Raw genomic sequence first — 72,089 nt, forward strand, 5'->3', positions numbered from 1 at the left:
ATCATAAAGAACATAATTGGCAGACATTTCTTTTAATTACAAGTACTCTACAGTAAAATAATTTGTCATTTAGTGAATTATGAAAAGTATTAAAAAATCATCACTGTCATAATGATTAAGACATGATATATCATAATATATCAATATATAATACATATAAATTATAATACCTATATTATATATATATATATAAAATAAACATAATTATTTATATAATAAATAATTATTATATAAAAGACAATATATAAAGAATTATTGTGAATCTTTTAGAAATAAAAGTCACTATTCTACATGTGCAAAATATATCAATGAATAAAAAAAGACAAATTACACTTAAAATTTGGCTGAGGGGAATAAATAGAATGCATTAAAAAGAAGGTAATTCTAAGACCTTCCTGCTCCTTCATGGCTCACAGCCTTGTCGTGGAAATGGGTCTTGCATGAATAACTCAGTGGAGCTGCGAGCCATGTTATGCAGGGCCATCCAAAATGGACAGGTCTTTTGAAATGTTCTGGCAAAATGTGGTCCACTGAAGGAGGAAATGGGAAAGCACTCCAGTATTCTTGCTGCCAGAACCCCATAAACAGTATGAAAAAGCAAAAATACATGACACTGGAAGATGAGCCCCTTAGATCAGATACTGTCCAATATTCTACTTGGGAAGAGCAGAGGGCAATTACTTTTAGCTCCACAAGGAATGAAACAGCTAAAAGCCTAACAACATTAAAAATGCTGACATTAAATTTAAAAAATGTTCCCAGGAGGAAAGCTATGAGGAATGTAGACAGCATATTAAAAAGCAGAGACATCACTTTGCCAACAAAGGTCCATACAGTCAATGCTAGAATTTTCTTGGGAGAAATATCAATAACCTCATATATGCAGATGACACCACCCTTATGGCAAAAAGTAAAGAGGTACTAAGGAGCCTCTTAATGAAGGTGAAAGAGATGAGTGAAAAATCTGGCTTAAAACTTAACATTCAAAAAATGAAGATCATGGCATCCACCCCATCACGTCATGGCAAATCAGAAACAATGGAAATAGTGACAGATTTTATCTCCTTGGGCTCTGAAATCACTGCAGGTATTGACTGCAGCCATAAACTTAAAAGAACATTTGCTCCTTGAAAGAAAAGTTCTGACAAACCTAGACAGCATATTAAAAAGCAAAGACATACATGGCTTATAAAGGTTCATATAGTCAAAGCTATGCTTTTACCAGTGGTCATGTGCGGATGTCAGAACTGGATGATAAAGAAGGCTGAGTGTTGAAGAATTGATGCTTTTGAACTGTGGTGTTGGAGAAGACTCCTGAGAGTCCCTTGGACTTCAAGATAAAACAAGTCAATCCTGAAGGAAATCAACTCTGAACATTCATGGGAAGGACTGATGCTGAAGCTGAGGCTCCAGTACTTTGGCCACCTGATGCAAAAACTGACTCATTATGAGAGAACTTGATGTTGGGAAAGATTGAAGACTGAAGGAGAAGGGAACGACAGAGAATGAGATGGTTGGATGGCATTACTGCCTCGAAGGACATGAGTTTGAGCAAGCTCTGAGAGTTGGTGATGGACAGGGAAGCCTGGCTTGCTGCAGTCCCTAGGGTCGCAAAGAGTTGGACATGACTGAACGACTGAACTGCTGAAAAATTAGTGATGTTGAGCATCTTTACATATTTTTAGTGGCCATCTGTATGTCTTATTTTGAGTAATGTTTATTTAGATCACCAGTCCTTTTTTGCCCTATATGTGCTCTTTGTATGTGTTGGAAATTAATATCTTATCAATTATTTTATTTGCAAATATTTTCTAGCACTATCTGGTTTGTCTTTTTAATTTGTTTATGATTTCCTTTGCTTTGAAAAAGATTTTAAGTTTAATTAGGTCCCAATTGCCTGTTTTCTTTTTTCTTTTATTTTCATTACTCTAGGAGACATATATAAATGTAGATATTGCTGCAATGTATGTTCTACCTATGTTTTACTCTAAGAGCCTTATTGTATATAGCCTTATACATAGATCTTTGATCCAATTTGAATTTATTTTTGTATATGATATTAGAGAATAGTCTAATTTTTTTCTTTTACATACAGTTGTCCAGTTTTCCCAGCACCACTTGTTGAAGATACTGCCTTTTATCCATTGTATAGTCTTACCTTCTTTGTAATAGATTAATTGGAAATAAGTATGTGGGATTATTTCTGGGTTCCTGTCCTGTGTTATTGATCTGTATGTCTGTTTTTGTGCCAGTGTCATACAGTTTTGATGACTCTGGCTTTGTAGCATAGTTGGAAGTCAGCAAGCTTGATTCCTTCAACCCATTTTTCTCTCTCAATATTGATGTGTTGATTTGGGGTCTTTTCTGTTTTAAAACAAATTGTTAAAAAAATTTGTTCTAGTTTTGAAAAAAAATCTCATTAGTAATTCTGTAGAGATCTCTTTGAATCTGTAGATCGCTTTGGATAGTACAGTCACTTTGACAATATTGATTCTTCTAATTAAAAATCATGTTATATTTCTCCATTTGTATCATCTTTGATTTCTTTCATCAGTATCTTAGAGTTTTCTGAGTATCGATCTTTTGCCTCATTAGGTAAGGGTTTCCTAGATGTTTTTTTTTTTTCTTTTGGATGTGATAGTAAATAGAATGATTACCTTAATTTTGTTCAGATTTTTCATTTTTAGTGGATAGGAATGCAATAGAAATCTGTGTATTAATTCTGTATCCTGAAACTTAACTAAATTCATTGACCATCTCTTTTAGTTTTATGAAAGTGTCTTTAGAATTTTCAATGTAATTTTCTATGTAAGTTAAGTTTCCCATGTGGTACTAGTGCTAAAGAGCCTGCCTGCCAATGCAGGAGATGTAAGAGAGATGGTTCAGTCCCTATGTTGGCAACATCCCTTGGAAAAGGATTCAGTAATCCACACCAATATTCTTGCTTGGAGAATCCTATGGATGCGGGAGACTGGCAGGATACCCTAGGGTCATAAAGAGTCAGACATGACTGAAGTGATCTAATACACACACATGTATAATATCATGTCATCTACATACAGTGATAGTTTTACTTATTATTTTTCAATTTGGACTCTTTTTATCCCTTTTTCTTCTCTGACTGCCATGACTAGAACTTCCAAAACTATTCTGAAACAAAATGGTGAGAATGGACATTATTGTCTTGCACCTGATCTAACAGGAAATTCCTTTAAATTTACACAATTGCAAATTATGCTTTTTTTATTATTATTATGGCTGACTACTCTTGCTGAGGCATGGGGGAGGAGTGACCCCAAGGTCCCCCATGGCCCAGCAAGAGGCAGAGTACCTACTCTTGAAGGGGCATGCAGAAGACTGTGCCCCAGGGTCCCCCATGGCCCAGCAAGAGGCAAAAGTGTCTATGAAGTTGTCAGAAACTCAGAGAAAACTGCTATGGGAAATCACATTTAATTTCCATCTAAAATAAGACACAAATGGACTTATCCATGAAAGAGAAAGAGATTCATAAATCCAGAAACAAACAGATGGCTGTGTGTGGACTTCCTCATATCTCAGATGGTAAAGATTCTGCCTGCAATGTGGGAGATTCAGGTTCAATCCCTGGGTAAGGAAGATACCCTGGAGAAGGAAATGACAATCCACTGCAGTATTCTTTCCTGGAGAATCCCAGGGACAGAGGAGCCTGGTGGGCTACAGTCTATGGGGTCACAGAGTCAGACATGACTAAGTGACTAACATACACACACACAAAGGATGCCTATGGGGATTTGGTTGTGCTGTCTTACCAGATTGAAGTAGAAATTAAGAAATAAAAATCACTATGTATAATTTAAGAAAAATAATAGAATATCATGTGCAGCAGAGAGAAATACAGCCATGATTTTGCAGTAACTTTAAGTGGTATATATCCATGAAAATATTGAATCATGCTGTACCCCAAAGCAAAGAGAGTAATGTGAATCAACTGTACCTCAGTTGAAAAAGAAAGAGTGGATGGATGGCTATAAACACAAGAAATAATCAAGACTGAAGGTTTGCAAAAATAAAAGTGGGAAAAGTTTAGGAATAGAAACTCCCATCAAGAAATTAATTTGGATTGGATTACTAAAAAAACTCCATTGGTTCATCCACCAGAAAGCACAATATGGAGGACCTTTAAAATATGAAACATGGACGTGCCTGAGGAAACAGCAATCGCGTGCCTGGTCATCCAGTCAGGAAAAAGAAAGGTTTTCGAAGACAAGAGTACCCATGCCATCCCCACTGGATCAATTTCCAAAGGAAGGCCACGGCTGCAACCTAAGTGGACAAGGACACAGAAATGAATAAAGAAAATGGGTTCTATACACACAAAAGTATATGAATCAGCCAACAGGAAGAATGAAACAATGCCATGTTCAGGCATCTGCAAGAAGGTAGAGATGATCATCGCAAGTGAAGTAAGAGAGACACGGAGCAACAAATAGCACATGATCTCATTTGTAAGTAGAATCTAAAAACTGATACATAGGAACTCTTTGAGCCAAGATAAACAGTTCACAGACTTAGAAAAAACTCACCTCTCTTACTGTTAGCAGAGAAGAAAGGCACATAGGAATGTGCTATAGGAATAAGCTACTTGTCTAACGTGCACACTACTGCTTAGAAAATAAGCCCCAAGGACTTATTGGGTAACACTAGGAATGATACTCCACTATCTGTCATAATGTATACAGGACCAGTCCCTGAAATACAGCATATACACATCAATATATGAGTAAATCAAGTGACTATGAATTAAAAAAAAAAAAAAAAGGCTTGTAATTCACCAATACACTCAAGTTCAAATAACTAGATAAACACAATAAATATAGAAACACATGCTGACTCTATTCCCCTCATCCCATAATTACCTTGGCTGGTATCATATCTCTGGAGACTGGGTAGGCTTGAGTCCCAGGCTGGACTGATTGCTTTGGGGTGCAGCGTCCTGGAAGGATGTGGCAGGCAATATGACCCCACAACGTTCCTGGAGTGTCTCTTGCCCTCTGCAGGAGCTCTCAATCTTCAGTACAGGTGAAGTAAATGAAGAGATTTGAATTAACGTAGACACACATATATGTATCCAATAGATGATCCAGAACGACCTACTGACTAACAGGTGGAAGTTTACTGAACACACTGTGATCACCTAGATGGGAACAAGAACTTGAAAGAGAATAGATAAATGTTCATTCATGAATGTATCAAGTTCCTGTAGAACTGAAATACACATAAAATCAGAAATCACTTATATTCCAATATAAAATCACACTGAAATGTTTTAGAAAATGCAGAGGAACCAGAGATTAAATTGCCAACATCCGCTGGATCATCGAAAAAGCAAGAGAGTTCCAGAAAAACATCTATTTCTGCTTTATTGACTATGCCAAAGCCTTTGACTGTGTGGATCACAATAAACTGTGGAAAATTCTGAAAGAGATGGGAATGCCAGACCACCTGACCTGCCTCTTGAGAAATTTGTATGCAGGTCAGGAAGCAACAGTTAGAACTGGACATGGAACAACAGACTGGTTCCAAATAGGAAAAGGAGTACGTCAAGTCTGTATATTGTCACCCAGCTTATTTAACTTATATGCAGAGTACATCATGAGAAATGCTGGGATGGAAGAAGCACAAGCTGAAATCCAGATTGCTGGGAGAAATATCAATAACCTCAGCTATGCAGATGACACCACTCTTATGGCAGAAAGTGAAGAAGAACTAAAGAGCCTCTTGATGAAAGTGAAAGAGGAGAGTGAAAAAGTTGGCTTAAAGCTCAACATTCAGAAAACTAAGATCATGGCATCTGGTCCCATTATTTCATGGCAAACAGATGGGGAAACAGTGGAAACAGTGGCTGACTTTTTTTTGAAGAAGTGAAGAAGTGAAGTCGCTCAGTCGTGTCCAACTCTTTGTGCCTTTTTTTTTTTGGGGGGGGGGGTGCTCCAAAATCACTGTGGATGGTGATTGTAGCCATGAAATTAAAAGACACTTACTCCTTGGAAGGAAAGTTATGACCAACCTATACAGCATATTAAAAAGCAGAGACATTACTTTGTCAACAAAGGTCCATCTAGTCAAAGCTATGCCTTGTCCAGTAGTCATGTATGGATGTGAGAGTTGGACTATAAAGAAAGCTGAGCACCAAAGAATTGATGTGGTGTTGGAGAAGACTCTTGAGAGTCCCTTGGACTGCAAGGAGATCCAACCAGTCCATTCTGAAGGAAATCAGCCCTGGGATTTCTTTGGAAGGAATGATGCTAAAGCTGAAACTCCAGTACTTTGGCCACTTCATGAGAAGAGTTGACTCATTGGAAAAGACTCTGATGCTGGGAGGGATTGGGGTCAGGAGGAGAAGGGGATGACAGAGGATGAGATGGCTGGATGGCATCACTGACTCGATGGACGTGAGTCTGAGTGAACTCCAGGAGTTGGTGATGGACAGGGAGGCCTGGCGTGTTGCGATTCATGGGGTAGCAAAGAGTCGGACATGACTGAGTGACTGAACTGAACTGAACTGATGGGAAGCTTATTAAAACAAACAAAACAAGAATGAGGTTAGAATACTCTAACACCATACATGAAATGAAATCCAAATCATAAATATCCAAATGTCAGGAGGGATTTTATGAAACTCAAGGAAAACATAGGGAAGGCATGTGAGGATATAAACTACAAGTTCTTTCTGGGTTTGAATGACTTTATTGCAAGGTCTTTAGGAGCCCATCTCCTAGGACAATGAGAAATAAACCAAAACTAGGAAAACATGATTTCAAAGCAGGTGTTCGAAAAAGGAAATCTTCAGGAATGAAGGAGACAACCTGGAATGCAAAGAACTATTTGTAAACCAAGATACCCACAAGCAATTCATCTCTAAAACCAACAAAAAACTTACAGTATGGTAATATTTCAATAAAGTAGATTCTGTAAAAATATTGCATCCTTCTATTATTGTTCAGTTCAATTGCTCAGTCATGTCTGACTCTTTGCAACCTCATGGACTGCTGCACGCCTGGCTTCCCTGTCCATCACCAACTCCTGCAGTTTACTCAAACTCATGTCCATTGAGTCGATGATGCCATCCAACCATCTTATTCTCCTCCTGCCTTCAATCTTTCCCAGCATCAGAGGAGTCAGTTCTTTGCATCAGGTGGCCAAAATATTGATGTTTCAGCATTAGTCCTTCCAGTGAGTATTCATGGTTGATTGCCTTTAGGATTGACTGATTTGATCTCCTTGCAGTTCAAGAGACTCTCAATTCTTGGGTACTCAGCTTTCTTTATGGTCCAACTCTCACATCCATACATAACCACTGGAAAAACCATAGCTTTGACTAGATGGACCTTTGTTGGCAAATTAATGTCTCTGCTTTTCAATATGCTGTCTATGTTGGTCATAGCTTTTCTTCTAAGGAGCAAGTGTCTTTTAATTTCATGGCTGCAGTCACCATCTGCAGTGATTTTGGAGCCCAAGAAAATAAAGTCTGACACGGTTTCCATTTTTTCCCCATCTTTTCCATGAAGTGATGTGACAGGATCCCATGATCTTAGTTTTCTGAATGTTGAGTTTTAAGCCAGCTTTTTCATTCTTTCACTTTCATCAAGAGGCTCTGTAATTCCTCTTTGCTTTCTGCCACAACTTTCCCTAAAGTGAAAGTGGAAGTCGCTCAGTTGGGTCTGACTCTTTGTGACTCCATGGACTATAGAGTCCTTGGTATTCTCTAGGCCAGAATACTGGAGGGTAGCCTTTCCCTTCTCCAGGGGATCAACCCAGGGATCAAACCCACGTCTCCCACATTGCAGGCGGATTTTTTACTAGCTGAGCCACAAGGGAAGGTTCTACTTATCTCAGAAACTAAAGGTAGGACTGAACACTGCTGACACCTTGAGGACAGTTTTTGTAACTAAAACTTTATCTCTGGTGGTCACTGGCACCTCAATTCACAAGGGCTGAGATTCTGTTAATGACAGATGCCCTCAGGAAATGTCCTGGGGTGCGTATTGGAGAAATAAATTCCAAGCACATTTGACTTTCAGGAATCCAATTTTCAAACTTAAAGTGTCCTGACACCTTTTAAGGGGGGAAAAAAAAAGACAAAATAATCCTCCAGAACAGGACAAGATGCTAACTAAGGATCCCAAATTCCTGCCGGAATGCCAATCAAAATGATGGTGGGAAATAAATCCCACCAGTTACAATCACCATCATCACAAATTTACAAACAATAAATGCAGGTGGGAGCCTGGAGGAAAAAGAATGCCCCTAAGCTGTCTGTGGGAACATTCTTTGGCAATAGTCAGCATAATGGAAAGTCTCTTAATGACTGAAAAAAACAACAACAACAACAAAAAAAACAACCTCTCAGAGAGATCAAAACGAGGATCTGACATCCCCACACCTTGGCCTATATCCTGAGAAAGCCACTGATGAAAAGGTGCATGAACCCAAGGTACACTGCAGCACTGCTTCTGTTACCTAGTCCTGGCTCGCTCTGCTCACTGCAAGACAGTCCAAAGAATTTGAGAGACATCAGCGCTTGAGGCAAGGAAAAGACTTTAATAGAGGAGTCGGCTGACCAAGAAGATGGCAGGCTAGTGCCTTGAAATAACCATCTTGTCAGGGCCTGATTGCCAGGTTCTTTTATGGGTCAGAAATGAGGGGGGAGATGAGAAAACAATATAAAAAGACTATTCAGTCCTTGCAAATGTCCCCTAGAATAGCAAGCGATTGTCTGAATCTACCCTTTGGAACTCAGAGAAGGTCAAGGAGGTTGAATGAAGCCCATATCCTACAGACAAGAAATGGAGAACACAGAACAGATCTCTACTCCAGAACCCCACTCCAGAACCCCACAGAGTTTTACTCAGTTTTAATTTAGAGAACTAGGCAACTATGACTGTGATAACTTCCTGTCAAAATGGAGCATAGGACTGCCTCAGCTTGGAGAAGAGACACTGAATTGGAAGTATTTCTGAGTTCTAAGTTTTAGATTTGAGTCTTGTATGATTAAAATCTCAATCTCTTGGTCTGCCATTTTGGTGTAACAAACCCAATTAGAAGTAGTTGGAGGAGTGATAACTGGAATTTAGTAGACAAAATAAATCTCATTTTTTTTTTTTTTTTTTTTTTTTTTTAGAAGAATAGGCCTGAAACCCAGTCTGGACCTGGCACTTCAGGGAGACTTGTAGCCAGGTAGCCAGTTGCCTAGTTTGTATAAAAAGTAAGGTTGCAGTTACTAGCTTCCAGCAGACATTGTTTTGAGAATGGTGGCATCCAAGCCTGACACGACTCAGAAAACTCAAGTGTTTAGCAATACAAGGTCTAATCTGAAAGTACACCTATAGCAAAACCTAGTTATTTCCCAGGATATCTGAACCATAGCTACTCTAATAGCCAAAGCAGATTTCACCATTAATGACATCAGTGTTTTTCTAGGTATGAGAAGATACAAGAATTGGGACTCATAACATCTTTTCTTGAAAAGATTTAACTATCTGAAGACCTGTTCTGCCAGTTTTTTCCAGAGCACAGAGTGTCTGATTCTTGTTTATCACCCTGAACTCCTTTTAGGGGCATTGAAAGTCAGCAGTTGCAGCGGCCATGATTTAATCTTTGTAGATGTAGATGGCAAGTGTCAGTCTTCAGTTGGCAGAGCCCCTTTTTGCTCATAAACTTGACCATGATTTTGAGGGGGGCATTTCATGACCATTTTATCCCATGGTGTTGAGAACGTCCATTCTCAGGTTTGGCAAAGGTTTTGTTGACAGGCCACTCAATGTGCTGTTACTGGACTAGGCCATAAAGCAGTATCCAAAATTTTCTGGACCACCTGTCTATTAGCCTCTTGGTCCAGGAAAATATTTCTTCTTGTTGTTTCTTCCCATATCTAGAGTTACTGTTACCATCATCTATCTCATATGGGACTATATACTATTTTATTAGAGGCCTCAGACACACATTTGACAGTGTAAGAAACAGCACTTTTGTAAAACAGGTGAAATACAAATAACATAGCTCAGCAGTATTAGTAAAGTCACAAGTAAGACTTAAGAGCTTCCATTAGATGTAGCCCAGTAGATCTTAGGTCATCTGACTTAGTCTGCTTTGTAGAATCTTTATTTTCCAGGGAAATTAAATATTGGCACCGTCCATAAGGCACATAGCCCAGTTTTCTAGTATCACTAGACTGATTGTGCTTAGTATGATTTAATTGTTTCCAACACAGAGGAGACTTTAAACCTAAATTACCATATCCTGGTGTTAGCTATATAAATCTATCCCATAATTGTGGGAGATTTTTTCCTCCTTTGTTGAAACCTTTTTTGTTGTTCTGATTGAGCTTGAGTAATAGAAAAAAGCTCAAATTTATGGCCAGAGTCAGAGCAGGCATTATTAATTGGCCTGGTGTGGGGATCCCATCCAGTAATATCACACTGACCTGAATATGACTATAATTTTTTTTTAAAGTAAATTTTCTCAGGGCCAACCAGTTAGAGTCTTGTAGTAGGGAAATTTACCAAGGTAACCCAGAACTAGACACAGGTAATTGGCCACAAACCCAACAACTGAATTGATTTCTAAAACTAGCATAGACTAAGGCCTATGATAGAAAAGCATTTGATTTATACGTAAAGGTCTAAGAAGTCAAGAAAACATAAATGATCATACAAATCAGGTCCAGCATCTTGGGTAAGCTGTCTACCTCTGATGTTGTTGTCTTCTCATCCTGGTGCAGTGTAGTTTCTCTTGCTTGAGCATCATTTTAAGGTGAGATCAGGTCAGCTGTCTTCTCTATAGACCAATCCAGTGTCCAGCCTTTGGAAGTGGGAATTAATCTAAGAGTTAATTTCCCTTCAGTTTCATCGTGTATGAGTTAGTTAAGAGTAACTGATAAAGAAGTCCTTCCATCCAGGTTGGAGACAGTCCCTTAAATTATGTCTTTTTCCAGTCCTGGTTGCAGGTCATGAGGCATCTGATCTTTATCCAAAGATAGATTACTGAGATAAGCTTCAGAAACAAACTTAGGGTGTTCTTTAAGAATTTAATTAAATTTTATATTAATATCACATAACAGCAAAGAATTATCTAAGAGATGAGTCTTACTAGATGCAGACCTCCATTAACAAACTGGGATTTAATATTTTTTTGAAATATCTTTTTTTCCCTACAGTTACCCTCATTTTTATCAAATATAAACAAATTAAGGCTAATTTGTTAGCAAAATAGGTCTGTTCTCACTAATTTTGGTCTGATGATTTATATAACCATAATTGATTATAGACATTTTTATTTTGCTGAAACATTTATAGAGTCTCAGACGGAACTTTTAAAATAAAACAGGGCTGGGAAACTCACACCAAATGCTTATCACAGATTTTGCCTAACAAATATAGGTGAATTTTTCCCTTTTTAAGGTCTCAAAAATTTCTTGAGATTTTTGTACCCGTGAGATAACCTTCTTAACTCATTTGATAAACTTACTGGAAGCCTAAGACTTTCCAATTTTTGGAGGAGTCAGATAGAGAGAAAATATAATTGTTTTGTTTATAACATTTAATTTTACCAAAGTATTGTCATAATTAGTTTGAGAGGAAGGTTTTCCCTACTCCCTGAAAACCTAAGAGTCAAACCTGTAATTTTTCAGATAGAAATCATAAAAGTTATAAGCATATTTGCTGGTTCATGCAATCTTTTTGTTAACTTTGTGAAGGCATCATGTTTTCCATTAGAATACCAGGACATATCAGAATGTTAAGAACTCCATATAATTTCTAGGATATCTGTATTAATAATTTTACCATATATTATAACATGAGCGGATTTATTACTCATTTGACAATCTTTTTAATGTAATTTAACCAACCAAATAAACACAGTTTAATATCTCTTTTTGGGATGTTTCAGGGCCCCTCTGAAGCCCCCCAAAGTTAGCTAGAGGTCAAAAGAACTTCAAAAGAATTCTATTTAGGAAGTTTTATCGAAAAGATCAAGTAAAAGGGTTTAGAACATTTGGTCAGATTTAGTCAATGTTGATGGGTGTATCATTTAGCTTGTTGATATGTCACAATAGGCCTAAATACCAAGGCCCAAGGTCTAGTGAAAGTCAGCACCGCCATCTTGGACCTAGTTGACTCTAACCACTTTTCTTATGGCTGTGTCATTTCTAACAAAATCCATTTATCTAACTAACTGTAATCTAATTTTAGAAAATCCTGATCATGCATAACTCTTTTTAGTATTTTTTCATAACTTTTTCTTTTCTTTTCTTTTTACTGAAAACACACTTCCTACTTTCCTTTAGCAACCAAGAATTAACTTTTATATTAGCATTTTATAGATTGGTGAGCATAAATACCAGTGATAATTTATAAAATCCTTGCTTTCTTAGAACATTTTAGGATGGCATCAAACATTATTCATTTATAGTCTCAAATCTCTTTAGTTTCTCTGTAAAAGCAAATTAGTGTTTAGTAGTAAATGTTTCAAAATCTTATTTTATTTGGAAATGACATAACTATTTAACAGACTTCCAACACTTAACACACTTGGCAAAACTCTTAGAAATTTAAGGTACGCCAATTTTAGACATATTTCTAGAGAATAATTATTTTTAATAGAGTTCATATAAAAGCTCATACCTCATTTACATTTTTTTAGAAGTTTCTTCACTCGAGGTAATTTCCTTGTTGACAAACTTGTAACAGATATAATATTTAACTTATATTGGAAGAAGCACAAGCTGGAATCAAGATTGCCAGGAGAAATACCAATAACCTCAGATATGCAGATGACACCACCCTTATGGCAGAAGGTGAAGAAGAACTAAAGAGCCTCTTGATGAAAGTGAAAGTGGAGAGTGAAAAAGTTGGCTTAAAGCTCAACATTCAGAAAACGAAGATCATGGCATCTGGTCCCATCACTTCATGGGAAATAGATGGGGAAACAGTGGAAACAGTATCAGACTTTCTTTTTTTGGGCTCCAAAATCACTACAGATGGTGACTGCAGCCATGAAATTAAAAGACGCTTACTCCTTGGAAGGAAAGTTATGATCAACCTAGATAGCATATTGAAAAGCAGAGACATTACTTTGCCAACAAAGGTCTGTCTAGTCAAGGCTATGGTTTTTCCTGTGGTCATGTATGGATGTGAAAGTTGAACTGTGAAGAAAGCTGAGCGCCGAAGAATTGATGCTTTTAAACTGTGGTGTTGGAGAAGACTCTTGAGAGTCTCTTCGACTGCAAGGAGATCCAACCAGTCCATTCTGAAGGAGATCAGCCCTGGGATTTCTTTGGAAGGAATGATGCTAAAGCTGAAACTCCAGTACTTTGGCCACCTCATGTGAAGAGTTGACTCATTGGAAAAGACTCTGATGCTGGGAGGGATTGGGGGCAGGGGGAGAAGGGGACAACAGAGTATGAGATGGCTGGATGGCATCACTGACTCAATGGACATGAGTCTGAGTGAACTCCAGGAGTTGGTGATGGACAGGGAGGCCTGGCGTGCTGCGATTCATGGGGTTGCAAAGAGTCGGACACGACTGAGTGACTGAACTGAACTGAACTGAAACCTAGGTACAATGAAAATATTTTACTTAATGTTAGTTACTCTAAGACATATCTATATTAAATAGGTCAACAAACAAACATTAATATCAGGTATTTAATACTGAATATTTCCCAGTTCACATGAACCTGGAATTTATTAATTTAAAATTGTTTGATTTGTAAGTGCTTACCTTTTTTTAAGCCAATTAAATAGAGCTCATCTACAAATTAACCTCAAAAATATTAGACAGACAGTGCAAGATCTAGCTTCATTATCTAAGTTTAGTCGTGAATTAGATATTACAATATAAAATTTATTCATTTATTTAAAAAACAGTTGAAATATATAAAAATTTTAAAGTCTTTTTCCCCTTTACCCTCAGTCTCAGGAGTTAGAGATGGTCTAGATAAGTGTTCCTGAGAGCGCTTGTCTCAAGGCACATGGAAAGAAAATCAAGTTCTAACAAAATGGCAGCAGGTCTAAACCAAATGGTGGCCAGACAAAGCAAAATGGCCATCAAAAATCACAACACAGAACACAGAGTTAAAACACACACATATAAACCTGGAAGTCCTCATCAGACACTCCCTTAAATACAAGAATACAGTCTCTCAGAAAACCTTCTACAGAGACACAGAACTTCAGATCCAAGTACTAACATCTTCAAAGATTTCAAAGGGAGGAAAGGAAGCCAGGTTGAAAGAAGAAGGGGGAGGAGGCGGGAGGGGGGGCAAAAGAGGTGGCCTTACAGATGTCTCCTGCCACCTACAGATAGCCAGGTGTTATGGGACTTTACCCTGGGCCTCCAGAGAAGGGAGGACTGGAACTCGGCCCTACCAGAAATCAGACCAGACCAGAACCAGAATTTGAATTCTCTGCCAAGAGGAGGTGATCAATCTCCAATCCTCAGCTCAGGCTGAGGGCCGTTCGACCAGAGTCCTGCGTCCAGGACTGGGGGACTAGAAAAATGGGGAAGGATAGGAAGGGTTAAGGAGAGGAAAGAGAGAGGAAAGGGGAGAGAGGTCAATAAAGTCTCTTGTTCCTTACCCAGTTGGGGCACTCTGGCCAGTTGTCCACATCAGGAGGAGACCAGGGACAAAAGGGTCCCAGTTGCGGCTGCTGGGTCTGGTTCATTGGCAGGCAAGCTGGCCCCTGAGTACCCCGAGTGGTCAGGATGTCAGTCTCAGCAAAGAAGAGTCCCCGCCAGAGTCACCATTTGTTTCAGGAAGGTGGACCCCTTCCAGGGCCTGAAACTGGGCTCTTATCTAACACTTGGAAATGAATTGTCCGAGGAGACACATGTACTGACAAAACAAGAGATTTTATTGCGAAAGGGCACCCGGGTGCGGAGTAGTAGGGTAAGGGAACCCAGGAGAACTGCTCTGCCGCATGGCTCTCAATATAGGGTTTTATGGTGATGGGATTAGTTTCTGGGTGGTCTTTGGCCAATCATTCTAATTTAGAGGCTTTCCTGGTGGCGCACGCATTTCTCAGCCAAGATGAATGCTAGCGAGAGGGATTCTGGGAAGTGAACAGACATGCGGTGTCTCCTTTCAACCTTTCCTGGACTCTTCTGGTTGGTGGTGGCTTATTAGTTCTGTATTTCTTATCAGGATTTCCTGTCATAAAACAACTCATGCAAATGGTTACTATGGTGCCTGGCCAGGGTAGGCGGTTTCAATCAGTGTGCTTCCCCTAACACAATGACTATTCAAGACTACTTTCCTTCAGGATTGACTGGTTTGATCTCCTTGCAATACAAGAGACTCTCAAAGGTCTTCTCCAACACCACAGTTCAAAAGCATCAATTCTTCGGCGCTCAGCTTTATTTATAGTCCAACTCTCACATTCATACATAACTACTGGGAAAACCATATCTTTGACTAGATGGACCTTTGCTGGCAAAGTGATTTCTCTCCTTTTTAATATGCTGTCTAGTTTTTTCATAGCTTTTCTTCCAAGGAGCAAGTTTCTTTTTATTTCATGCCTGCAGTCACCATCTGCAGTGATTTTGGAGCCCCCCAAAATAAAGTCTGTCACTCTTTCCACTGTTTCCCCATCTATTTGCCATGAAGTGATGGGACCAGATGCCATGATCTTTGTTTTCTGATTGTTGAGTTTTAAGCCAATATTTTCACTCTCCTCTTTGATTTTCATTTTCCTCAAGAGGGTCTTTAGTTCTTCTTCACTTTCTGCCATAAGGGTGGTGTCATCTGCATATCTGAGGTTATTGGTATTTCTCCTGGCAATCTTGATTCCAGCTTGTGCTTCATCTGGTCCAACATTCCTAATGATATACTCCACATATAAGTTAAATGAGCAGGGTGACAATATACAGCCTTGACGTACTCCTTTTCCTATCTGGAACCAGTCTGTTGTTCCATGTCCAGTTCTAACTGTTGCTTCCTGACCTGCATACAGATTTCTCAGGAGGCAAGTCAGGTGGTCTGGTATTCCCATCTCTTTCAGAATTTTCCTTAAAACCCGTGTCTCCTGAATTGGCAGGTTTGTGAGGCCTTCCTCAGAACTTGCAGAACATCAGAACTTGCACATTTCTGACTTACTGGATTCTGCTGTTTCACACAACAACTCAAATAGGTCCAACAACACTGTCTAGTACAAGCATGTCAAGGGCATGCCTGGGGTTCAGAAAATGGAGTGTCCTATCTGCCCACTAGAATGTACAGTTCATGGGATGGGAAACTGCCTGGCTCATTACACAATATTTCCTCAATAAATACTAGAGTGGCCTTTTCCACCATGTTTCTTTTTTTTGAACTTGCACTTATCTCACATTTAAGCAAAGTGTTACTTGCCCTTTTCCCTCTTTTGCTTTATTTACCACAACAAAACTCCTCTCCAAGTCTTCTATTCTTAAATTCTTTATCATATCCAGTCCTAGTCTTCCTATATAGAGCCTTAGTTGCCATATTCAGAGCTAACAACTAAATAAAAATTAGGGGGAAAAAAATTCTTCTCCCAGTGCAAGGGGTTTGGGTTCAATCCCTGGTCAGGGAACTAGATCCCACATGTCACAAACAAGACCAGGTGCAGAAAAATAAATAAAAATTAAAAATTAAATAAAAATTTCTATTTCTTATGAGATTGTTTCAGAAACATTTCAGACCTGTGATACTGTATTTTCAAACAGTATGTAAGATGGGTTTTACAATAATCAATGCTATAGCTTCATAGAGTATGATGTTGAGAGTAATCCTCACCAAAGACCAGATAGGTCTTAAATGATATGACATTGTTGAATTTACCACCGTCCAGTACAGGTCTTCTTTTGTGTCTGTATTACAGTAGTAAAATGTATAAATGAAAGCATAAAGATGCCACAATAAGAATAAAATAAGTAAGAACTATGGTCAAGAACCGTGGTCAAGTCCCTCCGTAGTTTCTCTGGACTAGAGCTCCTCCAGGCTCCACCTGCGCCCCGGTCCCACTCCAGCTCCTCAGGACGCCGCGCTTCCTCACTTCCTGCCAGCTTTTCAGATGAATTCAGGAGCCCTCTTGCAGCCCCTCGTAACAGTCATGAGCAACGGTGCAAGTGAGGCGAGTGTGTGCTGTGCTTACATTTTAAAAGAGAAAATTACAAATGCCAATAAACTATCAAATAGTATGTGAATCTTCAAGACGAGACTTTAAAATATGTGAAATTATGAGCACTATGTGACTGAAATTTGACAAAATATCCAAGACTGCTGACTCTCACTGCACAGCTTTCGTGTTCTGTTGAAGAGAAGGGATATTTATATAAATAATTGAAAGCAGTGATTTTGCTAAAATGAAGGTAATAAAAGTTTACAAAATATGACTCAATTTTTTCGATCTAAACATTACTTTCCCTTCAATAGATCACCTCGATTTGTTCAATCAAAATTATATTACTTCGACATTATCTTTAAAATTAAAAGATAAAATAGAATGAACAATATAAAGAAATCAGAATGACTTAAACTAAGCTGAATATAAATGCTTTTGAAAATGTAATTAAATCTTATTTATTTTTATAAAGATAAGACTAATGCTTATCTAGTTTAATATCATTTACCTGCCAAAATAAATGACGGATGTAACACTCCACTCATATTTCATCTAAAGCTACCAGTTTGAGAATGGTGCTAGTTGTTTAACATGGTAAACTATTTGTAAAGTATTGTGGCCCTTTAAGACTATGAATTTTATGATAATTTGGGAGAAAGTTATACTTTATCCTTTTTCCACTTTTCCATTTTGTTGGCATTTTCCATTACTTCTTTCAGAATGACTCGATTGATTTATTTATATAGATCCTGTGCCGTTCTTGTGGACATTGTTTATAAGCATTTTATTATTGCTCTATGTATCATGGAAAGATTGTTTCACAATTCTATTTCTAGGCATGCTTGCTATCCTATAGATAAACTATTGATTTTTTAAACTTATTTATTTTGATTGGAGGCTAATTACCTTATAATATTGTGGTGCTTTTGTGTCAACTTTAGGCTTTAGCACAATACCGTCAAAAACATCCTGGAAAATACTCTGGCAGAATCTTGACAGCCCAGACAGGTAGAGTGGAGTGACGGGTTTGCAGCGTCTGACTAGGTGACAGATTCTCAGATGAGTCTTGTGAGATGGGGAACTCCTAGGGACCCGGCAGTGTGTGAGATACAATAGCTTTATACTCATGTGCATATGAGACCAAGTTCTGAGCCAAGTTTGCTCAACAGTCTTGATAATTCAGGTGCTTTTGCTGATTTACAGTTGATTCCAAGGCAAGGTATTTCCCAGAGCCCGACTTGCCCTGTCTTTCATTTTCATCAGCCTTCACATAGTGACAGGAATGTATCTTGGGGTGCATAGTTTCTAATCATGGGGAAAACCAAAATCACATGGGTTTAGGCTCCCAGCTCCTCCCCCTTGACATCTTTGTCAGCTCAGGTTGGAGACTGCAACACCATTGTCTGCAAACAAGCGATTTCCATCTTCACTGCTTTTTGGAGAGCTGGGCATGTATAATAAGGCTCTGCTGGCAGTTTTCCAGAATCTATTACTGTCAGATTTGCTATTTCCTTTTGCTCAAAGATCACTTGTTGGATCACTTGAAGGGACAAAGTTCATTTCTCAGTATTTTGGACTTTGGTGATGACTGATCTGAGCAAAGCGACATGGAATAATATAAAGAAAGGCATGTCTTAGGGTTTGTAGTCGTGTATTCAGCAGAAGCTAAGGGTGTGCAAGCTCTATCTCTGTGAAACATGGGCTACAAAGTTGCCAGGTGTTGTTATTGTTCAGGCAGACATCTTCATGTCTAGGTTTGATGGGAGTTTTATTTTTCTGGCCACTTGACCCAGTGTTTTGTCACTTATAAAGCACTTATTGCTTGATTCCAATTACACAGAAAACTACCTTTCTTACTGTAATGAACTAGCATCAAAGAAAGCTGGTTATCATTCAAAGGAACACAAGTAAAAACATTATCCTGAATGTGCATCTTAATCAAAAGACACACAAAGGAGTGACTCAAAGCATCACAAGAAAAATTAAAGATGAGAAACACATACACATTGTAAATAAGAACTTTGAGTATCTGTTAATAATCTAGATTCTTAAGTAAATGCAGAAGAGAGTGAGGATGCAGGGAGACAACTCGGGAGAGCAGACTGAAAGAGGACAAACGGCCTCTGATATTGGGAAATTGCTTCCTGGGTCTTCTGCAGAAGTTGTCTTCTGGATGTGTCATCTTGGTTGGTGTTCTGGGATTAGGTTTACGGCCCTTGAAAAACCATCTATAAACTTCTTGAGATCTCTGGACCCTTTAACTTAAAGACATATACTCACTCCTGCTAAAAGTGGAGGGGGCAGTTTTCGAGTAGAGACCAGGAGTAGCTTCGGTGACAGCTGGAGGCATTTTGAGAAGAAGCCACAGAAATTCAGACCATGAAGACCAAGGTACGTCCCAAGAGATCTTAACAAGACACTCTGAATTTATGAGAGTACGAACAAAAGACAACTAGATTTTTTTCTTTTTGGCTTGAGAAAAGTTGAGAAAGTGAAAGTGTTAGTCGCTTAGTCGTGTTTGACTCTTTGCAAACCTGTGGACTGTAGCCCTCCAGGCAAGAATACTGGTGTGGGTTGCTATTTGTAAAATTTTAATGAGCTGTAATTAATAATTTATGCAAATTTCCACAATGTAAGCATGTTATGATTAAGCATGAATTTAAGTGTGATTGACCCTTACTGTCATATATTGAAAAGTCCTGCCTACCTCCGGGGATACATGAATGTGAAATTTAAAGCCTAACTTCAAAAGATATTTGAAGCAGTATCAACTTCCCCTACTCAAAGAAAAAGAAACTTAAATTTATTTAAACAGTGTATTAATCTGATTGCCAGAGTGTGTTAAAGGCCAAGAGACTAGTGTTCTAGATTGATCCTGGGGGCTTCTCTGTTGGCTCAGTGGTAAAGAATCCACCTGCCAATGCAGGAGACATGATTTTGATCCCTGGTCCAGGAAGATCCCACATGCTGTAGAGCAACTAAGCCACAACTATTGAGCCGGTGCTCTGGAATCCAGGAACCATGACAAGAGAAGCCACAACTAGAAGAAAAGCCCACACAGCAATAAAGACCCAGCACAGCCATAAACAAATAAATAAGAAAAAAAAATTTAAAAGATTCTGTATTGTACAGTAGGTTCTCATTAATTATCTATTTTATTCTTAGCATCAGTAGTGTGTATATGTCAATCCAAATCTCCCAAATCATCCCACCCCTCTGTCCCCCTTGAAATGCAAACAAAGAGGGGATATAGTTACACATATACATTCAGCTGTATGTATAACTATATCCTCTCTCTTTTTTTTTTATTTTGAATCCCCTCTTTTTTTTGAAATGTGCAAACTCTTATGTTTGCTGTACAGTAGAAATGAACAGAACATTGTAAGGCAATTATACTCCAAGAATTTATTTTTTAAAAAAAGAAAAAAGAGACTCTGGTCTCATGCACCATTCAAACCCTACCTTAAAAACAGATCTCTCTCCCCAAAATGAATGAGTCAGGTGAAAGCAGAAGTGGCCTTGAACCTGCTAAAATATTTTAGGTGGCTTGTACAGTCACATAAGAAAACACTTGTGAGTTTCTATATTGTACAAAAAGAGCATGTCAAGGATTCAGGGTGGTTCAGTATCTCAGGCAACGATTTGTTATGTAAACAAACATCTGATGGGGAGACAGACGTTTCTGTCATTTAGGAATCACCCTGTTGGGAAGGCCTCGGTCAACACAGGGTCTGAACTGACTTTATATGTGGCGTTGAATATCGCATCTGCAAGTCACTCACACACACTTGTCTGCCACAGAGTTCATCACAACCTGCCAACACAGTCACGGTCTCAAGCCTCCTCGAATTACTTGCACAGATGTCCTCCCAGGTAATACTTACAATGTGTAATTTCTGAGTGTAGAGAGGATGAAGTCGGACTAACAAACCTGCATTCAAAACTTTAAAAGTTATTAAAATATAAATGCCACTGAAAACGTGTCACTGGTGACATCTTGCTCCATTACACTGGATAAGAAGCAAAAGTGTGTCAGTTACCTCAATCATGAAACTCTGCATCCACGTGGACAGTAGCCTGCCAGTCTCCTCTATCCATGAAATTCTCCAGGCAAGAATACTGGAGTGGGTAGCCATTCCATTTTCCAAGGGATTTTCTCAACTCAAGATCAATGATCAGTGAATCAAGCCAAAACCTAATGTGCATATTTTATTGGCACTAAAGAATGTTGCTTTTGCTTATAAGGTCCAAGAACTTCTTCATGACACTTTTATGTTTGAATATCATTTTTTTCCCAATGTTCCAGGCCTTTGCCATACCTGGCCTCATGAGAAACCACTTTACAGAGGCTAACCTACTCAGGTTTCCTCACTGCCTAGCTTCCCTGTGCCCAGGAACTACCCACCTCTGTTTCCCTCCTGCATCCCACATGGGAGAACAAAACATCTGGAGTGGAGACTCCACAAGTGGAAATTATCACAGGAACCAGTCCTGGGGCAGGAAAGCCTTAACTGTAATTTATGAGTTTCCAGAGGCTCAGGGAAGATAAATAGGAAAAGGAGTTCGTCTAGGCTGTATATTGTCACCCTGTTTATTTAACTTATATGCAGAGTACATCATGAGAAATGCTGGACTGGAAGAAACACAAACTGGAATCAAGATTTCCAGGAGAAATATCAATAACCTCAGATATGCAGATGTCACCACCCTTATGGCAGAAAGTGAAGGGGAACTCAAAAGCCTCTTGATGAAAGTGAAAGTGGAGAGTGAAAAAGTTGGCTTAAAGCTCAACATTCAGAAAACGAAGATCATGGCATCTGGTCCCATCACTTCATGGGAAATAGATGGGGAAACAGTGGAAACAGTGTCAGACTTTATTTTTCTGGGCTCCAAAATCACTACAGATGGTGACTGCAGCCATGAAATTAAAAGACACTTACTCCTTGGAAGGAAAGTTATGATCAACCTAGATAGCATATTCAAAAGCAGAGACATTACTTTGCCAACAAAAGTTCGTCTAGTCAAGGCTACGGTTTTTCCTGTGGTCATGTATGGATGTGAGAGTTGGACTGTGAAGAAGGCTGAGCACCGAAGAACTGATGCTTTTGAACTGTGGTGTTGGAGAAGACTCTTGAGAGTCCCTTGGACTGCAAGGAGATCCAATCAGTCCATTCTGAAGGAGATCAGCCCTGGGATTTCTTTGGAAGGAATGATGCTAAAGCTGAAATTCCAATACTTTGGCCACCTCATGCGAAGAGTTGACTCATTGGAAAAGACTCTGATGCTGGGAGGGATTGTGGGCAAGAGGAGAAGGGGATGACAGAGGATGAGATGGCTGGATGGCATCACTGACTCGATGGATGTGAGTCTGAGTGAACTCCGGGAGTTGGTGATGGACAGGGAAGCCTGGCGTGCTGCGATTCATGGGGTCGCAAAGAGTCAGACACGACTGAGCAACTGATCTGATCTAATCAGGGGAGATAACCTGTGTTAAAAAATCCAGAAGGGACCTAATGATGGGGGGGGTGACACCCACAAGATTGTGGGGTTTTCCCTGAGGAGCTCAACCCAGTCACCAGGTTCTCACATAAAATATCAGTGAGAAAACTCTTTGCTGTAACAGAGAGAGCCCTCTGTTCTTCTTAATAAGGCTGCACTTGGGGAAGCCTAGGAATGAGAACCTAACCCACCTGGGAATCATCAGAGCCTAACCGAAGGAGCAGAGAGAAAGAAACAAATGACATATATGAAATAATTTATCATTGTTCAGTCACCAAGTTGTGTCTAACTCTTCCGAATCCCACGGACAATGGCTTCCCTGTCTTTCACTGTCTCCTGGAGTTTGCTCAAACTCATGTTCACTGAGTCACTGATGCCATCCAACCACCTTTGTTATCCCTTCCTCTCCTGCCTTCAACCTTTCCCAGTATCAGGGTCTTTTCTACGAGCTGGCCCTTTGCATCAGGTGACCAAAGTATTGGAGCTTCAGCATCAGTCTTTCCAGTGAATACTCAAGGTTGATTTCCTTCAGGATTGACTGGCTTGATCTGTTTGCTGTCCAAGGGACTCTCGAGTCTTCTCCAGCACCACAGTTTGAAAGCATCAATTCTTCGGTGCTCAGCCTTCTTTATGGTCTAACTCTCACATCCATACAAGACTAAAGGAAAAACCATAGCTTTGACTAGACACAGCCCTGTCAGCAAAGTGATGTCTCTACTTTTTAATATGCTGGCTAGCTTTGTCATAGTTTTTCTTTCAAGGAGCAAGTGTCTTTTAATTTTCAAGGTGCAGTCACCATGAAATAGTGAGTTTTGAATATTGGGTTTTAAGCCAGGTTTTTCACTCTTCTCTTTCACTCTCCATCAAGATGCCCTTTAGTTTCTCTTTGCTTTCTGCCATTAAAGTGGTATCATCTGCATATCTGAGATTGCTAATATTTCTCCTAGTAATCTTGATTCCAGCTTGTGACTCATCCAGTCCAGCCTTTCACATGATGTACTCTGAATATAAGTTAAATAACTAGGGTGACAGTAAACAGTCTTGATGTATTCCTTTCCCAATTTGGAACCAGTTCACTCTTCCATGCTTTGTTCTAACTGTTGCTTCTTGACTTGCATACAAGTCTCTCAGGAGGCAGGTAAGATGGTTTTATATTCCTATCTCTTCAAGAACTTTCCACAGTTTGTTGTTATTCATAGAATCAAAGGCTTTAGCATAGTTAATGAAACAGAAATAGATGTTTTTCTGGAATTCTCTTTCTTTTTCTATGATCCTATAGATGTTGACAATTTGACCTCTGGCTCCTCTGCCTTTTCTAAATCCAGCTTGAACATCTGAAAATTCTTGGTTCACATACTGCTGAAACCCAGCTTGAAGGAGTTTGAGGATTAGCTTGCTAGCAAGTGAAATAAACAGTTGTGCAGTAGTTTGAACATTATTTGGCATTGCCTTTCTTTGGGATTTGAATGAAAGCTGATCTTTTCCAGCTCTATGGCCACTGCTGAATTTTCCAAATTTGCTGGCACACTGAGTGCAGCACTTGTATGGCATCATCGTTTTTAGGGTTATGAAACAATATTGGCTGGAATTTTATGCTCAACCTACATAAGACCAAAGACAAACAAGAAATCCTGAGAGACACAAGAGCCGGGGTAGGGGGTTGGGGGGGGGGCGTAGTGGGTGGGGGGGAGTGGGGGTGGGGGTGTGTGGAACAAAAATAAAGCACTTTTTCTTGTGCTAAAATAACTTTGTAGGTCCAAAGTGGAGCTGCTTCTGCCTAGGGTGCCATGGCAGGAAATTGAAACAATATGATTTTTGTGTCTCTGGACATGTTCCTCTTGACCAGAAACAGTGCATATCCAGTCAGTCAATCCCCAAAGGCCAAGCTAGTTCTGGGCTCTACACTTATTACCTGCTCCTCTTCATCCTAAACAAGATTGACTATGTTGCCCAGCCAATCAGAAATTTTCTATTCGTCTCCATTTTGTTCTTCATTCTTTCTTAGAAAAGCTTCTTGCCGTCTCCCCCATTTTGCAATTTTCCAAATGGACACTTTTTGCTTCATGAAGGGTTAAAGTTTGTTTGTATTTCCTGAATTTTCTTTAATCATTCTCTAACACCCTAGAGGAACAAAGCGAAGGATTACATTTGATTTCTCAGAATCCGTGAAAGCAAGAAGAGAGTCCAATATTTAGTGTTGAGAAAAAAAATGACGAACTTAGAATTCTATAACCTGCAAAATTATCTATCAAAGATGAAGGAGAAATATAGACTTTTTCAGACACACAAAGACTGAGTACATTTGTTGCCTTGGCAGAAATGGTAAAAGTAAGTTGTTTAGAGAAGGAAATAATAAATTGTTTAGATAGAAGGAAAAAGATAGTTGTTTAGAGAGAAGGTCAGAAACTCAGGCCTACATAAAGGAAGAAAGAATGTTGAGGAAAGAATAAGTGAAGTCAAAAATAAACTTTTATTTTTCTTAGTTCTCATTTATCTATCAGATAATATTTTGTTAAATAAGACTACCAATAATATATTCAATTATCTGAGCATATATTATATACTTATATATGCTTGTTTATGCTTGTATATGAGCTTCCCAGGTGACTCAGCAGTAAAGAATCTGCATGCAAATGCAGGAGATATAGGTTCAATCCCTGGGTCAGGAAGATACCCTGATGAAGGAAATGGCAACCTGCTCCAGTATTCTTGCCTGGGAAATCCCATGGACAGAGGAGCCTAGCAGGCTATGATCCATGGGGTCACAAATAGACATGACTTAGTGACTAAACAACAACAAAAACATGCTTGCATATAAATTTTAAAACTGACAGCAAAGATGCAAGGGATTGAAGGAAGGGACAAGGATTACTTTGTTATTTTAAGGTATTTATGCTGCTGCTGCTGCTGCTAAGTCGCTTCAGTCATGTCTGACTCTGTGCGACCCCATAGACAACAGCTCACCAGGCTCCCCCATCCCTGGGATTCTCCAGGCAGGAACAATTGAGTGGGTTGCCATTTCCTTCTCCAATGCATGAAAGTGAAAAGGGAAAGTGAAGTCGCTCTGTCGTGTCCGACTCTTAGCGACCCCATGGACTGCAGCCTACTAGGCTCCTCTGTCCATGGGATTTTCCAGGCAAGAGTACTGGAGTGGGTTACCATTGCCTTCTCCGAAGGTATTTATACCACCTTTGAATTATGACATTTTTTTAAAGTGGCCTATGGATAGCTGTAAATGTATGATGCAAACTCTAGGGCAACTGCTAAAAAAAGTAAAACTGAATATTTAAGTGATATGCTAATAAAAGGGAGAAAATGACATCATACAAAATGCTCAGGTAAAATCACAAAAGGCAGAAAGAGTGTCAAAAAATTAGATGTAAAAGGGCAACAAATAAACTACAGTAACAAATATGGTAGATACTAATACAACTATATCAGTAAACACTTTGAAAATCAGTGATCTAAATGACCAATAATTGATTGTAAGCTGGATCAAAACAGCAGGCTCAATCATACATTGTTTATAGGAAACTCACACTGAGTATAAAGACAATCAGATGAAGGAAAACCCACATGTAAACAGTAGTCAAGAGAAAGCAGGAGTAGTCTGTTAATTTCACAGAGAACAAGCTTCAAAGCAAGGAAAGGTGTCAGGGATAAAGAGGGCATTAAATAATGGTAAAAGGATCAATTATCAGGAAGACAACAATCCTTCATGTGAATGAACCTATAAACGGACAAACGGTGTGAAGGACAAACTAATAGAAGTGCAAAAGACATAGGTAAATCCACTATCTGAGCTGAGATTTCAACACCTGTCTATTAGAAATGGACAAATTATCAGGCAGAACATCAGGAAGGACACAGTAAAACTCAACAACATCTAGGAGCTTCCCTGGTGGCCCAGTGGTTAAGACTCCACCTGCAATGCAAAGGACATGAATTCAAACCCTGGTTCAGAAACTAAGATCCCACATGCCATGGAGCAACTAAGCCCGTTGCCACAGCTGGTGAAGCCACATGCTTTAAAGCCCACACCCCCAACTACTGGGCCTGCATGTCATAACTAGAGTCTGTGAGCTGCAACAAAAGATTCCACATAACACAGTGAAGATCCCATATGCCACAACTGAGACCCAGCATGACCAAATAAATAAACATTAAAAATAATATTCATCAGCTGGATACAATTCACATCTATGAATTATGGCAACAACAGAACACACATTATTCTCATGCTCACATGGAAGATTCACAAAGATATACCATGCCACATTCTGGGCCACAGACACACTTTAATACATTTAAAACAACAGAAATCATATAATGAACTTCCCTGTTGGTACAGTGGATAAGAACCCACATGCCAATGCAGGGGACACAGGTTTGATCTCTGGTCTGGGAAGATTCCACATGCCACAGAGCGACTAAGCCCACACACCACAACTACTGAACCTGTGCTCTAGAGCTGTGCTCCACAACAAGGAAGGCCACCTCAAAGAGAAGGCCATGCACCAGAAATGGAGAGTAACCCTCGTTTGTCACAATTAGAGAAAAGCCCACACAGCAATGAAGGCCCAGCAGAGCCAACGGTAAATTCTGAAAAATGAAAGGAAACTACAGACCAATATCTCTCATGAACATAAATATAAAAATCTACATGAAAATGTTAGCAAATAGAACCCAACAATGTATTAAAAATAGTTATACACCACAATCAAGGGTGGTTTATCCCAAGTAGGCAAAGTTGATGCAACATTTCTATTAATTTTAATTTTAAAAAGAATAATAATCCTGGTTGATCACATCTGGCTTTTAAATTTATCTTGTTAAAGAAAAAGACAGAAAAAGCAATAACTCAAAAGTATGGCCCAAGGATGTTCACTTCAGCTCCTGCTACATTTGTGTCTCCCCCAGATTCATGTGTTAGATCTTGATGCCCATGTGATGGTATTAGAAGGTGGGGCCCTGGAGAGACACTTATCATGAGAGTGAAGCCCTCAGAAATGGGGTCAGTGTTGTTACAGAAGGACCACGGAGCTCCTCCCCATTTCTCCTTGTGGGGTCCACATGAACCCGACCCTGACACTGACCCGAACCACACTTGGCCTTCAGCCTCCAGAAGCATCTATTGTTCATAAACCTCCATGCCTGTGTGTGGGGAGCCGGCATGAGGACCTGCACCCGTGACAAAGGTCATGAGGAAGGAGGCTCGACATACGCAAAGGTGGGATCGAGCCTCAGGAGTCCCCCTGGAAATTCTCGAGCATCTACCCCCAAAACCAGAGTCTGCCTACTTTACTACTTTGTGCTCTCACCTACACCTCTGACTTTACGGGGGGCTGTCCCCCACCACCTCTTTCGGAGAAGGAGTTAACTTAGAGCTCCAGTTAATAATAATTCCTGGGCGTGATAGGAGTGTTTCAATCTACAAACTCCTCTGAAGGTTCTCTAGCCTGCCTGACAGGCTTGTCCGGCCACATGTGATTGCTCACAGCCTCCCAACCGTGAGAGGCACGAGATGCTTTAAACCTTCTAAAAACAGGTTCTTTAGAGAAGTTAGAAAACTATTAGTATAGTATAGTAGGCTGATTAGAAATTGTATTGGTGAAGGGTTTTTCATTTGTTGAGCCAATATTTACTGCTAAGTCTCCACATCCCCTGCCCTTATACACATTAATGAATATATAGAAGAAATAAGTATTAACCTTTGATATTAATCACATTAGACCTTAGGCTAAGTAAATTCTTTCCTTAATTAAAACCCACTACACCCTCACCCTATAGGAATGTAACTTTATTTGGGTGGCGTCTGTTTTAAGAATAATCACCCCTGGAGAAATAAGTGTTGACTGACCACTGTCACAAGGAGAGGGTCATAAATTGTCAGCAGGCCCCTTGGCCAGAAGATGATGTAACACCCCTAAGACCTCTGTATACCTCTGTATGAAACACTTTAATAAAAGTCAGGACTGCTGACCCCACGTGACTTTTGTATAACATCTCAGTGTATAAAAACAGACCCTGGAAAATAAAGAATTGGGATCAGTTCCTCAAAAGACTGGTCTCCCCATGTCGTTCTCTCTCTCAAACTCTGGCTGAGTTTCCATCTGGAGCATGGCACCCGCCATGCTTTCTAATTTTGCCTGGGCTTCTAAGATCCTACTGGGGAGGCCTCAGTGTCTCCTCTCCGTTGGGAGAACGGAAGGACGCCTGCGGCCTATGTAAGTGGTGCAAGCTTCTTGTCTTGACGTTTTGTTGGTTTTCTGTGTAAACCAAGCTACTCAGCCTCTTTTCTCCACTGAATTTTCCTGCTGAGCTATCCTTATTCTGTTACTCTTTATATCTCTAATTAATATTTAATTAAAGCTATTGTATCCAGTGAACTTGCCAAAGCCGTCTCCCCTTCGAATACCCTGGATCAGCCGGGGCTGGACCTCGGCACCTGTGGTCTTTTGTTATAGTAGCCCAAAGGGACCTAGGCCCTCCCCTCACTCTACTCCCATGAAACAATTTCTGTGCATGTTTGTTGTGTGTGTGCTGTGTTCTGTGCATGTGCTGTGTATGTGTTCTGTGTGTGTGTGTTCCATGTGTATGCTGTGTGTGTGTTATGCCGAATAAGGCCACTGACTCACATTTTACAGGGATGAGCCCTAGTAGCTGATCAGACAAGCATGGTTTCCTTCTTCCAAGCTCTTTGCTCCAGATAGTCTCTTATTGTCATGAGGGTGATGCTTTCTCATCCGTTCAATTTTAATTATTTGTAGCATGCTGGGAGATGTGGTAGGGACTGAAGGCCTGATATTCCAAGTTGGGTGGCCCCTGGTTGTGGCTGTGGCCCTCCTGCTGGGGTCCTGGGCTCTGGGGACCATCTGATGTAGGCATGTTCTCCATGTTGTCACGTCTACCACCATAGACCATCAAAAAGGAGCTGGTGATGAAGCTTGCTTTATCCTTTCATGACCTCTCTTTTCCTTGGGGATCTCAAGCAAGTGTTCAAGTGTCCTGGGTTTGAGAAGCAGATTAAATCACACACATTCATGTTCAGGAACTTCCATGTAATAGCCAGTCTCATGGATCTGAGGGATTGTTTTCTTTCTACATGAAATTTTGTGGACATGCACTCTAGTTCTCTAGATGAAACTTGCTTACCCATGCTCCTTGATGGTAGTGTGAAGACTAACTTACCCAGAGATGTAAGACTTAAGCAAAGGAACAGCACTGAACTTGGGTTTACAGGGAATTCTAAAGCTCCATGTGCCCAAGGGAACAGAGTTACATCATACAGCTTATTGCCCTGAGGACTAAGAGCTTTCCACTCTTTTGGATGTAGAATATCCAACATCCTTTTCATGCAATCACGAACTATGGAAGACAAAAGATGTGCTGCTTCTTCTCATGTCCTCAAATTACTGAAATTATCTGATAAAGGAAGGCACTAATTTAAAATACTATACCATACCTAGATCTAGTCAGCAATTTTCCAATTAACAATCCCAAGGCAACTAGCTAATCTGCTTGTTATATTAGTTGCACAAATGTTTTAATCTATTGTTCTGTGATTTGCAGTGATACATATTAGCAAAGCAAATCTTAGTTATCTGCATGGGTATATAACTGCTGTTATTTATGTAAATCTCACCTACATGACATTTTAAAAGTGTATCAAATAGCCTCCCTCAGCATTAACACTGTGGAGAAATCTAATTCCAAAGTTATCATCATTAAAATGCCTTTAAACATTTAATACTCTCTCCCTGAGATTGACAAAAGAATTCAACAATGTTTCCATCAGAGCTTCTTCAGTTATTTCCTTTTCATAATTTTACATTTAATACCATCTTTCAGTTTTATATAAAATAAATGCTTTCCTAGAAATTCTCATTTGGTGAGAATTAAGAACCTTTCAAAACATCATGGTACTTTCTGCCTCTCTGCTATTAATCACTTTTATGAATGAAAGACACAAATAGGTACAAAGATACATAAAGATACCTGACTTGTGTCCTATCTACAAGAAGGGTTGGATAAGGGCCACTCTGACTGGTGTGAGGTGGTGTTTCACTGTGATTTTGTTTGCATTTCTAATAACTATTGATGCTGAGCATCTTATTATATGCCTGTTGTCCATCTATTAGTTTGGGGCAAACATAAATGTGGTTTCAAGCTGTGCATTTTAAATCATTATAACTAAGCTCATACATATCTTTACTTAGGAACCATTAGAATCAATACATTTTGCCAATGAGAAATAAGTTTGTTTATTTCTGTAGCAAAAAAAAAAAAAATGTGCTTCAGGATATGACAAACTCTTAGACAACTTTTTTTGCATCCTGCTGGTTGTGGAAGCATTCTCCCTGCAAAAAGTCATCAAGTTGCTTGAAGACCTGTTAGGCGGTTGGCGAGAGGTCAGGTGAATATGGCAGATGAGGCAAAACATCGTACCCCATTGCATTCAACTTTTGAAGTTAGTTGTGTGATGTGCAGTGGGGAATTGTCATGGAGAAGAATTGGGCCCTTTCTGTGGACCAATGCTGGCTGCAAGCCATGCATTTTTTGATGCATCTCATTGATTTGCTGAGCATACTCCTCAGATGTAATAATTTCACTGGGATTCAGAAAGCTGTAGTGGATCAGACTGGGGAGCAGACCACCAAACATTTACCATGACTTTTTTTTTCTTGCAAGTGTGGCTTTGGGAAGTGCTTTGGAGCTTGTACTCAGTCCATCCACTGAGCTGGTCTTCAACAGTGCATATTTTTGAAAATGGTACATATTAAATAATTTCATTGAAATTGTTGCTATTATAAGTCCATCTGGGCAAAGCATATGCCACATTACACATGCACTCTTGCCAACCACAACCAGCAGAATACCAAAAAAAAAAAAAAAGAAAAAAACAACTGTCCAAGAGTTTCTCATATCCTGAATCAATATATGGGTTACTGTTGCATTACCTCAGAGAGAAGTTACATTTTTAAAGGCTCTTATTTGAGATTCAGCAGAGAAGAAAGGCTAAACCCTTTTGCTAAGTAGCTGTTATAAAATAAGTAGATTACAATAACATTTATAGAGCCTTACTCTCCATCAAGGAGAAATAAAAGAACTAAACAAAGCAAGTAAAGCATCGCTTCCTTCACCTTGGATTCCCATACACATTAGTGGGGATGAGAACAACCGTCCTGCTGGTGCTGTGACGTAGGGAGCAAAGCCTTCCTCCTCAGGTCTGAGGGACACCATGTCTCAGAGGTGGCTGAGGCCGTGCAAAATGAGATGAAGCATTTCAGCATCAGAACCAGAAAAGAAAGAGATGGACTGGACAATCGCAGTCCACGAAAGGACTATGAAATGAATTTCACTGTTTGTGTTTGTTCCAACTTGGCCAATTCTTTCTGTATTTTCTGAGAGTTTCCATAGAGACAGTCTCAGAAAATGATCCACTTCTAAGCCACAGAGAAACAACATGGACAAGAGAACAAGGAAACAAAGAGAAGACAGAATTTAATTTAAACTTATAATGACGGGAAATGGAAGAGAAATCCTTTTCTTTTGCAGGTATGATTACTTGGAAAGGCAGTAATTTTGCTAAAAAGACTTTTCTGATAGCGCTCAGGAATGGCCTTGCACTTACTGTTCTACCGCAAGCGTCGAATAATGGAATTCTGTAGAATGAAAATTCTGGGGAGAGCTATTTAAATGCTATTTTACAGGGAAACATTGATTCCCCCCCCCCCCCCCACGACAAGTAATCTCTTTTAAAAAAGTTATCAAAGTTATACATATATGGGAGAAAATTCATAACTTACTGCAAAGCAAACAGAAATTTTTAATCATTTTCTGTGATTAATCATTTCCACTACCCAGAGAAAACAGCTACTAATGACATTTCTGATTAGTGTGTGTTTCCTGCTATCTCTCCACAGCATTCCATTATATCAACTTCCTGCTTAGAAGCATTTGTATTGCTGTGTTTTTAAGAAATGATTTTAAACTATTATGCAAGCAAAGCTTTAAATATAAAATGGAAATGATACGCTCATTACTTCCTTCTGAAGAATTCCAACTACTGGAATTGCTTGCATGTGTGGCTTCTGTAAAATTCTCTTGTGTATTAATTACTTCACGGGTTTCCTTGGTGGTCCAGTCATGAAGAGTCTGTCTGCCAGTATAGGGAAAAGGGGTTTGATCCCTGGTCCAGGAAGGTCCTACATGTCATGGAGCAACTGAGCCTGTGCCCCACAACTATTGAGCCTGTGCCCTGGAGTCCCGGCTCCATAACGTGAGAAGCCACTGCAGTGAGAAGGCCACACACCACAGCTAGTGAGTCGTCTCCACTTGCCGCATCTAGTGAAAGGCCTCAGCAGCAGTGAAGACCCAGCATGGACAAAAATAAATACATGAGTTAATCAAAAATGAATTACTTCATTTGATTTGTAAAACTATCTTGGGTAGGCCCACTCTGACCATGGTTAAAAGTTTATCATATGGATGAGTACATTGAAGCTGTTTAATGGAAAGCCACACTTGAACTGAGCTGTATCACCATAGATTCTGTGTGATTTTACAGTAGCAAATGGCAGAGATACCCATGACATATCAAAGTGTTGTTGAGTGCAGCAGTTGTAATAAATTGACAGAGTGAAAGTGAAACTTGCTCAGTTGTGTCTGATTCTTTGTAATTCATGGACTATACAGTCCATGGAATTCTTCAGGCCAGAATACTGGAGTGGGTAGCCGGTCCCTTCTCCAGGGAATCTTCCCAATCTGGAGATCGAAGCCAGGTCTCCTGCATTGCAGGCAGATTCTTTACCAGCTGAGCCATCAGGGAAGTCCAATAAATTAACAAACTCCATGTAAATGTCCTGTGGTAACGTGCTGAGAGTGGTATGGCTGGGTTTAATACAGATCCTCTGTGTCAGCTGCAGGCTTGGTTCCTGGTGAGGCTCCCGGAACTGGGTTTTTGTTTTGGTATTTTTAACAAAAGCCACCATGCAGAGCCACTTTAAATTATCACAATTTTGCCTTCCAAGCTGTCCCATTTTTGAGTTAGCTTTGTGAATACATGCCCTTCCCCCTCCAGACCAGTCTGTCTCTGGCCTCTGGGCAAGAAGTAGACGGCACAAGGAGCTAATTGTGCTCCAGCTAACGAAACCACGCATGAGCCCCCATGTCCTTGTATACTGAAGCAAAATGTTGACTCAAGGTACTGAGGAACCTATTTACAGGGCAGCACTAGAGACATAGACTTAGACAACAGACTTGTGGACACAGTGGGGGAAGGAGAAGGTGAGACAAACTGAGAGAGTACCTTTGACATATATGCACTACCATCTGTAAAATCGACAGCTAGTGGGAAGCTGCTGCGCAGCACAGGGAGCCCAGCTCTGTGCTCTGTGATGGCCTAGAGGGGTGGGATGAGGATTCACTTCATTGATTCACAACCACACAATGATTCACTTCATTGTACAGCAGAAACCGACACAACATTGTAAAGCAACTATACCCCAATAAAAAAGATAATGTGTGTAAAAAAAAAAGACATCACTCTGGACGTGTCATGTACCTCAAACAAGATAAGCAATAAAGTACATTTTAATAATCTTCAAAAGAAAAAAAATGTTAAATATTTCAATTCTGATTTTAACCTAACTCAAACTACTACACTGAATACCAATATATGACTTAAATGCTAAAACTTATACATAGAAAGTCCTACTCAACCTGGTGATATAGCTTAATAATTAAAGTGAAGCCCTGTAAATACCTGGATGGATTTAGTAACCCCATAAACAAACAAGTTCCAGTTTCAGTTCAGTTGCTCAGTTGTGTCTGACTCTTTGTGACCCCATGAATGCCAGGCCTCCCTGTCCATCACCAACTCCTGGAGTTCACCCAAACCCATGTCCATCGAGTCGGTGATGCCATCCAGCCATCTCATCCTCTGTCGTCCCCTTCTCCTCCTGCCCCTAATTCCTCCCAGCATCACGGTCTTTTCCAATGAGTCAACTCTTCACATGAGGTGGCCAAAGTATTGGAGTTTCAGCTTCAGCATCAGTCCTTCCAATGAACACCCAGGGCTGATCTCCTTTAGAATGGACTGGTTGGATCTCCTTGCAGTCCAAGGGGCTCTCAAGAGTCTTCTCCAACACCACAGTTCAAAAGCATCAATTCTTCGGTGCTCAGCTTTCTTCACAGTCCAACTCTCACATCCGTACATGACCACTGGAAAAACCATAGCCTTGACTAGATGGACCTTTGCTGGCAAAGTAATGTCCCTACTTTTTAATATGCTGTCTAAGTTGGTCATAAGTTTCCTTCCAAGGGGCAAGTGTCTTTTAATTTCATGGCTGCAATCACCATCTACAGTGATTGTGGAGCCCAGAAAAAATAAAGTCAGCCACTGTTTCCACGTTTCTCCATCTATTTGTCATGAAATGATGGGGCCAGATGCCATGATCTTAGTCTACTAATGTCTAATATTGATACAATTACACATGCAATTTTCTGCATCTGTTGAGAATAGTCTCTAAACATAGAAGATTAAAAGAAGCAGACACCAGCTGTGCAAAAAACTATGCCTTGTGTAACCCTGCCCTGTGGGAAATGGTAGGGATGAAAGGTAAGCCATAAGAGTAGGCTCAGCAGGTAGAGAACCCACCTGCAAGGCAGGAGATACAGAACATGCAGGTTCTATCGCCAGGTTAGGAAGATCCCTTGGAGGAGGAAATGGCAACCCACTCCAGTATTCTTGCCTAGAGAATTCCATGGACAGAGAAGCCTGGCAGGCTACAGTCCATGGGGCTGTGAAGAGTCAGACATGACTGAGAGACCAAGCACACACAAGAGGAAGTCTGAGGAAGTTATATTAACTAATTAGGGTTGGCACATTGCATGCCAGCCACTTTGGTCCTAAGATTAACTCATATCAGTAGAAATCCAGTGTACAGCATGGGATTACCTCAAAATAAAGTTAAGTCTTAGTGAAGTTGTAAAAATCCACAGTTAAAAGAAAATAAACTATGAAATAAATTTAACACACTGTGTATGTTACATATGCAGAGAAGGCAATGGCACCCCATTCCAGTACTTGTGCCTGGAAAATCCCATGGACGGAGGAGCCTGGTGTGCTGCAGTCCATGGGGTCACTAAGAGTCAGACACGACTGAGCGACTTCACTTTCACTTTTCACTTTTCAGCATTGGAGAAGGAAATGGCAACCCACTCCAGTGTTCTTGCCTGGAGAATCCCAGGGACGGGAGAGCCTGGTGGGCTGCCGTCTATGAGGTCGCACAGAGTCGGACATGACTGAAGTGACTTAGAGAAGCAGCATGTTACATATGAAAGTTAAGAGAATCTTGAGTTCTCAACACAAAGAAAAAATATTTTTCATATTTATTTAATGTATTTATGTAAGATTGGATGTCCACTATATTTTTTTTGTGATAATCATTTCATCATGTATGTAAGTTGACTTATTATGGTGCATATTTTAAAATTATACAATTTCTATATGTCAATTGCATATCAATAAAAGTGGAAGACAAGTTTTTAAATTAAAAAATAAAATAATAAAAAAAGCATAAATAAGCCATGAAGCTGACTTTAACACTTCTGATTACACTATAATGAAGATCCACACTGGGATTAGATATCCCTCTATGCTTAGCCCTACAGTCACATAATTATAACAACAAAATTATTCACCAGAATAGGATGAGCATCAGCCTAAAAGTCAGAGAACTTGGTGGTGATTCACTTTCCTCTAGAGGAGCCTGTTTGATAATCGACACTCTGGTAAACCCCATCCTCAGGGAACCCTGGGGAGGAACAGAAGAAAGCCTAATTACCATAATGATCAGATGTTTGGTCAAGGTGTAGCCCAAGGGAGGGGAAGATGTAGGCTGTGTTTTGTATCTCAGGAACATAGCTTATACAAAAGTTTTTAGGAAATAAAAAAAGGAGAATTTAGTGGTAAATAAAGAATAGAGAGCTTGACTGAGTCATGAATCACACACAGTCACCCCCTCCAATATCAATAACTTCATAACCCATTAATAAGCTCCTAACAAACAAGAGGAGATAAGTCCTGACAAGATAAGCATCCTGGAAAGTGTTCTTCAATGGACTAAGTGAAGCCTAGGGGAGATTTTAAACCTCACAGCACTTAGGCTAAAATCAGATCAACTTCCCACCAGATTCAACTCTCATAAGTAAATAAAAGACTCACATAGCATCTATGTGTAGGAGATAGAGATTTAAAGCTGGTGCTATGGATAAAGTGCCATAAGGATGGTAAAGAAGTTAAATATCCTGGAGCCAGAGGAGCTGCTATGGACAGTTTACAAGAACAAACTCATCCTATCATTTATGAGTAGAGCTAATAAGCCTTATAAGCCTGGTGATAGCTGGTTTTCCAGAAAAGAACTTTAGTTCAACTTTAAATATTACTTAAAAACATAACTTTTAACATAACTTTCAGTGTTATCTTAAAAGATACAAGTTTTTAGGCACAGGTTTTTAGTTATAGGGTACAAATGTCTCTGGGCTTCCCTGGTGGCTCAGAGGTAAAGAATCGCCTGCCATTGCAGAAGACTTGAAGACCCCTGGTCAGGAAGATCCCCTGGAGGAGGGCATGGCTACCTGTCAGGAAGCATTTAACAGGAGGCTTCCTGTGTGCTGTTTTGGATCTGTCAGGAATTCTCTGTTCCTTATTAATTCCTGAATATTCAGGAATTAAGAGGAGAGGCAAGCCTCTCCCAGGACTGAGAAATCCAGGCATTTCCTTCATTAGTGTTTCTATATGGTGATAAGTACCCTCTTCCTTCTTGTGAACCATTCACTGAAAGTGATTGTTTACAACTCTCTCTCACTTTAATATGGATCACCTATGTTTGTAAGTCTGGAATTTTAATCTTTATCTTTGCTGAGAATAACTACCTTGTAAGACAGTATACATGCCCACACCATGTTGATTAAAACACCTCTGCTCCAGCAGAGCTCTGGTCCCCGTGTCTTTCTTTCTCTTTCTCTCTCTCTCTCTCTCTCCCTCTCTTTTTCAGGCTGATCCCCTGGAGCGCAGAGGCTCTCTGAGTTCACTTTCCTGCCCGGGGTTCTAAGACCCTCTTGAGAAGGTGCTCTGCACCTTCACCCCATCGAGAGGGCGCCTGAGGCCTCCGTGAACAGAGCAAGCCCCATGCTAGGGGCTTTACTGGCTTTCTGCATAAACCAAGGAATATCAGCCTTTTTCTCTCCTTTACTTTCTTATCGTCAACTCTGGACCACCAGGTTCCAGTCCATTAAAGGACCTCAACAGCTACCCACTCCAGTGTTCTTGCCTGGAGAATCTCCATGGTCAGAGGAGCCTGGCTTGCCAGGGCAGGCTAGAGCCTGGTGGGCCATGAGTCCAGGAGGGTCACAAAAAATTGGACATGACTGGACAACTAAACAACAACAACAAACATCTCTAGAGAATAAGCATATACAATACCACAGTCAGCTTAAAAGCAGTCATCAATGAAGAAAGCATTCAAGGTCAACCATACAATCACCTAAATAACAATAATAAATACATCAACAACTAATTAATATCAGACCACTTTATTAATTATACAAGAATACACAGAAGAATTATACAAAAAAAATATCTTAATGACCCAGATAACCATGATGGTGTGATCATTCACCTGGAGCCAGACATCCTGGAGTCTGAAGTCAGGTGGGCCTTAGGAAGCTTCACTATGAAAAAGCTAGTGGAGATGATGGAATTCCAGCTGAGCTACTTCAAATCCTAAAAGATGATGCTGTTAAAGTGCTGCACTCAATATGCCAGCAAATTTGGAAAACACAGCAGTGGCCACAGGACTGGAAAAGGTCAGTTTTCATTCCAATCCCAAAGAAAGGCAATGCGAAACAATGTTCAAACTACCCCACAATTGCACTCATCTCACATGCTAGCAAAGTAACACTCAAAATTCTCCAAGCAAGGCTTCAGTAGTATGTGAACCGAGAACTTCCAGATGTTCAAGCTGGATTTAGAAAAGGCACAGGAACTAGAGACGAAATTGCCAATATCTGTTGGATCATCAAAAAAGCAAGAGAGTTCCAGAAAAACATCTACTTCTGCTTTACTGACTATGCCAAAGCCTTTGACTGTGTGGATCACAATAAACTGTGGAAAATTCTTCAAGAGATAGGAATACCGGACTACCTGACCTGCGTCTTGACAGGCAGGTCTTGACCTGTATGCAGGTCAAGAAGTTACAGTTAGAACTGGACATGGAACAACAGACTGGTTCCAAATTGGGAAAGGAATACATCAAGGCTGTATATTGTCACCCTGCTTATTTAACTTAAATACAGAATACATCATGCAAAATGCTGGGACAGATGAAGCACAAGCTGGGATCAAGATTTTCCAGGAGAAATATCAATAATCTCAGATATGCAGACAGCAAAGAGGAACTAAAGAGCCTCTTGATAAAAGCGAAAGAAAGTGAAAAAACTGGTTTAAAACTCAACATTCAAAAAATGAAGATCATGGCATCTGGTTCCTTTACTTCATGGCAAATAGATGGGGAAACAATGGAAACAGTGACAGACTTTATTTTCTAGGGCTCCAAGATCACTGCAGATGGTGACTGCAGCCATCAAATTAAAAGAGGTTTGCTCTTTGGAAGAAAAGCTATGACCAACCTAGACATTACTTTGCCAACTAAGGTCCATCTAGCCAAAGCTATGGTTTTTCCAGTAGTCATGTATGGATGTGAGAGTTGGACCATAAAGAGAGCTGAGTGCTGAGGAATTGATGCTTTTGAACTGTGGTGCTGGAGAAGACTCTTGAGAGTCCCTTGGACTGCAAGGAGATCAAGCCAGTCAATCCTAAAGGAAAGTAGTCCTTAATATTCATCGGAAGGACTGAAGCTGAAGCTGAACCTCCAATACTTTGGGCACCTGATGTGAAGAACTGACTCATTGGAAAAGACCCTGATGTTGGGAAAGATTGAAGGCGGGAGGAGAAAGGGACGACAGAGGATGAGATGGTTGGATGGCATCACTGACTCAACGGACATGAGTTTGAGCAAGCTCCAGGAGTTGGTGATGGACAGGGAAACCTGGCATGCAGCAGTGCATGTGGTCACAAAGAATCAGACATGACTGAGCGACAGAACTAAACTTAATTTATTAATTACTAGAAGCAATACTGTTCATATTAGTAACAAGAAACATTTTTCCTTACATAAAGCTTATATCAGAATGCATAGACCCACTGATAGTTAACAATAAAATAAGCCTAAACCAATACCTAGTAAAAGTGAAAGTTGCTCAGTTGTGTCCGACTAGACTTCTCCAGGCCAGAACACTGGAGTGGAGTAGGGGAAGTAGACTTTCCCTTCTCCAGGGGATCTTCCTAACCTAGAGATTGAACCCAGGCCTCCTGCACTGCAGGCGGATTCTTTACCAGCTGAGCCACAAGGGAAGCCCAATCAATACCTAATTATTTATTAAAACAATTGTGAATCAGCATGTTACTGAAAAGAGTACCTGGGGTCTGGCTGCTCTCTTCTCAAAAGCCAATAAACAGTCCAGGTTGGCAGAAAGAAAAGTGGGCTTTATTTTAGATGCCAGCAACTGTGGAGAGCTGGGTGGTGGATATCTGTGCAAGGCCGTCCCCACCACCAACAAGCAGAGGGTGAGAGCTTTTATAGATTTGGGTTGGGGGAGCGGGTGGGAACGGGGCAGAGGGGCTACATGCAGAAACAGCGCAGTCAGCTCTGTTAGTCATCTGCAAATTGGTCATCAGTGGTCTGACTGGTGTCATCTTATTTTAAGTACAGTTAATCTTCCATTCCAGGGTCAGTTTGTTCTGGCACAGGGATCTTTTAGCTGTGGCATGTGCGATCTAGTTCTCTGACCAGGGCCTGAACCCGGGTCCCCTGCATTGTAAGCGCCAGCTATTAGCCACTGGACCACCAGGGAAGTCCCTACCTTGTCCTTTGTTGCAGAAACCAGTACTTGAGAAACCAAGCACCACACTTGGAGAGTTGGAGAACTCTGGTTTATTACACTATTGGGCCCAGAGGAGTTAACACTCCAAGCTCTGAGCCCAAAACAAAGGGGTTACAGAGTTTTATACACAAAGGGGGTTATAGAGTTTTTATACATGGTTACAGAGTTTTTATATACAGGCATGATTAAGTGGGTTTGCGGGTTTGAAGGGGCTGGGTAATTGCAGAGAGCAGGACAAGGGTGAGTGTGATAAGCTCCAGTTCCTACTATTGTGAGTCCCCACTTTCTGAGACCTATGTGATCCAGACTTTGCAAGGAGCAAGCTGAGTTACAGAGGCAGAAGGAGCAGGAGGTTGTGTAAAATGTTAACTTTTCCTCCTCAGTTTAATCACTGAAATTGATCTTCCTGGGAAGAGGTGGGAATAAAACAAGAGGACAAGATTCTACGAAGCACTGATTAATCCATTAATCCAAAAATCATCAAATTTTAAGGGAAAACATATCATGTCCTCTACCTGCTTCCTGTCTGTAGAAAACCTTTAGACTCTCCGGCTTCTCGGAGTTCCAAAGAGTGTATTTAACCAGAGAAGTGAGAACATGAAGAAAGAAAGAAAAACCGTCAAAGAAGAGAAAACAGTAACATAGCCATTAAACAAAGTCAAGGACCTAAGTTTCTTCTCAAGGGCTGTAGATAATGTTCTGAGCTGTGTCCTGTGAGCTGTCCTATACACGCTGAAATCCCCACCAGGTGGAGAAGTTGACTGCATGCTGTCCACAAGCATGCAGACTCCAGACCCGTTAGAAACAGAAGGTGATGATGCTGACCCCCGATGACCTCACCACCAGCCAATCAGGAGAAGGTCCCTGAGCAGACAACCCACTCCATAAACCCCTCCTAACCTTGTCTTTAAACTTCCCATGAAAGCCTTCAGGGAGTGTGAGCCTTTTAAGCACGATCTGCCCTGGCCCCCTTGCTCAGCACCTGCAACACACACTTCCTTTCCTTCACTATAACTCAGCAGCTGGAAATCTCAGGGGAACAAGACATGCTACAGTAAAAAGGGAGAGAGGGGATCTCCAGCTATACACCATCTGGACTCGTGCAGGGGGGTGAGACCCATACAACCCCCAGACCCTGCACCTGCGGTCACATGTGGACACTCTCGAGGGTGACCCCACCCCCAGACCCTGTACCTGGCGTCACATGTCCACAGTCTTCAGGGTGACCCTCTCCCAGACACTGAACCTGGGGTCACGTGTCCACAGGTATCCACACAGATGGACCTTAAAGGATCATTTCTAAGAAAAGTCAGTCAACATAGGAAGACAATAGTGTATGATGTACCTGCTAGGCAAATTATCAATAGACATACAAAGTATCTTATTTATGAGCTCAAAGAAACTCTGAGATCTCAAATACAAAGGGTTCCAAGAAATAGAAAAAAAAGAAAAAAGAAAAGAATGTGAAGGGCCTGAAAATGAATTAGGAGATCTGAACATAGACATAGAAACTTGTATGTATAATCCATAATCCCCAAGGATTATCCTCTTCCTTTCTCCTTCCCTTCCTTCCTTTCCCATGTGCATGGGAATCTGTACCTCTAACCTACACACAGAAATCGGCATCTCCAGGAGAGAATCCTGGAAAATCCCATGGACAGAGGAGCCTGGTAGGCTACCGTCCATGGGGTCGCAAAGAGTTGGACATGACTGCATGACTTCACTTCGCTTCAGGAGAGAATCCACAGAAATGATCTCCTACCTTCCTTCTTTGTATACACAGAAAACTGTATCTGAGATACATCTGCCACCAGGACCTGATGCTCACAACTCTGACCTTCTATGGCCAAAAAAGAATAGACATATCTCATAGATACGTTTAGAGAAGGCAATGGCACCCCACTCCAGTACTCTAGCCTGGAAAATCCCATGGATGGAGGAGCCTGGTGGGCTACAGTCCATGAGGTCGCTAAGAGTTGGACACTACTGAGCGACTTCACTTTGACTTTTCACTTTCATGCATTGGAGAAGGAAATGGCAACCCACTCCAGTGTTCTTGCCTGGAGAATTCCAGGGACAGGGGAGCCTGGTGGGCTGCCATCTATGGGGTTGCACAGAGTTGGACACGACTGAAGTGACTTAGCAGCAGTAGCAGCATAGATACGTTATACCTGAATCGGGTGGCTATATACAGCAACACTCACAACATCGCAAACCGACTATACTGGAACATAACATCAGCATGATATTAAAGAGAAAGAAAGAGAAGCAGTGCCTACTTTATTCCCCCTGACCTCCCTGACTGGGGCTGCTACCTGGACTGGGGTGAGTTTGACACAGCCTGGCAGGGTGCCCTTCACCGAACCCTTTTTAAGCATCTACTGCCTGCTATGTTCTGGCTCAGACCAGACTCCCCAGAGGGATCCCAGCCTCCAGGGACTTGGGAGCAAATATTACAAACCCTGCATGTGCCCTGGTGCTGGGCATTCCAGTTCAAGCCCCCTTTCTGGTGTGCAGCCTCCTAGGCACCTAAGTACACTCAGTAGGGACCTGGTAGTAATTAGTAAATGTCCACCGACAGATTAAATGTTAAGAAAATGTGTTCCATATAGACAAGGGACCATCACTCAGCCTTGCTGAGTGAAAGAAAAGCGCCACTAAAATTAAGTAATTATGCCACTGGTTTCTAGGAGGATGGATCTTGAAGGATTGTACACTAAGTGAAATCAGCCAGACTGAGGAAGACGACAGCCTTTGATGTTCCTTGTAGGAAAAATTAAAAAAGAGATACAAAGGAACTAGCTTACAACCCAAAAAGAGACTCTGAGAATTCAAACACAGAGGGTTCCAGTAAAAAAAAAAAAAAAAGGGCAGGGATGAATTTGGAGGTAGGGATTTACATATACACAGAATCTGTAGGTGCAATAGATAATCCAAAAGGATTATCTCTTTCCTTCCTTCCATATATATGCAGAAATCTGTAGCTGTCATAGATGCTCAAGAAGAACTCGATGTTCCGCAAGTGGAACTTTGCTTGAGCTTCTGTAATAATCTCTATGGCAAAAGAATCCAAAAGGAACAGATATGCTGTATATACGTGTCATAACTGAATCAGGTGGTTGTAAGTTGCACACTAATGGCAAGCACAAAACTACAAATGTGACATAGTTTCAGCATGAAATGAAAGAAAACAGAGAAAAAAAATCAATGACTAATTTATTCCCTGCATGCACCCTCCCTGATTTGGGCTGCTATCCCATTCCTGGAGCCTGAGCAGGCTTGTATCTCATGTTTGGACTGGGGTGGGGTCGAGAATACAAAATATTTTTTAAAAGATGGCTAGCCCTGTGATTTTGACCCTGTAAGGTACAATAGCCAAGACTGGGAATCAAGCTAATTGTAGAAGCACAGTTGAGTTGATACAGACGACGGGGTACATGTACACAATGCAATATTTCTCAACCATAAAGAAGCAGGAAATAATCCAAGGCCAGCCACAGGAAAGAAAGTAGAGATGATTATTCCGAGTGAAGTAAGGGACACAGAATACACAAGTATCAGTATCATGATATCACCTCTAGGTGTAACCTAAAGATGGATACAATTGAACTTCTTGCCTGGAGACAGAGTCTTGCAGACTTAGAAAAGAAACTTCAAATTGCCAAGATATAAAGATACGGGGCACGGAGAAATGAGTTTCTTCAGAGTTGCTTCAGACTAATACATGCACACTACTATTTATAAAATAAATGACCAGGACCCACTGTTTAACACAAGGACACTTACTCCACACCCTAACATAACCTATATGGGAAAAAAAACTCAGTATGTATTAATAGAAGTGAAACTAATTTTGGTAGAAGGGAAAAAAAAACAAACAAACACCACACACCCACAAGACTGCAATTCACCTATAAACTCCAGTTCAAATGATGAGATAAAAACAGAAAAAGCAAAAAAAGGAATGATGACTCTGTTTCCCTCAGGACATAGTGACCTAGGCTGGTGTCACATCCCTGGAGCCTGATTAGCTTGGGTCCCAAGGCTGGAGTGTCCTGGGGCTGAGGGAGCTGGGAGCATGTGGCAGGCAGGGTGCCTCCACAATGAACCTGGAGTGCCTGTTGCCCTCTAGATACAGGCAGGATAATTTAAGGATTGGAATTAACAATCCCTTAAATCTATCTATCTATATCATATTATATATACACATTCAGTTCGGTCGCTCAGTCCTGTCTGACTGTTTGCAACCTCATGAATCGCAGCACGCCAGGCCTCCCTGTCCATCACCAACTCCCGGAGTTCATTCAAACTCACGTCCATCGAGTCAGTGATGCCATCCAGCCCTCTCATCCTCTGTCGTCCCCTTCTCCTCCTGCCCCCAATCAAAAAGTACTTACTGAATAGTACAGGGAAGTTTATTGAACACACTGTGATCATTTGTGAAAAGGAAACCAAAAGAGAATAGATAAACGTCTATGTATTAATATAACTGAATCGAGTTCCTATACATCTAAAACAAACGCAACTTTAGAAATCAATTATATCCCAATAGAAAATAACAAGGAAATTATAGTAAAAAAAAAAAAAAGCGTGGTATGAAGCAGTGCTGCCACCCTGTGGCCATTTTCTGTAACAACACCGTGAAGAGCTGTACTGCTGGGCGTTTAACTTTCACAAGGATTCAAGGTCTGTAAGTTGTCAACTAAAAAAATACAGTCACAAGCTGAAAGTAGAAAGTTAGTTTACGTGGTGGGAATGTTTACAACTCCAAGCCTTGGAGACAGCATCTCAGTAACTCTGAGAAAACTGCTCCAAGGAGGCAAGAGGGAGAGTCAGGCTGTACACAAGTTTGCAACAAAGGGAGCAGGCAGTCTGAACAGCAAAGATCAGATACCCAGTTAGGGAATTTAGCATTCTATGTACGGGAAGGTGCAAACCTCTGGACTCGCTGCATTCATTCCTTTCTTATGCATCTCAGCTGTCTGGGGCTAATCCTGCTTCTTAGTTCACCTTGCTTCTTGCATTCCCCCCACTCCTCAGCAATTACCATGGGGGTTGGCAGCCTCCTCTGGATCGCCTTTTGGGGAGCCCTCGTTCACATTTGGAGGCCAGAAATCTCTCATGGCTGTGACATTTCTTGTTTATTAATATGGCAGGAGATATTTTCATTTCACAAAGGAAAAAACTCCTGCCCTCCTAGTTCAGTTCAGTCACTCAGTCGTGTCTGACTCTGAGACCCCACGGACTGCAGCACGCCAGGCTTCCCTGTCCATCACCAACTCCCGGAGCTTGCTCAGACTCATGTCCACTGAATCGGTGATGCCATCCAACCATCTCATGGAGAAATGCCTTAGGTGTGGTCATCAGAAAAGAATTCAAAACAAGGTGAGCATTAATGAAGCGAATTTCAAGAAGTTTAACTCACACCCTTTAAAATAATGACAAGAAAGGGCATCAACGTCACTATTTATTAGAGAAATGAAAATCTAAACTGCAGCGAGGGATCACATCACACCAGTCAGAATGACCATGGACAAACACTCTAAAAACAATAACTGCTGGAGAGGTGTGGACACAAGGGAAGCCTCCTCCACCAACGCTTGGGATGTAAATTGGTAATAGCCACTATGGAGGACGTTGAAAAGCTTCCTTCAGCCATGAAAATGAGAATGAGTTAGAGTACTCCTTAACACCATACACAAAAATAAACTCCAAGTAGATTAAAAAATCTAGTTGTAAGGATGGATACTATGAAATTCTTCAGACAAATATAAACAGGACACAATTTGACATGAATGCAGCAAGTTCTTCGTGGATCTACCTCTTACAAAAATGAAAGTAAACCACAAATCAGAAAATGGGACTGAATTAACCTTAAAAGCTTTTGCACACCAAAAGGAAACCCTCAAAGAAAGACAAGGACAGCCCTCAGAATACAAAGAAATATTTGCAAAGGAAGAGACACAAGGAATTTATTTCCAAAACAGCTCATGCAGCTCAAGATCAAAAATACATACAAACCAAGAAAGAAAAAAAAAGGGCCAAAGATCAAAATGGATATTTCTCTGAGAAAAGCCTACAGATAGCAGATAGGCACATGAAAAGATGCTCAGCATCCCTAATGACTAGAGAAATGCAAATCAAAAGTCCAATGAGGTAAGTACTCACATCCATCAGATTGGCCCTAAACATATTAAAGAATAAATGCTAGACAGGGTGTGGAGAGAAAGGAAACTTCCTGCACTGTTCTTTGCCATGTACTTAGGAGAATGTATGGAGGGTCACTTAAAAATAACATACAAGTGCTGCTGGCCAAAATCTTGGCTTTCTCTGTCCACTGAAGCTGAATAAAAAAATACGGAGATTTAGACAGAACTTGGAGGGAATAGAAAGGTGGCTTTAATCCTCAGCCAGTGGAGAGGGCAACAGAGTAGGCTTGTGTCTCAAGAACTGTGCCCCCACCATGAAGAGTCTAGGGCTTATACAAGGCAAGGGTTCCCAGTGAGGGGTTGGTGATGAGGCACAAGTGTGTTAGAATCTTCTCAAAAACAGTCATAGGCTGGCATGCTGCTGCTGCTGCTGCTGCTGTTAAGTCGCTTCAGTCATGTCTGACTCTGTGCGACCCCAAAGATGGCAGCCTACCAGGCTCCCCCGTCCCTGAGATTCTCCAGGCAAGAACACTGGAGTGGGTTGCCATTTCCTTCTCCAATGCATGAAAGTGAAAAGTGAAAGTGAAGTCGCTCAGTCATGTCCGACTCTTAGCGACCCCATGGATTGTAGCCCACCAGGCTCCTCCATCCATGGGATTTTCCAGGTGAGAGTAGTGGAGTGGGGTGCCACTGCCTTCTCCGGACATGCAGAGTTAGGAGCAGCTAAAGTAAAAAACAAAACAAAACACTAGGAATGCTCAGGCCTGCTCACTGTTCTCTTTATCTTCTCTGTTCTCTGGAAAGAAAAGAAAAAAAACCTTACTTCTCACCCTCCCCTACTCCCTTCTTTTTTTCCTTTTCACTGCAGCAAATTCCTCCATCATTTTATTTCCTCCATATCAAGGGACATGGAGAAGGAAATGGCAACCCACTCCAGTATTCTTGCCTAGAGAATTCCGTGGACAGAGGAGCCTGGTGGGCTGCTGTCCATGGGGTTGCACAGAGTCAGACATGACTAAAGCAACTTAGCATGCATGCATGCATTGGAGAAGGAAATGGCAACCCACTCCAGTGTTCTTGCCTGGAGAATCCCAGGGATGGAGGAGCCTGGTGGGCTGCCATCTATGTGGTTGCACAGAGTCGGACATGACTGAAGTGAATTAGCAGCAGCAGCATATCAATGGAGAAAGGTATATAGGCGTCATTCTTGTTCTTGTCTGGCTGAGGACAATACCTCAGTTTTGCCTGTTTGACGATCACCACCTGTTCAGCCCAAGGGCCAATCTACCTCCTACTTCAAATTTTCCTTGAGAGACATGAACCTCAAGAAATCTTTATTGTGGTGATGAGGGACAGAAGGTCAATCTTTTATAACTTCTTCAGTGCTGACATGGGACTCACAGACCCTGTCTAATTGGGGTCACGGAGCGCTCACTCCATTTTATTAAGAGGCCCCAGAGTGACTTTTGTAGTTATTCCTGCAGGTTCTGATTGGAGGAGTGGCTGTAATCTCTTTGGGGGCGTGGGTTTTCTCTCTGCATCATTTTTATCTTGATGTTAATCTGCTGTCATCTGGAGGAGACAAGTCTTTACAGGTAGTTTAAAAAAAACAGAGGCCATAGATCAGTAAAAGTTATTCTAACTAGGGCTCAAAGAAGGAGTAAGAACCAGGTTTTGATTGTGGTCCAGATAGGGTCAGAGCTTGGGTCATCCTGTCCAAAGGGCTGGAGCCATGAGGACTCAGAAATAGTTGGAGGAATGACAACCTGAACATTAATAGACAAATTAGAAAAAGTTAAGCCTGAAATGGAGCCTAAATCCTAATTTAGACTTAACACTTTGAGGGGACTTGCAGCCAGGTATCTAGTTGGTATCCTAGGTTTATTGACATAGGTCTTAACCTTTAATGTGGCTATTGGTCATTACACACTTTTTTTTTCTTTTTTCTTGTCAACATAGGATCCAGAGAAATTTCCTTGTCTAAACATGTAACGGTTATAAGAAGAGACCTTTCAAAAGTAAGACTGCAGTCATCTGCTGCTAGCAGACTTGGTTTTCAGAATGGCTGAAGGCACCCTGAGTCTGACACAGTTCAGAAAACTCAAGTTCTCAACAGCACAAGGACTTGTCTGAAATCACACCATAGTGTCACCTAGTTATTCCATAGCTGCCCCATTTTGACTTTAATTGCACTTTTCCCCTTAATAGCCAAAGTGGCCGGCACTGTCAGTGATGTTAGTGTTTCTCTAGGTTTGAGAAGATACAAGAATCAGGGGCCATAAAAATCTCCTCCCCAGAGTGTCTAACTATCTGAAGGCTTCTTCTGCAGTGTTTTGTTTGGAGCACAGAGTGCCTCATTCCTAATTTTCACCCTGAACTCCTTTCAGGGGGTGTTGAAGGTCAGAAGCTTCAGTGGCCATGATTTAATCTTTGTAGAGGTAGATGGCAGAGGCCCTTCAGGGTCATGAATCTGACCATAGTTTGGGATATTATATAACCATTTTATCACACACTTGGTAATGTAAGGGACAACACTTAAAAAAAATTAGATTAATTAATTTTAATTGGAGTATAATTACTTTACAATATAGTAGTGGTTTTTGCCAGACAATGACATGATCAGCCACAGGTGCACATGTGCCCCTGCCCCCCCATCCTGAAGCCCCCTCCCACCTCCCTCCCCACTCCATCCCTCAGGGTCATCCCAGTGCACCGGACCTGAGCGCCCTGTCTCATGCATCGAAACTGGACTGGCGATCTACTTCACATATAGTAATACACATGTCTTTATGCTATTCTCTCAAATCCTCCCACACTTGATTTTTCCCACAGAGTCCGAAAGTCTGTTTTTACATCTGTGTCTCTTTTGCTGTCTTGCATATAGGGTCGTCATTACCATCTTTCTAAATTCCATACGTATGCGTTAATATACTGCACTGGCGTTTCTCTTTCTGACATACTTCTGTCTGTATAATAGGCTTGGGACAACACTTCTGAAACAGACAGTATGGAAAACAATATAGCTAGCAATAACAATAAGGTCATCAGAAAGAACTAAAGTCAAGAACTTCCATTATGTGTAGCCCAGTATATACCTAAGTCATCTGACTTAGTTTGTTCCACACCAATCCTTATTTTTTTAGAGAAACTATATACTGACATTGTCCATAAGGCACCCAGCCTAGTTTTCTAGTGTTATTAGACTGATTATCCTTAGTATGATTTAATTGTTCCCAGTATAGAGGAGACTTTAAATTGGTGCAAAGCGTAGCTCCTGCAGAGTTAGGGGGGAGGAAAGCAAACTTAGTTATAGAAATGCAGAGCAGGAATGGCTAAAGAAGAAAAAAAAGAACTAGGAATATTCAAGTCTGCTTACTCTTCTCTTCATCTTCTTTATTTTCAGGAAGGAGAAAGAGAAAAACTCATTTCTCTCTTCTTTTTTTCTTTTTATTGCAACAAATTCTTCTTTTTTCTGTTTTCACTGCAACCCAAGTACCTTAGAACCCAGCAGTCCCACACATGGGCATAAACCCAGAGAACACAGAATAAAATGAAAAGACATGGGAACCCCTGCAATCTCAGCCCAACAAGGTACAGTAGTCAGGTCTGGGAAGCAAGCTAAATGTAGAAATTACAAATGAATGGAAACAGAGGATGGGGCACATGTACACAATGCAATACTTCTCAGCGATAAGGAAACAGGAAATGATGGCAAGTCCAGCCACAGGAAGCAGAGTAGAGATGATCATTCCAAGTGAAGTAAGGGAGACAGGGAGAGACAAGTATCATGTGATATCACCTCTAGGTGTAATCTAAAAATGGATACAAATGGAGTTCTTTCCCAAAGAGACACAGCCTCACAGATTTAGAAAAGGAACTTCTGGTCATCAAGAAAATCAAGATGCAGTAGATCGAAAAGGAAAAAAAAAAAAAAAAGAAACAAACACAAGATTACAATTCACTTCTGTTCAAATTGTAGGGTAAAAATAAAAATATGGAAAAAGAAATGCTGACTCTATTCCCCTCAGGCCACAGTGACCTGGGCTGGTGCCACAGCCCTGGAGCCTGGTTAAGTTGGGTCCTGAGGCTGGAGTGTCCTGGAGCTGAGGGATCCGGGAGCGTGTGGCAGGCAGGGTCCCTCCACAATGAACCTGGAGTGCCTGTTGCCCTCTGCGGAGCCCCCAGCCTTCAGAAACAAGTAGGAGAAATTAAGAGTTTGGAATTAACATATACATGGTAATATATATCAAATAGATGATCAAAAAGTAACTAAAAAATAGCATAGGAAAGTTGACGAACACACTGTAATCATCTCTACATGAAAATAAACCTAAAGAGAATAAAAAACGTCTAGGCATAACTGAATCATGTATCTGTACAACTGAAACAAATGCATCAGAGATCAACAATATTCCAACATAAAATAACAAGGAAATTACAGGAAAGAAAAAACAAGGAGAAGAATAGGACATGAAGAAGTGCTGCTCCCTTCTGGCCTTTTAATTTAACAACACCATGAAAAGCAATGCTGCTGGGTATTTAATATGCATAAGGATCAAGGGACTGCAAGTAAAAAATAACTGCCTTCAAGAAATGTCCTCGGTGTCACTGAAAAAAAAAAAAATCAAAACAAGGCAGGCATTCAAGTGGCCAATTTCAAGAGGTAAGTTTAACTCACACCCTTTAAAAGAATCACATGAAAAGATGTCAACATTACTAAATATTAGAGACATGCAAATCAAAACTACAATGAGGTATTTCCTCACATGGTTCACAATGACCATTGTTCCAAAGTTGACAAAAAATAAATGCTGGAGAAAGTGTGGAAAAAAGGGAACCCTCCCACACTGTTAGTGAAAAGGTGAATTAGCAGCAGCCACTATGAAGAACAGCATGCAGGCTTTTTGTGAAATGATCATGAGAATGAAGTTAGAACACTGCCTAACAGCATACACAAAAATAAACTCCAAACAGATTAAAGACCTAAAACGAAGGACAGATAATGTGAAACTCTCAAGGGAAAAAGCAGAACACACTTTGACATAAAATGCGGCAAGTTTTTCTTTGACTCACCTCTTAGAATCACAAAAAATAAAATAAATAAATAGGACCTAACTCCCCATAAAAGCACTGGCACAGCAGAGGAAACCATCAACACAACAAAAAGGTAAACCTCAGAACGGAATTAATATGTGCAAACAAAGACACTCATGAGGAATTTCTCTCCAAAACATACAAACAGCTTATGCACCTCAATATCAAAGAAACAACCCAGTCAAATAGGGGCACAAGACTTAAATGGACCTTTCTCCACGGAAGACATAGAGATAGCCACGAAGCACATGAAAAGATGCTCAGCATCTGAAAGTATTAGAGAACTGCAAATCAGAAGTACACTGTGGCATCACCCACACATGTTAGAATGGTCAGTGTACAAAATCTACAACAATAAACGCTGGAGAGAGAATAGAGGGAAAAGGACCCTCCTCCCTGGTGGTGGGAATGAAAGTCATTAAATTCATGAAGGAGAACAGGACAAAGGTTTATTAAAAACTAAACAGAGAAGTACCATAGGACCCAGCAATCCCATTCCTGGGCACAGATTCAGAGGAAACCATAATTTTAAAAGGCAGGTGCACCCCAATGTTCATGGTAGCAGAATGTACAATAGCCAAGACATGGATGAAGTCTAAGTGGACAAGGACAGATGAATGGATAACAAGATGGGGTACACACACACAGAGCAGTATCGGTCAGCCATAAAAAGGGTGACATCATGCCATGTCCAGCATCAAGAAAGGAAGTAGAGATGATGACGCAAGTGAAGTAAGACAGACAAAGGAAGACAAGTATCATATGATATCTCTCGGAGGTGGACCCTAAAAATGGATACAAACGAACTTGTTTACCAAACAGAAACAGACTCACAGCATAGCAAAACACCTTATGGTTACCAAAAAGGAAAGTTGGTGGGCAAAGGAAATGAGACAGTGGAGATGAGCACACATACATGACTCTTTGTAGAATAATCAACAAGAACCCACTCTGGGACGACGACCCCTAATCAACACTGCATAATAAAATATACAGGAAGAGAACCCCCAAAAGCACCTGTGCATGACTATGCACGAGTGAATCCTGTTACTGTACACCTGAAACAAATAAGCACACTCTACAACACTATAAGTCACCTATACACCGATACAAAATTCAAATTACAAAAAGAGAAAAGTGAAAGTCGCTCAGTCGTGTCTAACTTTTTGTGACCATGTGGACTATACAGTCCATGGAATTCTCCAGGCCAAAATACTGGATTGGGCAGCCTTTCCCTTTCCCAGGGTATCTTCCCAACCCATGGATCAAACCCTGGTCTTCCACATTGCAGGCAGATTCTTTACCAGCTGAGCCACACCGGACGCCCAAGAATACTGGAGTGGGTAGCCTATCCCTTTTCCAGGGGATCTTCCAGAACTCAGGAATCGAACCAGGGTCTCCTGCATGCTGACACTATTCCCTTCAGGCCTCAGTGACCTGGGCTGCTGCCACATCCCTGAGGCCTGAGCAGGCTTGGGTCCCTTGGCTGGCCTGCCTTGGGGCTGAGGGACGTGGGAAGGATGTCAGCCAGTGAACCCTGCTCCATGGACCTGGCGTGTCTGCTTCCCTCTGCACCAGCCCACCAGATCCTGGTGGGTCCTCCTGCAGACTACACCTACTGTACCCAAAGGATGTGGAGCCTCTGGGCTGGAAGAGCTTTGGAAAGTCCCCTGGGCTCCATGTCTCCGGGTGATGGGGTTCCCACATCCAGCTTCCTTCCTTAGGGTCAGCCCACCTATGATGAAAGCACCCTCCACAGAGTGGTGTTGCAGGAATTCCAGGGCATAGGGGTAAGGAAGGAAGAAGGAATGAGACACAAGCCTTGGGTGTTTCTTCTAGCTCATTCCACTCTAAATAACAATCCAGGAACAGAACTTTCCCGAAGGCTCTGGTTTCCCCGGTAACTAGAGTAGGGGTATAAAAACATGCTGCCACCTTGTGGCCATTTCCCGTAACAACAACTTTGAAACCTTTACTCCCCGGCACTTAACGTCCTCAAGAAATGTCCGAGGGGAGGTGAACAGAAAAATATTAAAAACAGAGCAGGCGTTCCAGAAGATAATATCAATGAGTAAGTTTAAATCACACTGTTTAAAAAAAATCACATGTAAAGATGTCAGCATCGCTAACTATGAGAGAAATGCAAATCAAAACTTCAAGGAGGTTTCACCTCACACCAGTCAGAATGGCCACAGATAGAGCCCCTACAAGCAATAGATGCTGGAGAGGGTGTAGAGCAAATGAAACCCTCCTACACTGATGCTGGGAATGGAAATTGGGAGCAGCCACTGTGGCGGACACTGCTCATGTTCCTTAGCAATGAAAACCAGAATGAAATTAGAATGTTCCCTAACACCATACACAAAAATAAACTCCAAATAGATTAAGATCTAAATAAAAGGACAGACACTATGATACTCTTGAGGAAAAGAACACATGCCTTAACATAAAATGCAGCAAATTCTTTTTTGATCCACCTTGTAGAATCATGAAAATAAAACAAAAATAAGCAAATGGGACCTAATAAACATTAAAAGGAAACCATCAGTAAAAGAAAAAAACAACCTTCAGGATGGGGAAAAAAAACCCTTGCAAACAAAGATGCCTATAGGGAATTTCTCTTCAACACATACAAACCACTAGTATGGCTCAATGGCAAAAAAAAAAAAAAAAAGCAACCCAATAAAATATCAGCCAAAGAATAAATGCACATTTCTCCAAAGAAGTCATAAAGATGGCCATAAAGCACATGAAATGATACTCAGCATCACTAGTTCTTAGAGAAAGGCAAATCAAATGTATGATGAGGTATCACCTCACATTGATGAGAATGGCCACATCAAAAACCCCACAACAATGAAGTCTGTAGAGGGTGTGGAGAAAAGAGAATGCTCCTACACTGCTGGGGGCAATGTCAGTCAGTACACCCACTAGGGAGGACATTACAGAGGTTCTTAAAAAGCTAAACATGAAAGTATCCAGTAAGCCAGCAATCCCACAGCTAGGTGTAGACCCAGTTCAGTTCAGTTCAGTCGCTCAGTCGTGTCCGACTCTTTGCAACCTCATGAATTGCAGCACACCAGGCCTCCCTGTCCTTCACCAATTCCCGGAGTTCACTCAAACTCACGTCCATCGAGTCGGTGATGCCATCTCATCCGCTGTCGTCCCTTCTCCGTCTGCCCCCAATCCCTCCCAGCATCAGAGTCTTTTCCCATGAGTCAAATCTTCGCATCAGGTGGCCAAAGTATTGGAGTTTCAGCTTCAGCATCAGTCCTTCCAATGAACACTGAGGGCTGATCTCCTTTAGGATGGACTGGTTGGATTTCCTTGCAGTCCAAGGGACTCTCAAGAGTCTTCTCCAACACCACAATTCAAAAGCATCAATTCTTTGGCGCTCAGCTTTCTTCACAGTCCAACTCTCACATCCATACATGACCACTGGAAAAACCATAGCCTTAACTAGACAGACCTTTGTTGGCAAAGTAATATCTCTGCTTTTGAATATGCTATCCAGGTTGGTCATCAGAGAAGGCAATGGCACCCCATTCCAGTACTCTTGCCTGGAAAACCCCATGGATGGAGGAGCCTGGTAGGCTGCAGTCCATGGGGTCGCTAAGAGTCGGACACAACTGAGCGACTTCACTTTCACTTTTCACTTTCATGCATTGGAGATGGAAATGGCAACCCACTCCAATGTTCTTGCCTGGAGAATCCCAGGGAAGGGGGAGCCTGGTGGGCTGGCATCTATGGGGTCGCACAGAGTTGGACACGACGGAAGTGACTTAGCAGCAGGTTGGTCATAACTTTCCTTCCAAGGAGTAAGCGTCTTTTAATTTCATGGCTGCAATCACCATCTGCAGTGATTTTGGAGCTCCCCAAAAATAAAGTCTGACACTGTTTCCCCATCTATTTCCCGTGAAGTGATGGGACCACATGCCATGATCTTCGTTTTCTGAATGTTGAGCTTTAAGCCAACTTTTTCACTCTCCTCTTTCACTTTCATCAAGAGGCTTTTTAGTTCCTCTTCACTTTCTGAAATAAGGGTGGTGTCATCTGTATATCTGAGGTTATTTATATTTCTCCCAGCAATCTTGATTCCAGCTTGTGCTTCTTTCAGCCCAGCATTTCTCATGATGTACTCTGAATACAATTTAAATAAGCTGGGTGACAAGATACAGTCTTGACATACTCCTTTTCCTATTTGGAACCAGTCTGTTGTTCCATATCCAGTTCTAACTGTTGCTTCCTGACCTGCATATAGGTTTCTCAAGAGGCAGGTAAGGCAGTCTGGTATTCCCATCTCTTTCAGAATTTTTCACAGTTTATTGTGATCCACACAGTCAAAGGCTCTGGTATAGTCAATAAAGCAGAAATAGATGTTTTTCTGGAACTCTCTTGCTTTTTCAATGATCCAGCAGATGTTGGCAATTTGATCTCTGGTTCCTCTGCCTTTTCTAAAACCAGCTTGAACATCTGGAAGTTCACAGTTCACGTACTGCTGAAGCCTGGCTTGGAGAATTTTGAGCATTACTTTAGTACTGTGTGAGATGAGTGCAATTGTGCGGTAGTTTGAGCATTCTTTGGCATTGCCTTTCTTTGGGTTTGGAATGAAAACTGACCTTTTCCAGTCCTGTGGCCACTGCTGAGTTTTCCAAATTTGCTGGCATATTGAGTGCAGCACTTTCACAGCATCATCTTTCAGGATTTGGAATAGCTCAACTGGAATTCCATCACCTCCACTAGCTTTGTTCATAGTGATGCTTCCTAAGGCCCACTTGACTTCACATTCCAGGATGTCTGGCTCCAGGTCTGTGATCACACCATCGTGATTATCTTGGTCGTGAAGATCTTTTTTGTAGTTTTCTATGTATTCTTGCCACCGCTTCTTAATATCTTCTGCTTCTGTTAGGTCCATACCATTTCTATCCTTTATCGAGCCCATCTTTGCATGAAATGTTCCCTTGGTATCTCTAATTTTCTTGAAGAGATCTCTAGTCTTTCCATTCTGTTATTTTCCTCTATTTCTTTGCATTGATCACTGAAGAAGGCTTTCTTATCTCTTCTTGCTATTGTTTGGAACTCTGCATTCAGATGCTTATATCTTTCCTTTTCTCCTTTGCTTTTCACTTCTCTTCTTTTCACAGCTATTTGTAAGACCTCCCCAGAGAGCCATTTTGCTTTTTTGCATTTCTTTTCCATGGGGATGGTCTTGATCCCTGTCTCCTGTACAATGTCACGAACCTCAGTCCATGGTTCATCAGGCACTCAATCTATCAGATCTAGTTCCTTAAATCTATTTCTCACTTGCACTGTATAATCATAAAGGATTTGATTTAGGTCATACCTGAATGGTCTAGGAAGAAGGAAATGGCAACCCACTCCAGTATTCTTGCCTGAAGAATCCCAGGGACAGAGGAACCTGGTGGGCTGCCATCTATGGGTTCGCACAGAGTCGGACACAACTGAAGTGACTTAGCATGAATGGTCTAGACCCAGAGGAAACCAAAATTTAAAAAGATGCCCTGCACATGGCAGCACGATGTACAATAACTAAGACACAGGAGCAACTTAAGTGTACAAGGACAGATGAATGAAGACAGAACATGGGGTACATGTACACAATGTAATATTACCCAGACATAAAGAGGGATAAAATAATGCCATTTCCAGTTACTGGCAAGAAACTAGAGATAATCATACTAAGTGAAGTAAGGGAGAGAGAGAAAGACAAGTATAGGATATTACTTCCTGTGGAATCTAAACATGGATACAAACAAACTTCTTTACAAAAGAGAAACAGTCTTGTAGACTTAGAAAAGAAACTCAAGATTACCAAAAAAGAAAGGCGGAGGGACAGAGAGTAATTAGCTGGTTCAGATCAATATATACACCTTAAATCAGAAGCTAAAGGGCTCATAATACTCATAAACCCGAGAGGGCTGTAAATGATACCTGCCCTCAAGAAATGTCCTGGGGTAAGTCATCGGAAAAAAATTTCAAACAGGGCCAACTTTCAAGAAACCTGATTGAGGAGGTAAATTGTTCTCACAAGATGTAAAATAATAATACAAGCACATGGAAAGATAGCCCACATCAGTAATTATTAAATCAATGCCAAACAAAACTATGAGGTATCATCTCACAATGGCCACAATAGCCATCATCGAAAAGATCTATAAAGAATAATTACTGAAGAGAATGTATAGAAAATAAAATCCTCCCACAGTCTTGGTGGGAATGTAAATGGTGAAGCCATGATGGAATACAGCATGGAGTTTCCTTGAAACACTAGACACAGAGGTTTTGTATGATCCTGCAATCCCATTCCTCAACTTTGGTCCAGAGAAAATCACCATTCAAAATGACACACGCACCTTGATTTTCAGGGCAGCACTATTTATAATAACCAAGACACAGAATCCACCAAAACGTCCACTGACAGAAAAATGAAGGCTATGTGGTACATCTAAACACTGGAATGCTGCTCATCCATAAAACAGAATGAAATGAAGATACTGGCAGCAGCTTGGATATACCAAGAAATTATCATACTATAAATACTTTTCAGAGAGAAAAAGACAAATATCCTGAGATATCACATACAGGTGGATTCTATGACTTCATACCAATGAACTAATCTACAAAATAAAGACATACAAACTGAGAAAATCAAATTATGATTATCAAAGGAAACTTAGAAGGGACACATAAATTAAGAGTTTGGGATGAAAATATACACACTACTATACAAGATGATAATGAAAAAGGACCTACTGAATAGAACTGGGGGCTCTACTGAACAAACTGTAATAACCTATATGAGGAAAAAAACAGAAAAATAATAGATATACATCTATGTATAACTGAATCAAGTTCATGTACACTTAAAAAAATTGGAAATCAACTATACCCCAATATAAAATAACAATAAATTACAAATCACATGAACTCGGTCTAGATGAAACCAGACAGCGGTGACCCCATGAGTTAGATATATGACATGCTATGACATTAATATGACACCACCAAAGATTTTCTTTCACTCAGCAGAACCCAGAGAAGCAACTCACTCAAAGGTGCCTGACCTCATGTGAATGCCACAATATGAAGAGAAGAAAAAGGACCACAGGTTAATCAGGGCAACACCCTTAATTCAGATGTTGGAAATCTCAGAGGGAACAAGACACACTGAGGTAATGAGCACATGTAGAATCTCCAGGTACAGGATCCAGACCCATGTGGATGGAGTGAGTCCCACACAGTCTCCAGACCCTGTGCCTGGGGTCACAAGTCCACAGACTCCAGGATGACCCCTCTCCCCAGACCCTGCACATGGGGTCACACATCCACAGACTCCAGGGTAACCCCCCTCCCAGACCCTGCACCTGGGGTCACATGTCCACAGACTCCAGGGTGACCCCCCTCCCAGGCCCTGCACCTGGGGTGTCAAGACCCTTGGTTAGGACACCAGGTCTTTGCTGGTTGGGCCCTATGGTGGAAAGAGTGAGTTCCTGTAATCTCCTGGCTTGCTAGGTAGAAGTGTCAAGTCAGTCTCCTTCCCCCACACTTGTCCAGAGAAGTCTTCCTCTTTTCCCTTCAGTACTATGTGAAAAGAAGGCGATGGCACCCCACTCCAGTACTCTTGCCTGGAAAATCCCATGGACGGAGGAGCCTGGTGGGCTGCAGTCCAAGGGGTTGCGAAGAGTCGGACATGACTGAGCGACTTCCCTTTCACTTTTCACTTTCATGCATTGGAGAAGGAAATGGCAACCCACTCCAGTGTTCTTGCCTGGAGAATCCCAGGGACGGGGGACCCTGGTGGGCTGCCGTCTATGGGGTCACACAGAGTTGGACACGACTGAAGTGACTTAGCAACAACTGGTTTTACCACTGTCATGATAATTTTGCACACACTACCTTGGTTCTGGGGTCTCAGTCTTTTGTTGTCCCACTGGGGTGCTATGAAAACACGCCAGACACTGGGCTGGAAGATGAGGGGCAGATCTGGTCTCTGCTGAGTACTGACGGTCTACTGGAAGGAGATCATGGAAGCAACCTCATCTGCTGCCCAGTGGCTTTTTGCCTGATCCATGTGCCCTGCAATCAGTTGCCCAGCTAAATCTGCTCCCTTCTCGCCATGGTTGTGCTGGTGAATCGGAGTAATTGCCAGGTATCTCACCTGAGGAATCTCCAGGAACCCCAGGGATGGGGACCCTCACAGGGGTAACAGAGAATAGGCATGAGACTGTATAAAATGATACTGTAAAGCATTAATTCCTAAATACAAGTCAAGTGAAGCTCACATGTATTCTTCCCTTTGTCTTAGCTTTGAGTGTATGGTCTCCCTCTGCACATGATTCTGACCCACACAGATGGGGTGAGACTCACACAGTCCCCAGACCACTCCCTCACCTGGGGACACACTTTCTTTTGGTCAGGATACCATGGCTGTTGTCAGTGGGCCCCCAATGTGTAAACAAGCCAGGCCCATCTAGTCAAATCTATGGTTTTTCCAGTAGTCATGTATCAATGTGAGAGTTGGACCCTAAAGAAGGCCGAGCACTGAAGAATTGATGCTTTTGAAATGTGCTGTTGGAGAAGACCCTTGAGAATCCCTTGGACAGCAAGGAGATCAAACCAGTCCATCCTAAAGAAAATCAACTGTGAATATTCATTGGAAGAACTGATGCTGAAGCTGAAGTGCCAATACTTTGGCCACCCAATGGGAAAAGCTGACTCACTGGAAAAGAGCCTGATGCTGGGAAAGATTGAAGGCAGGAGGAGAAAGGGACAGCAGAGGATGAGATGGCATCAGAAACTCAACAGACATGAGTTTGAGCAAGCACCAGGAGATAGTGCAGGACAGGGAAGCCTGCGTGCTGCAGTCCATGGGGTCACAAAGAGTAGGACAGGACTTAGAGACTGAACGACAACAACCAGGTAGCCTATCTGAGGTGTGTTGATGAGCCCAGGGAAGGTGAACTTGTCAGAGGGAAAGATGAAGAGCCCTACCTCAGCACTGACCCCTGGGAGGGCCATGGAACCCCACTCAGAGAAGAGCATGGTTTCCCAGAGAAACCCACCTGGGCTCCAGACACCAGACATCTGAGTGCTGACATTCAGACACAGACACGGAGCTTTCCAGGATGGAGGCAAAGCCATGTCTCTGCCCAGGTCTCCATGTCCTACTGCACAGAGAACCTGGTCAGGTGCAAATGTTTTCACTGTAGAAGCACATGGTCTCATCTAAACATAATCAGTGTGGACAGGACTTGGAGAAGTCTGAATTACCATGTAGACAGAACTTGGTCAGGTTCAAAGTAGCTTAAGACTGTGCTCCCAGAAGGCACAGGTCACACACCTGGGGCCTCTCATCATTGGACAGGGGGCTCACCTGTGTGTGGGAATTAGGCTGTACCTTTCTTGAAGAAATCACCCCTGGGCTCCACACTTCACCCACCTTAGGAAACAGAACAAAAGCTTTGTCACTAAACATTTCAACGGGCAAAACAAAAACTGTGGCCAGGTTTTGCATCCACGTGGTGGTCAGGGCGCAGGGGAGAGCCTGGTGGAGCGCAGCCCAGGGTCCTGCAAGGACAGACCAGAAGTGGCCCAGCTGCAGTGTCCCAGGCTTCCAGCAGGAGGCGCTGCCCCAGTCACTCGGGAAGGACAGTCTCCTAAGGTCTGGCAGGGAAAGCAGGTCTGTTCAACCTGATGGTCAGTTAGGGGTGGAGTGCACTCAGATGTTACTTCCCTGCAGGTTGGGGGAGAGGGGCTGACACCTCCTAGGTTCCTGCTCAGGCGACTTTGTGCCGGGGCTGATGCCCACAGGGTATCACACTGCATCCAAGTGGAAAATGCGGGCAGAGGTGGGGCATAGGTGCCATCAGAGCAGAGAACCCCCAGGGAGCTCTCACCTGCACCCTCCTGCCCACCTCGGGTCCCAAGCCCTCAGCTCATGACCCATTACCACCACCACCCCCGCCCCGTGCACACATATGCACTGTGCACCTCCACACCATGCACACAAGCAGCACATGTCCACCAACAGGAACACACGCACGTGTAGGAGACACATGGGGAATAAAATGAATACCCTAAAGCATTCATTCCTAAACACAAGTGAAGCTCACATGCATTCTTCCCTTCTTCTGGCCTTTAGTGGTTTTCAAAGTAAAAAAGTTTATAAAGTAGTTAATGGTGAATGACTTTTGGATCATGGGACTCTTTGAAGTTATTCCACAAATATTGCAAGATGTGAGAGATGAGTGTAGATATTCCATATGTCCCTCAACAGAGGAATGGACAAGCAGACCATGGTTCATCCACACAATAAATGTTGTCCAGCCTGAAAGGAAGGCATTTCTGACACAGGTTACAGTGTGGGTGAACCCTGAGGGCATTATGCTTAGTGACATAAGCCAGAAACAGAAGAATAAATGATGTTTGAGTCTACTGATACAAGGCCCCTAGAGCAGTTGGCTCCACAGACATAGGAAGCAGGACGGTGGGTGCCAGGCACTGAGGGAGGAGAATATGGGCTGAGTTTTGGTTTTGCAAGATAGAAGTAGTGACTGAACAACACCAACAGTGCACACAAGCGCACACTGCATCAGCATTTACAACAGCTGAGACCTGGAAGTAACCCAAATGCACATGGACAGTTGAATGAATAAAGAAGTCATATATTCATATGCATATCTTCTACAAGATGGCAGAAAAGGACGTACACTCATCTTCTGCAAGAACTCCAAAATTACAACTTGTTGCTGAACAACCATCCACAGGAGAATGTTGGATTCCACCAAAACAAAACAAAACAAAAACCCTACATCCAAGGACAAAGGAGAAGCCCCATCTACATGGTAGGAGGGGTGAAACTGCATTTAGAGTCAAACCCTATACCCATCAGAGAGGCTCGGAGTGCTCAAACAAAGTCTTGTGTGTACCAGGAGATACCACAGAGATTGAGCAAAACCTGGCTTTGAGTGTCTGAATGTCTCCTGCAGAGGTACAGGTCAGCAGTGGCCTGCCACAGGGGCAGGGGCTCTGGGTGCAGCAGACTTGGGTGTGGCATAAGCCCTCCTGGTGGAGGTTGCCACTAAATCCGCCATAGAGCCATCAGAAATTACACAGAACTGGGACTTTTGGAGGACACAAACAAAACCTTGTGTGCACCAGGACCCAGGGGAAAGGAGCAGTGAATCCACAAGAGACTCACCCAGACTTGCCTGTGAGTGTCCAGGAGTCTCTGGTGGAGGTGTGGGTTGGAGATGGCCTGCTGCAGGGTCGGGGGCACTGAGTGCAGCAGTTCATGCACCGGAACTTTTGAAGGAGGTCGCCATTATTTTCATTACTTCCACCATAGTCTGGTGTCAGGTCAGACAACATGGAGGGAACAGAGTCCCACCCATCCACAGAAAATTGGACTTAAGATTTACTGAGAATGGCCCCACCCATTAGAATAAGAACCAGTTTCCTCACAGTCAGTCTTTCCCATCAGGAAACTTCCGTAAGTCTCTTATCTTTATCCCTCAGAGGGCAGACAGAACGGAAACCACAATCACAGAAAACTAAGTAAACTGATCATGTTGACCACAGCCTTGTCTAACTCAATGAAATTAAGCCATGCTGTGTAAGGCCACCCAAGATGGACGGGTCAGGGTGGAGAGTTCTGACAAAATGTGGTCCACTGGAGAAGGGAATGGCAAGCCACTTCAGTATTCTTGCCTCAAAAACCCCATGAACACTATGAAAAGGAAAAAAGATATGACACTGAAAGATAAACTCCCCAGATTGGTAGGTGCCCAACATGCTACTGGAGAAGAGTTGAGAAATAACTCAAAGAAGAATGAAGAGATGGAGGCAAAGCAAAACAACTTCCAGGTGTGGATGTGACTGGTGATGGAAGTAAAGGCTGATGCTGTATAGAGCAATATTGTATAGGAACCTGGAATGTTAGGTCCACAACTCAAGGTAAATTGGAAGTGGTCAAACAGGAGACGGAAAGAGGGAGCATTGACATATTAGGAATCACTGAACTAGAATGAACTGGAATGGGGGAATTTAACTCAGATGACCATTATATCTATGACTGTGGGCAAGAATCCCTTAGAAGAATTGGTGTAGCCATCATAGTCAACAAGAGTCCCCAGTGCAGTGCAATTTCAAAAATGACAGAATGATCTCTGTTCATTTCCAAGGCAGACTTTTCAGTTTCACAGAAATCCAAGTCTATGTCCCAACCAGGAATGCTGAAGAAGCTGAAATTGAACGGATGTATGAAGACCTACAAGACCTTCTCGAACTAACACCCCCAAAAGATGTTCTTTTCCTTATACTACTACTACTACTACTAAGTCGCTTCAGTCGTGTCTGACTCTGTGTGACTGCACAGACGGCAGCCCACCAGGCTCCGCCGTTTCTAGGATTCTCCAGGCAAGAACACTGGAGTGGGTTGCCATTTCCTTTTCCAATGCATGAAAGTGAAAAGTGAAAGTGAAGTCGCTCAGTCGTGTCCGACTCTTCACAACCCCATGGACTGCAGCCTACCAGGCTCCTCTGTCCATGGGATTTTCCAGGCAAGAGTACTGGAGTGGGTTGCCATTGCCTTCTCCGTCTTTTCCTTATAGGGGATTGTAACACAAAAGTAAGAACTCAAGAGATATCTGGAGTAACAGGCAAATTTAGCCTTAGAGTACAAAATGAAGCAGGGCAAAGGCTAACAGAGTTTTGTCAAGAGAATGCACTGGTCATAGCAAACACTCTTTTCCAACAACACAAGAGAACATTCTACAGATGTACATCACCAGATGGTCAACATCAAAATCAGATTGATTATGTTCTTTGCAGCCAAAGATGGAGAAGCTCTATACGGTCAGCAAATATAAGACCAGGAGCTGACTATGGCTGAGATCATGAACTCCTTATTGCCAAATTCAGACTCAAATTGAAGAAAGTAGGAAAAACCACTAGACCATTCAGGTATGACATAAATCAAATGCCTTATGATTATACAGTGGAAGCGACAAATAGATTCAAGGGATTAGATCTGATAGACAGAGTGCTTGAAGAACTATGGATAGAGGTTCATGACATTGTATAGGAGACAGGAATCAAGGCCATCCCCAAGAGAAATAAATTCAAAAAATGAAAATGGCTGTCTGAGAAGGCCTTACAAATAGCAGAGGAAAGAAGAGAAGTGAAATGCAAAGGAGAAAAAGAAAGATATCCATTTGAATGGAGAGTTCCAAAGAACAGCAAGGAGAGATAAGAAAGCCTTCCTCAGTGATCAATGCAAAGAAATAGAGGAGAACAATAGAATGGGAAAGACTAGCAATCTCTTCAAGAAAATTAGAGATACTAAGGGAACATTTCATGTAAAGATAGGCTCAATAAAGGACAGAAATGATATGGACCTAACAGAAGCAGAAGATATTAAGAAGACATGGCAAGAATATACAGAAGAACTATACAAAAAAGATCTTCATGACCAAGATAATCACAATGGTGTGATCACTCACCTAGAGCCAGACATCCTGGAATGTGAACTCAAGTGGGCCTTAGGAAGCATCACTACAAACAAAGCTAGTGGAGGTGATGAAATTCCAGTTGAGCTATTTCAAATCATAAAAGAAGATGCTGTGAAAGTACTGCACTCAATATGCCAGCAAATTTGGAAAACTCAGCAGGGGCTAGAGGACTGGAAAAGGTCAGTTTTCATTGCAATCCCAAAGAAATGCAATGCCAAAGAATGCTCAAACTACCACACAACTGTACTTATCTCATATGCTAGTAAAATAATGCTCAAAATTCTCCAAGCCAGGCTTCAACAGGACATGAACCATGAACTTCCAGATGTTCAAGCTACATTTAGAAAAGGCAAAAGAACCAGAGATCAAATTGCCAACATCCATTGGATCATTGAAAAAGCCAGAGAGTTCCAGAAAAATATCTATTTCTGCTTTATTAACTATGCCAAAGCCTTTGACTCTACGGATCACAACAAACTGTGGCACATTCTGAAAGAGATGGGAATATCAGACCACCTGACCTTCCTCTTGAGAAATCTGTATGCAGATTAGGAAGCAACAATTAGAACTGGACATGGAACAATAGACAAATTCCAAATAGGGAAAGGAGTACATCAAGGCTGTATATTGTCACCCTGCTTATTTAACTTCTATGCAGAGTACATCATGAAAAATGCTGGGCTGGATGAAGCACAAGGTGGAATCAAGATTGTTGGGATAAATATCAATAACCTCAGATGTGCAGATGACACCACCCTTATAGCAGAAAGTGAAGAACTAAAGATCCTCTAGATGAAAGTGAAAGAGGAGAGTGGAAAAGTTGGCTTAAAGCTCAACATTCAGAAAACTAAGATCATGGCATGTGAGAGTTGGATTATAAAGAAAGCTGAGCACCAAAGAATGGATGCTTTTGAATTGTGGGGTTGGAGAAGACTCTTGAGAGTTCCTTGGAGTGCAAGGAGATCCTATTAGCCTTATCCTGCTGCGATTCATGTGGTCACAAAGAGTCAGACACGACTGAGCGACTGAACTGAAATTGAAAGGAAATCAGTCCTGAATATTCATTGGAAGGACGATATTGAAGCTGAAATTCCAATACTTTGGCCACCTGATGCGAATGGACTCATTTGAAAAGACCCTGATGCTGGGAAAGATTGAAGGTGGGAGGAGAAGTGGACAACAGAGGATAAGATGATTGGATGGCATCACCAACTCAATGGTCATGAGTTTGAGTAAACTCTGGGAGTTGATGATGGACAGGGAGGCCTGGCGTGCTGCAGTCCATGGGGTCGCAAAGAGTCAGACATTACTGACTGAACTGAACTGAACTGAATGGCACAATTGTTCAGGTCATCACTACTGACTACTAGTCATCCTCTTTGGTGGGTTTTGGGGTTCTCTTCTTCCGAACAAAGGTAGGAGTCCTGGGGATAGTGAGTGGAATTTCTTTCTTATCGGGTACACGCACAATACCTAACAAGGTATGATAAAGGCAAGGCTTCACATAAATTTAAAGTGTTTATCTTCCAATACTCTCTTTGTCTCTCACTGTTTGATTGTTTTCTCCATTTCAAAATCAAAGCCAAAGGGCATGGTGGGTGGCTTCTTTGGCATTTTCTTAGGGAAAATGCACCCACTGTAAAGATTTCTGGAATGCAGTTTCCATGCTTTAAATTTGCAGAGCCCTGCTTCTATAGGACTACATTTTTTGGATTTTGCATTTGTTTCCAACACCTCCACCAATTCTTGCAGCATTTTTATTCTCTCTCTGATTCTTGCTTCTCAGTACTTTTTAAGATCTTCTGTATATGGGAAGAAGAACCTGAAAAAAATAGATATGCGTTTATGCCTGACTGAATTAAGTTCCTGTACACCTTATATAAACACAACATTGGAAATCAACTCTATTCCAGTATAAGAGCAAAATGAAATTGCACAGAAAGAAAAAGAACAAAGAAAGAGGCATGAAAAAATGCTGCCGCTTTGTGGCCATTTTCCATAACAATGTTGAAAGCTGAGCTGATGGGTACTTAATATTCAGAAGGTCTGTGGGGTCATGAGTAAACAACACCTGCCTTCAAGGAATGTTCTAGGGGTGTTCATCAAAACACAAGAGTCAATTGTAAGATGTTTCACTCATACCCTTTTAAAAAATCACAGGAAATGATGTCAACCTTGCTAAGTATTAGAGAAATCCTAATCAAAACTACAATCAGGTATCACCTCACAGTGGTCAGAATGGCCATTATCAAACACTCTATAAAGAACCAAGGCTGGAGAGGGTGTGGAGAAATGAGAACCGTCCTCCATGGATTTTGGAATATCAACTGGGAACAGCCACTATGGAGACAGTGTTCTTGTGTGCTAAGTCACTTCAGTCATGTCCGATTCTTTTCAACCCTGTGGACTGTAGCCTGCCAGGCTCCTCTGTCCATACGATTCTCCAGGCAAGAATATTGGAGTGGGTTGCCATGCCCTCCTCCAGAGGATCTTCCCCACCCAGGTTATCGAACCCATATCTCTTATGTTTCCTGTGTTGGCAGGTGGGTTCTTTACCACTAGCACCATCTGGGAAGCCAACGCAGACAGCGTGGAGGTTCCTTAAACAATGAAAATGGAAACAAAATTACAATAGTCCTGTCGACTTAAAAAATATTCACAACCTAAAAGTTGATCAGATCAGATCAGTCGCTCAGTCGTGTCCGACTCTTTGAGACGCCATGAATTGCAGCACGCCAGGGCTCCCTGTCCATCACCAACTCCCGGATTTCACTCTGACTCACGTCCATCGAGTCAGAGATACCATCCAGCCATCTCATCCTCTGTCGTCCCCTTCTCCTCCTGCCCCCAATCCCTCCCAGCATCAGAGTCTTTTCCAATGAGTCAACTCTTCGCATGAGGTGGCCAAAGTACTGGAGTTTCAGCTTTAGCATCATTCCTTCCAAAGAGCTATGTTTAATTCGGAGGAAATTTTTAGGACTTCAAGCCCAGGAGATACCATCTCAAGTAACCCTAAGAGAACTGCTCCCACGAGGTGAAGGGTGGAGCCAGGTTACAGAGAAGTTTGTAACAAAGGACAGGTAGTCTGAATATCAAAAGATTATTGTTAAAGAAAACCAGATATCCTGAGTCAAGGAATTTAGTGCTTTTTTGTGTATGAGAAGATGAGTCAGGGCTCACTGAAATCATCCCTTTTATATGCACCTCACCTGTCTGGGGCCAGCATCATGTTTTCACATCGTGAGCTTCCTTTCCTCAGGGCTCACCTTAGGGAGTGTCTGCAGTCTGATGGCTGCTAGAGAGCAGATACTCTTCTCTTTCCTGTGTTCCCTGAGGGCTCACTGGCTCACAGTGGAGGGCTGCAATTGATGATGACTATGACATCCTTGTTTACTGATATAGCAGGAAATAGTCCATTTCTCACTCCCTAACACCAAACACAAAAATAAACTCTAAATGATGTACAGACCTTAATGTGAGGATGGACACTCTAAAAGCCTTGAGGAAAATACAGGCAGAAAATGCTTTGTTGTAAATTACAGCAAGTTCTTTTTGAATCCACATCCAAAAAATAAAATAAAAATAGGCCAAAGGGATATGATTAACCCTAGCAACATTTTCATAGCAAAGGAAACCCCAAATGAAAGAAAAAGACAACCTTCAGAACAGGAAAAAAAAAAAAAATTTCAAAGCAAAGATCCCCACAAAGAAGTCATCTCCAAAATATAAAGACAGCTCAGGCAGCTTACTATCAAAAATAAAACAAAAATACCCAATAGGAAATGGGCCTAAGATCTCAATGGACATTTCATGAAGAAGGCATACATATGGCCATTAAGCACTTGAAAAGATGCTCAGTCTCACTAAGGGTTAGAGGAAGGAAAATCAAAAGTCCAGTGATCTCTCACCTCATACCAGTCAGAATGGGCATCTTAGAGCATCTCCAACAATACATGTTGCAGAGAATGTGGAGAGAAGGGAACTTCCCTGCACTCTTGATGGGAATGTAAATCAGTACATCCATTAGGCAGAGCATGAAGTTTCTTAAAAAACAAAAACAAAAAACTAAACATAGAAGTAGCACAGGATCCAGAAATATCACACCTGGGTGTAGATACAGAGCAAACCAAAATTTGGAAAGATGCTTGCAGCCCTATGATCACAGCTACACTAGGTACCAACACAAGACATGGCAGCAATCTAAGTGTGGAACACAGATGAACGGATAAAGAAGATGGGGCACCTAGACATAATACAATATTATTTAGCCATTCAGTTCAGTTCAGTTGCTCAGTCATTTCTGACTCTTCCAGACCCCATGAATCGCAGCACGCCAGGCCTCCCTGTCCATCACCAACTCCCGGATTTCACTCAGGCTCACGTCCATCGAGTCAGTGATGCCATCCAGCCAACTCATCCTCTGTCGTCCCCTTCTCCTCTTGTCACCAATCCCTCCCAGCATCAGAGTCTTTTCCAAAGAGTCAACTCTTCGCATGAGGTGGCCAAAGTACTGGAGTTTCAGCTTTAGCATCATTCCCTTCAAAGAAATCCCAGGGCTGATCTCCTTCAGAATGGACTGGTTGAATCTCCTTGCAGTCCAAGAGACTCTCAAGAGTCTTCTCCAACACCACAGTTCAAAAGCATCAATTCTTCGGCGCTCAGCCTTCTTCACAGTCCAACTCTCACATCCATACATGACCACAGGAAAAACCACAGTCTTGATTAGACGGACCTTTGTTGGCAAAGTAATGTCTCTGCTTTTCAATATGCTATCTAGATTGGACATAACTTTCCTTCCAAGGAGTAAGCGTCTTTTAATTTCATGGCTGCAATCACCATCTGCAGTGATTTTGGAGCCCCAAAAAGTAAAGTCTGACACTGTTTCCACTGTTTCCCCATCTATTTCCCATGAAGTGATGGGACTGGATGCCATGATATTCATTTTCTGATTGTTGAGCTTTAAGCCAACTTTTTCACTCTCCACTTTCACTCTCATCAAGAGGCTTTTCAGTTCCTCTTCACTTTCTGCCATAGGGTGGTGTCATCTGCATATCTGAGGTTATTCATATTTCTCCCGGCAATTTTGATTCCAGCTTGTGTTTCTTCCAGTCCAGCATTTCTCATGATGTACTCTGCATATAAGTTAAACAAGCAGGGTGATAATATACAGCCTTGACATACTCCTTTTCCTATTTGGAACCAGTCTGTTGTTCAATGTCAAGTTCTAATTGTTGCTTCCTGACCTGCATACAGATTTCTCAAGAGGCAGGTCAGGTGGTCTGGTATTCCCATGTCTTTCAGAATTTTCCACAGTTTATTGTGATCCACACAGTCAAAGGCTTTGGCATAGTCAATAAAGCAGAAATAGATGTTTTTCTGGAACTCTCTTGCTTTTTCAATGATCCAGTGGATGCTGGCAATTTGATCTCTGGTTCCTCTGCCTTTTCTAAAACCAGCTTGAACATCTGGAAGTTCACAGTTCACGTACTGCTGAAGCCTGGCTTGGAGAATTTTGAGCATTACTTTACTAGCATGTGAGATGAGTGACATTGTGCGGTAGTTTGAGCATTCTTTGGCATTGCCTTTCTTTGGGATTGGAATGCAAACTGACATTTTCCAGTCCTGTGGCCACTGCTGAGTTTTCCAAATTTGCTGGCATATTGAGTGCAGCACTTTCACAGCATCATCTTTCAGGATTTGGAATAGCTCAACTGGAATTCCATCACCTCCACTAGCTTTGTTCATAGTGATGCTTTCTAAGGCCCACTTGACTTCACATTCCAGGATGTCTGGCTCTAGATGAGTGATCATATCATCGTGATTATCTTGATCGTGAAGATCTTTTTTGTACAGTTTTTCTGTGTATTCTTGCTACCTCTTCTTAATATCTTCTGCTTCTGTTAGGTCCATACCATTTCTGTCCTTTATCGAACCCATCTTTGCATGAAATGTCCCCTTGGTATCTCTAATTTTCTTGAAGAGATCTCTAGTCTTTCCCATTCTGTTCTTTTCCTCTGTTTCTTTGCATTGATTGCTTAGGAAGGCTTTCTTATCTCTTCTTGCTATTCTTTGGAACTCTGCATTCAGATGCTTATATCTTTCCTTTTCTCCTTTGCTTTTCACTTCTCTTCTTTTCACAGCTATTTGTAAGGCCTCCCCAGACAGCCATTTTGCTTTTTTGCATTTCTTTTCCATGGGGATGGTCTTGATCCCTGTCTTCTGTACAATGTCAAGAACCTCAGTCCATAGTTCATCAGGCACTCTATCTATCAGATCTAGGCCCTTAAATCTATTTCTCACTTCCACTGTGTAATCATAAGGGATTTTATTTAGGTCATACCTAAATGGCCTAGTGGTTTTCCCTACTTTCTTCAATTTAAGTCTGAATTTGGCAATAAGGAGTTCATGATCTGAGCCATAGTCAGCTCTTGGTCTTGTTGTTGTTGGCTGTATAGAGTTTCTTCATCTTTGGCTGCAAAGAATATAATCAATCTGATTTCAGTGTTGACCATCTGGTGATGTCCATGTATAGAGTCTTCTCCTGTGTTCTTGGAAGAGGGTGTTTGCTATGACCAGTGCACTCTCTTGGCAAAACTCTATTAGTCTTTGCCCTGCTTCATTCCATATTCCAAGGCCAAATTTGCCTGTTACTCCAGGTGTTTCTTGACTTCCTACTTTTGCATTCC

The 72,089-nt window shown here is 41.5% G+C and overlaps 1 long non-coding RNA gene across 1 annotated transcript; it reads right to left on the minus strand.

The window, feature by feature from the left end:
• Positions 1–2,581: 2,581 nt before the first annotated feature.
• Positions 2,582–14,928, minus strand: LOC129635945 (uncharacterized). The gene is made up of 4 exons (XR_008706554.1): positions 14,619–14,928; positions 10,727–10,839; positions 4,896–5,190; positions 2,582–2,984 (listed from the first exon to the last, which is right to left on the minus strand). It is a non-coding gene; the product is annotated as an uncharacterized LOC129635945 (long non-coding RNA).
• Between the last annotated feature and the right edge of the window lie 57,161 nt (positions 14,929–72,089).

Source organism: Bubalus kerabau, chromosome 21 (assembly GCF_029407905.1).
Source record: "Bubalus kerabau isolate K-KA32 ecotype Philippines breed swamp buffalo chromosome 21, PCC_UOA_SB_1v2, whole genome shotgun sequence".
NCBI classification, from domain to species: Eukaryota; Metazoa; Chordata; class Mammalia; order Artiodactyla; family Bovidae; genus Bubalus; species Bubalus kerabau.